We start from the raw sequence: 72,089 nt of genomic DNA on the forward strand, positions 1-72,089 counted from the left end.
GATCCTTTTGCAGAGTTTCCCCATCTCAGAATGTCTTTTCCTGATCTAGCTTTTATCTTCCTGGAGTTCACCTCTTTCATGAAAGCTTCTTGTTGCTCTCGATTTAGCTCATTTTCCCATTCTTTTGGATCTATCCATTTCCTCGAAATTCCATCTAATTCATCTGCCTTCCAATAGTCTTTAACACATTTTCGATTTCTCCCTATTTTGTCCTGTAACTGATGGACATTCGGAATTCTGTTCATCCTTTCCTTTTGCTGCCATCTCTCCTCCGAGAAGTTGGCTTCCTCAACTCCTCGTATTTCCCAGAACGCATGTCTTTCAACTATATCTCTATTCTGCCAAGCTAAATCCCAAATTGTTGATCCCTTCGGAGTTTCTTTCAATCTCAGGATGTCCTCAGTTGTATTCAGCATGTTGTATTTGTGTGTCCATATAGCTTTCCATAAGTCGTTGCCCCCTCTTAACCATCGCCACCAGAGCTTTGCACCTAACACTCTGTTCAGCTTTTCTGGGTCCCGCAGGCCTAGACCTCCTTTTTCCTTTCTTTCTGTTAAGTGATTCCAGGAAACTAAGGCCCATTTTTTACGTTGGGCTGTCCCTCCCCAAATAAATTTTCTCATGATCTCCCTAATCTTTGCACAAACTCCTGATGGGGCTGCCATTATTGACAGTGGATAGATGGGAATGGCTTGTAAAACTGATTTTGCCAGTACTACCCTTCCTGCTATATTCAAAGTTCTGAAGGCCCAATTCATCATTTTATTTTTTAATTTATCCAACACTCCTTGCCAATTTTTCAACTTTTTGGAAGTGAAGTCTAGTAAATTCCCCAGATATTTCGTAGGTAGCTCTCCTTGTTTGAAGCCCAACAATCTTGTGAGATGGATTCTGATTTGTTCTATAGTATTAAATATAAACACCCAAGACTTATCTTTGTTAATCTCCAGACCCGAGGCTTCTGCAAATAAGTTTAAAATCCTCTTCAACTGCCTTATTTCTTTTACCGTTGGCTCCCCGAATAACATGATATCGTCAACAAATTTTTGATGAGTTATTGGCAGATTATTACCCCAAAGTCTCAATCCCTTAATGTTATTCGCTGCTCTTTCTTTCTTAATGTATCTACCCAGGCCCTCTGCAGCCAGTATGAAAAGAAATGGGGATATCGGGTCACCCTGTCTAATGCCTCTAGAAGCATTGAAGGTTTTTGATGGGGAGCCATTTACAAGGATCGAAAAATTCGGAGTTGAGATTAGACTGTGAATCCAGTTAATCCATCTCTTACAAAAACCAAAACTTCCTAGGACTTCTTCTAAGTATTTCCAGCTCAATCTATCATATGCCTTCGACAGATCTAATTTAATCATCATACCCTTCTGTTTTTTCATTTTTAGAGAATGGATAACCTCCTGGGTCACTACCAGCCCATCAAGGATTTGTCTTCCTTCAATGAAACCAGTTTGTTCAGTGGAAATTAACTTGTCCAGCATGGGCTTCAATCTTTTGGCTATTAAAGTTGTTATTATCTTGTAAATTACATTGCATAATGCAATGGGTCTGAAACCCTTAGCATCTTCCAAATTTTCGTTCTTAGGAATCAAAGCATAAAAGGTAGAGTTAATTGCAGGCCATACCTTTTGGTTCATCCGAGATTCTTCTATCAGATCCAGAATTTCTTCTCTCAGGAAATGCCATCCCGTTTGGTAGAATTCGATCGTAAAACCATCAGGACCTGCAGCTGTACCCTTTTTCATGGATTTTACAATTTCATCTAACTCTTCCATATTGACTGCTCTCATCAATGCGTTATTTTGGTCCTTTGTAACTAGTCGAGGAATGGCTGAGCATATTTCTTTTATTGCTTCTGTTCTATCCACTAAGGGTTCCGCTACAATTTCTTTGTGGTATTCCACCAGCACTTGCTCTATTCCTTCCTGCTCCACTATTCTTTCACCATTTTGGTCTCTGATGGACAATATCCTATTTCTTTGCCCGTGCTAAACCATAGCCTGATGGAAAAATTTTGTGTTTCTTTCACCTTCCCTTAGCCATCTTATTCTAGATTTCTGCTTCCAGAGGATTTCTTCTTGTTTCCTCCTTTCCTCCAATTTCCCAAGAATTATCCCTTCTTCCTTAATGCTCTCCACTGTCCTTCCTTCTACTATAATTTTTTGTTGAAGAGCCTCCATCTCTCCTTCCAGTTTTTGTTTTTCCTCCATAATATTACCAAATTCTTCCTTGTTCCATTTTCTAATTTTTCCTTTTAGCTCTTTAAGTTTCAATTGGAAGGTATGCATTTTTCCTTTACCCTTCACTGTACTTTGCGTCCACCATTCTTCCATTTTCTTTATAAATTCTGGATCCCTTAACCAAAAGGTTTCAAATCTAAAAGGTCTCCTTCCAAGATTCCGTTTAATATCCACCTCTAATCTGATGGGCCAATGGTCTGAACCAAGATAAGGCATGATCTTTGCTTCAACAAAAACATCCTTATTCATAATGCTTTCTGAAACCAGGAAGCGGTCAAGTCTCGATGCTATCTGATTCTTACCCCCTCTCCTGTTATTCCAGGTGCAGATTCCATTGATAGTGTGTATATCTACAAGTCTTAACTCGTCTATTACATCATTGAAACTGTCCATGTATTGATCTGATTTTCTTATCCCTCCCTTTTTCTCCACTAGGGATTGGATTAGGTTAAAATCGCCTCCTATAACCCAAGCAGACTCTGGATACATTCTGCGAATGGCTTTCATATTTTTCAAAAAGTTTTCTTTTTCTCCTGGGGTATGTGGGCCGTAAACCCCTTAAATGACTACCCTTTCATTTGTTCCTACTATTCTACCCATACCTGTAAGGATTCTGGTCATACTAGTCCAGCCTTCTAGGATTATGTCATTTGGGTTCCACAAAATTGCAATTCCTCCCGCAGATCCAATAGCATCTTGCTCCATAACTTCGTATTGAAGCTTATTCTTGTTGATTATTTCTTCCAGCTGCTGCACTGTAATTTTCGTTTCCTGAAGAATCATAATACTCGGTTTGTCCTTTTTCAATTTCTCTTTCATGTACCTCTGTTTCCCTTTACTGTTCAAACCCCTAATATTCCAGCTGATAATAATCATTTAAAACTTTTGATAGGAGGGGAAGAATACCTCTGACAGAGGTATCACTTTACCTGAGTTTATCAACGTTTCTCCCACAGTCTGAATGGTTTCACTCAACGTTTTCCGTCCTCTTTTTCTGTTGTTTTTGCCAGAGCCATCCATTCCCATTTGACCATTCTCCTGTTCGCTTGCTATGGTTATCTGTTTATCCATTTTCTCCCCTTTTTTTTCTTTGTATTTTTGAAATGCTTCTTTGTATAGTTGTTTCTGTTTCTCTGGTATGAATATGCTATCCAGGTTTTTCCATTCCTGAATTAACTGTTTCATGATTTTTTCCTCCTCTACCTCATTTTCCGCCTGGCCTTCCACCTCCATCTGGGTTTGGTTTGTTACTGTTTCTGACTCTCCTACAGTTCTTTCTTCAGCTGCTTTCCCTATATCTGCTTCTTTTCCTTTGATATCTTTAACTATTTCCATTGGCGTATTTCCAGGATCTTCATCATCCTCCAGGTTCACTTCATAATCCTCGTTTTCATTCTTGAGAATTTGAAATTTGTTTTGACTCACTGTATTCAAGGGTTTTTCCTGTGTCTGAGTTTTGGAGCCATCTTTGCCTTGTTTCTTCCTACTTGTAACCTGTTGAAAGTCCCTATCTACCTCTTCCATTTTTCCTGATTCTCTTTGATATTCTTCTTGATTTCTTTTTAACCCTTCCTCCTTATTCAACGGACATTGTCTATATAAATGGCCGTATTCATGGCATTTTCGGCACCTGAATGAAATATGTTCATAGTCTATTGGCTGTTGCCAGATTTCATCATGATATTCCAGCTCAATATATTCTGGAAGGGGTTTTGCTATATTCATGTATACACAGAGCCTTGCATATGATGTATATTTGCCTCGCTTTGTTGCTTCTGCTATTTTGACAAAGCCCCCGATTGTTTTCCCAATCCCCTCTAGTATTTCAGGATCCCAAAATTCCACTGGTAATCCAAACAATCTAATCCAGATTGGAGCGGCTAGCATTTTTTCTTTTTCAGGGTTATATCTTTCTTCCCAGTATTTCATAAACAAACCCGCATTGTTCATAAAATACGGTCCTTCCTCAAATACCCTTTCTTTGTCTTCCAGATTCAGAAAGATGGCTGTAAAAAATCCTTTTGCTCCCAGTTTCAGATCTATATGTCCTTTTTGTCTCCACCTTTGATAGATCCACCTATGCAGTTCTTTCTTAGTTGGCCAATACCCTACAAACTTGCAGATCAGCGCATGGTCCTTCATGTAGCAGATATATTCCTCAAGTTTGTTGCAGGGAATGACATATCTAGGTTGTTTTTGTGCCCTTGGAAGGCATTTCCCACCCATCCTCTTTTGCCATAGGTTACCCATCACTGGTGCATAGTTTTCCTTCAGATTTCGCTGCATCCCACTTGCACTGGTTTCACCTGCTACAACATTTTTGTAGGAGGGGATCTCTCCCCTCCCCTGCCGATTTTCCATTTCCTACTCAGCTCTGATACTTTTAATGTTTAACCTCGTTTCTTAGCTTGAAAACTTATCACTTAACTTGTTTATGCTACGAGCTTACCTAGCTCAATCTGCCTGCCGTGCCTCTCTTCGACTTCTGCTCCACATTTTTCGTCTGCAGCTCCGAAGCACTGCGCCATCGGCTTACCCTAGCCTGCAAACCCTAGCGCTCCCATCATTTCAATCAAGCTCCACCAAACCATTTAGGATGAAAATTTAAGTATTGTCTTTAAGGTTGAATTGTTGTAACACATAAGTCAATGCACGTCATGAATATTTTTAATGTGCTTACACTGATAGAGAGTGTATGTTTTGAAGGTGAGAAGGAGAGACAAGGGGAGATAGAGGTATAGATGGGTGGGGGAGAGAGGGAAGAAGAGAGAGGCAAAGACAGTGAGGGAGGCAGAGATATAAATATGGAGAAAGAAATGTTAGAGACAGAGAGAAGGCGAAGAGAGAGAGAGAGAGGGGAAAGGTAGGGAGGGAGAGAGAGATAGATAGATATGGAGAGAGAGTGTGTATGTTTAAGGGGCTAGATAGAGATATAGATGGAGGAGACAGAGATGTACTTACACTGAAATCAATGCACACTATTAATTTAATTGCTTTGAAATTATTGTACATCATACATCTAGTTGCATCAAATCAAAAATCAATATCTACGCTAAAATCAATACATCTAGTGCAAAAAATCATATAGGTTTAGAAATCAACATCTATAGTGAAATCAATGCATCTAGTGCAAGCAATCAAATAGGATTAGAAATCAATATCTACACTAAACTAATGCATCTAATGCAAGAAATCAAGTATGAGTAGAAATCAACGTTTATGCTAAAATCAATGCATCTAGTGTAAGGTATTAAATAGGATTGTAAGTCGACATCTACACTAAAATCAATGCATCTAGTGCAAGTGATCAAATAGGATTAGAAATCAATATCTACATTGAAACCAATGCATCATGTGCAAGCAATCAAGTAGGAGTAGAAATCAACATCAACACTGAAATCAATGCACCTAGTGTAAGGTAATAAATAGAATTATAAATCCACATTTACAATAAAATCAATGCATATAGTGCATGTGATCAAATAGTATTAGAAATCAACAACTTCATTGTAATCGATACGTCTATTTTAGCAAAAATTCAAAATATTCATGACCTTTTAGACCTAACTTCTATGTTTGTATTTGTTTGTGTGCGTCACTTTCTTCTCCCCTCTCTCTCCAACTTTCATTCTGTTCTATCTCCCTCCCCCTCTCCTTCTCTCTCTTCCCCTCCCTCTCTCCCCCATCTCTCCCTATTTGCCTCTCCCTCCCTTTCTCTATCTTACTCTTCTTCCCTCCCTCCCCTTACCATCTATATCTATACCTCCCTTCATCTCTCCTTATTTATCTCCCTATCTCAGCCCCCTAAACACATGTCAGATTCTCTCTCTCTCCCCATATCTATCTATGTATCTATCTATCTCTCCCTCTTCCTTTTGTTGGGTGTGGAGCCTGATTATCTTCTGTATTCAAAGGTATCGCCACATTGGACTCCAATTCGAAATGGAACGGCAACGCCACCCAAAAAATATTCGCTGTAGGGGGGTCCAGGGGGGGCAGCTGCGACCTTTGGGGAGACCCCCCTGGCGGGGGGTTTTTGGGGCAGCGCCCCCAAAGCTAAGAATAGATGTAAAATTGCCTTGTAAAAGTATAGTAATTTCTAGTCAATCTGGGCCGCTCATTAGGCGGAGATCTGATGATTGAAGTTATGTTTAATTTAAGGTTTTTTTCCCTAGAAGGCAACCCCTCACTATATATGATGGAATTGTATTGCATCTATGTAGATCTATATTCTGAGTGAGAAAGAGAGAGGATATTGAGAGTGAAAAGGGTGTTACAGCGGATCTACTGTAGGTTGTATCTATTCAGTTTGATGGATAATATAAAAGGAAGGATTGGTTGTTTCTCCATGGATGTAGCCCAAACTGGGTGAAACACGTATATCTGTGTCTCTCTTGTTTTATGCGTTTTCTGTGTTTATATTTCTGCAATATTTTATGTGTTCCATTGCTCCGTAATATATAATTTTCTAACACCTTTTGCTCTCTATCTCTTCCTCATATCTCTCTCTCTCTCTACCCCCTTCATATATATCTTTATCTCCTGTCTATCTCTCTCCCTCCCTCCCTCTCTTTTCCAATCTATTATACCCTCTCCCTCACTGCATGTATCTCTCTATCTCCCCTTGTCTCTCCTGCTCACCCTCAAAACATACACACTCTCTCTACATATCTATCTATCTCTCTCTCCCACTCTCTCTTTTCCTCCTCTCTCTCTCTCTCTATCTCTTTCTTGCTCTTCTCACTCCTTCATTGACTCTCCATCTCTCCCTTGCCACTCCCTCTCCACCTTTCTCTCTCTATGTCTTTCTTCCCCTTCCAACCCCATCTCTCTCTCCCTCTCTCTCTCCTCTCTCTTTTTCCTTCCTCTCTCCCCTCTTCTCTTCCATCTCCCTCTTTCCCTCCCCCCATCATACAATCTCTCTCTCTCCACCCTCCAACTCTATCACTATCTCCCTCACTCTCTCCTTCTCTCTCCCCCCCTCTCTTTCCCCTCCATATCTATGTATCCCTATCTCTCTCTTCCTCTTCTTTCCCTATCTTTATCCTCTCATTTCATCTCTCTTCCCTCATCTCCTCTCTCCCTCATTCCATATTCATCTCTCCCTTGTCACACACTCTCTCTCTCTCTCTCTCCACCTTTATCTCTGAATGTCTTTATTCTTCACTCCTTCTTTCCCCCTCAAAATCCATGTCTCTCTCTCCCTCTCTCCCCCTCATCTCTCTCTTCCTTTCTCTCTCTCACTATCTCTCCCACCTCTATGTCTCTCTGCCCCACTCTAATCCCCTTTCCATCTCACAAACTTTCTTAAATATGATCCCATTGTATTGTATTTAAGAAAGTATCTAAATTTAAAAAAAAACATAATTTGTTGTAAAATATTAAACCTATGTTTTGGATCAATCATGTTAAATAAAATACAATAATTAAAAAACTTAAAAGACTCATGCACTATCTTTCCCCCATCATTGTTAATCACTTTGCTTTCTCACTTTGCTTGGATCATTGGTTAAGATGCATCTATCCTGGTTAGTTATAATATTATATATATTATATAAATTTCACATACGTATATATATAAGTATTCTCATTTTTAAATGTATTAAAACCTCCATTTAATCTCTATGGGAATATTGTGAGTAGTCATGAGGATGGAGGGTTTAGATATAGCTCAAAAGTAATTATAACCTTTTTTGCTCTTAGATTTAATGAAAAAAAGTTATAAATTAAATTAAAATAAAGTATTTGTAAAACATTTTTTATTTTGAAATAAGTTATGGTTTTTTGGTATGTGGTATTGATTAGCCATGGTATTGGCCCATGGTATTGTAAAAAAATATACTTAGAAGTTAATAATATCCATAGTAAATATTCATGATAAAAAATCTTGTCATATTGTAAATATTAAGTTTTTATCCGCTTATTAATTAAATTTATAGATGGAACACGTCTATATTAATTATTACAAATATATTGATTACATTTGAGCAACCATTACAAATGTTTACTTACATTACATTTCTCACATTACATGTACACATGTTCCCTATACTCAGTTGTAGAGCGACTCTCGACGCAAAAAGTGAATCAGGTGAGGTGAAATATTACATAAAATATAATATTACAATATTATATGTTACCCAATATTTATAAACACCCCCACCTAATAAATAGCGGCCACTGGTGGGGGGAAATACTAATTAAAATGTAATATTACTAGCATAATGCACGAGTTGCTGCAAAGGAAACGTCGTAAGTCAGTAGCGCATATTACCTCTGTAGATAAATATGGGTATACAAGCTTGAAACCATCATTTTCAAGTAAAATAGACAATCATCAAACCCAACAATTTTTTTTAAGAGGTAGTCCAGTACATGGGCCAGGCTTATAATTGTTTCAGTTATTCATTCTCTTACGATAGCTTTATATCGTATACTCATTGTATATCAAATCATTGTTTTTAACACTTAAAGGTACAAGGTGTCCACGAGTTACATTCTTATCCACACTCTTTGCCTAATGCTTCCCTTTGGGAGGCTTGTCCACATCCCTTGCACTTTTCAGCTCATGAACTTCTCCCAATTCCACTTTACTGAGAAGCTTCAATCCCATGGGATTCTTCTTATGTGTGCAACAACATTATGAAATCTTCCTCACTAGGTTTGAAAATAAAAGACATTTTCCAATTAGATATCCAGTTGTTGTAGCCTCTAGAGGAGCTATTAATCTCATTTAAAATCATCAACATAAACAGGGCTGAATTAAAGTCCTTAAAATTCAAATTTTGCACTAGGATCCTCCAACATAACCCTATTCTTGTGTCGTAATTATTAGATAGCTCATGATTTTTATTCCATAGATATTTGAGTGATAAGGAAAAAGGAAGGGCTTTTGGAATATTGCATATTTTGGCTATAACCAGGATGAAAGCCCTAAAGCCTTCCTTGAGAGCATCACATCAAAATTATGATTTAGGATAAGTGTTTCTATTGCATTACTTTCTTGGATAAATATGGGTATACGAGCTTGAAACCATCATGTTCAAGTAACATAAACCATAATCAAAGCCAATGAATTTGTTTAAGAGGTGGTGTAGTACATGGGCCAGGCTTATAATTGTTTCAGTTATTCATCCTCGTAGTATAGATTTATATTCTTGCCAAGAAAATTCACAACACTCACACTAGCTTCAAATTTCATCTTTTCCAATGCTTGGGTATTGGTATTTTTCCAATGTCGAGATGTTGTGCTCTTTTTTTGAAGTTTTGGAATTTGAACAAATATGGGGAAGTAATTAAATGCTTGTATTAAGCTTGAATAAAATCAATTCCATACATACTAGGTTATTAAATTAATCACAATGAAGTTTTCTACAATTGCAATGATACGATTTTTTTTGCAATTGCAAGGATATTGTTGAAACACGTTTCAAATCAATGTATGTTAATGTGATAAAGGCTAATTATAATTAGTTGGAAGTCATGTTAGTGTAACAAAGCTTGATGATATTGAGTTGGCATAGCCATTAAAGGGTTGCATTTATGTTAATGTAACAAAACAAATTATACTGAGCTGGCATAGCCATTACAAGCATGTATTTGCACAAGATCACATGGAGGAGTAACAAATTATACTGAGCTGGCATAGCCATTACAAGCCTGTATTTGCACAAGATCACATGGAGGAGTAGGACAAGTGAAATAACACATTAGCTTAATTCCAATAATAAATATGTTTTAGATTTAGATTTTTCCAACTTCATAAAAGGTAATCTTTAGACTTAATTATGCAAGACTACAACAACCTCTTGTACAAATGGGATTGTAGCATAGACAAATGAGTTTGTATCTTTGTTTTCATGTTCCCGTGAATTTGAGGCCCCTCCTTGTTCCATTTTTCTAACAAATGAGACAAATAATCTCCAATTTTTAGGCTGGAACAGATGTTGGTTCATTATGAGATAAGTGAATGCACACATGGGTTCAATTGTGACATTATGACCATCTTCTGGAAGTCAGAGATTGGCATTCCTAATGATCTCATCATATGCATCTTGATGAAATCTTGGAAGAGCATTCTCCCGAGTAAGAGGGGCACCAACTTTCTGAGTTGCAAGGATGACTTGTTTGATCAGTTTCTCTGGTATCTCTTGATTGTTCCAAATCCTTCATTTCAATGTAAATAAAATTGAAAATCACCCCATGTCTCAAAAACATGGAGGCTATTAGCCGATACCAATCTCTGAATCAAGTATTATAATATCCAACAGTGAACTCAAGAGCATGGGATCTAGTTCCATAATGATAATGTATTCCAATGACTTTTCCAGAATTCTTGACACCAGCGCCACGAAAAATAGCTTCAGTTGCTTTTAGGATTCTCTCTCCATGACCAAGAAGCATACTAGAATACCACTCAAGGAAAAACTCACCATAAGGTGTATTCTAGCCAACATCTCTTCTGAAAAATGGTCTGTCCTCGAGCTAGTTGTTGTAGTGGCCTGCACCACTTGGGTCACCATAATCCCATTACTTCTTGCCATCGGCTTCAACTATGACTTTAATATTAGAGACCATATACTGCAATAGAAGGATATCCAAACTAGTTAATAAGGGACGTTAACCCAAACAAAATTAAAAAATTATATAGCATCTATACACATGTAGATATATAGAAAAGGTAATATGCAGCTATGCTCTGTAGAAACCAACCCATTAGTACTGATCACGGAAATGATCATAGCACCGTACCATCCTTGACAAAGGAGCAACCCTCAACCTTTGAGACATAAATTATTGATTGGAATTTGATGCCCATTCTGATGCCATCTAGCAATATTGTAGCGATAATAAATATCCATCTACTACATCTACAAATTTCTACAATGGAGGATTAGATATTCCAGAAAATGCCATTCAATATCACTGGGAAAAACCGCATGGATCAATGACGAGAAATTCAGAACCCATGTTGTTGCCAACAACAAGGATAGATCTACAAGGAAGACAAAAATAACCACTAGGTTAACTCGTTAAGTTTAATTAATGACAACACTTCTCATCTTAATTATGTAAGGTTACCACTCCCTAGTTAGTAGCAGCATGTGTTGTGGAAATTTCTTTGCATGGTGCTTATATGTTCCAGAGCCTTGTGCAGTCTGAATGTGGTCTGGCTTCTACTATTAGGATTCTCTCTCCATGATCAAGAAGCATACGAGAATGCCACTCAAAGAAAAAGTCATCATAAGGAGTATTCCAGCCACCATCTCTTCTGAAAAATGGCGTGTCCTCAAGCTAGTTGTTGTAGTGGCCTGCGTCATTTGGGCCATGACTAGCTCATTCCTTCTTGTCAATAACTTCAATTATAGCTTTAATATTAGAGACCTTATACTGCAATACAAGGATATCCAAACTAGTTAATAAGGGACATTGACCCCAACAACTTTAAAAACTTATATAGAAGCTATACATATGTAGATATATAAAAAAGGTAAGATGTAACTATGATCTATAAAAACCAACCCATCAGTACTGATCATGGAAATGAACACAGCACATACCATCCTTGACAAAGGAGAAATCCTCAACCTTTGAGACATAAATTATTGATTGGAATTAAATGCCCATTTTGATGCCATCTAGCAATATTGTAGCGATAATAAATATCCATCTACTACATCTACAAAATGATACAACGGAGGATCAGATATTCTAGAGAATATCATTTAGTATCACTAGGACAAACCGCATGGATCAGCAATGAGAACTTCAGAACCTGTGTCTTTGCCAACAACAAGGAAAGATCTATAGGAAGACGACAATAACGATTGGGTTAACTTGTTAAGTTTAATTGAGGACAACACTCCTGATCTTAATTATATAAAGTTATCACTCCATAGTCAGTAACAAAATATGTTGTGGAAATTTATTTGCATGGTGTTTATATGTTCCAGAGAATTGTGTAGACTTAATGTGGCCTACCTTCTGCTGTTAGGATTCTCTCTTTGTGATCAGGAAGCATACTAGAATACCACTTAAGGGAAAACTCACCATAAGGATTATTCTAGCCACCATCTCTTCTGAAAAATGGTGTGTCCTCATGCAAGTTTTTGTAGTGGCATGCGTCACTTGGGCCACCATTACCTCATTCCTTCTTGCCATCAGCTTCATCTACGAATTTAAGATTGAAACCATATATTGCAATAAAAGGATATCCAAACCATTTAATAACGGACATTGACCCTAACAACTTTAAAAACTTATATAGCAGTTATACACATGTAGATATATAAAAAAGGTAACATGTAGCTATGCTATGTAAAAACCAACCCACCAATACTGATCACAGAAATGATCATAGCACCGTACTATCCTTGACAAAGGAGCCACCCTCGACCTTTGAGACAGAAATATTATTGATTGGAATTCAATGCCCATTCTCATGCCATCTAGTAATATTGTAGCGATAATAAATATCCATCTACTACATATATAAATTGCTACAATGGAGGATCATATATTCTAGAAAATACCATTCAATATCACCATGAAAAACCACATGTATCAGCGATGAGAACTTCAAAACTCGTGTCACTGCTAACAACAAGGACATATCTACAACAAGATGAAAATAACTACTGGGTTAATCCAAAGTTCAATTGAGGACAACGCTCCTGATCTTAATTATATAAAGTTACCACTCCCTAGTCAGTAACAACATGTGTTGTGGAAATTTGTTTGCATGGTGCTTAGCATTGTGTAGTCTGAATGTGGCATGAATTATCATTTCGCATTGATTAAAGGCACATAAGAATTGTTTTCACTAATATTGGGTAAAATGTAATATTATAGTATTATATTTTATCTAATATAAATTCATAAAAAGTGGATGGAGGTAGGCAAAAATATTAGATAAAAATAATAACTACATTTTTCCTAATATTTCCCCATCTCTACAAACAAATGCCCAATGCCAACATATCCATAATTTTTTTTTACCTTTACAAGAAATTTTTAACTTTATAGGCTACATGGATTCAACGCCATCATTTTCTACAACTAATTATGTATCAAAAAATAACATTTTAAACTAACATGAATATAGGTTAGTTTAATCCCCCCTTAAATAGATTATATTCCACCTGAATTCCATGAGTCAATACCATGAATTTTTAAAACGATGGGTCAATAGCATGAGTCATTTTTATTTTTTTTATTATTTAATTTTTTATAGGGTTATTTTTTTATTTTATTTTATTTTTATTTTAGTTACAATGTTTACATTACATTAATTTACACATCTCTGACATTTTTTAATTTTATTTTGACCTAGTCAAAATGTTAACATTATATTACTTTACGTTACACATTTCTAACATACTATAGACATTAGATCTCATCTCAATGAAGAAATTACATTTATTCCTCATACTAAAACTTATTTTTTTTTAAATTACTTTATCTCATTATATAAAGTTTGATGTAAAATAAAAGTGAAAATTCAAGTATTTAAAAATCGTTGACATTGATTTTTAAAGTAACTTTATTAAATTTGTTTTAAGGTAACGTTACACACAACATCTCTTACATATACATATATTACTTAACACACACACAGACACACAGATATATATATATATATATATATATATATATATATATATATATATATATATATATATATATATATATTTTTTAATGTAACGTTAGGTGACAACATCTCAACATCTCTTACATATACATATATTAGCCGACACACACACACACACACACACACACACACACACACAAATATATATATATATATATATATAATGTAACATTACGTGACATCTCCCTCGTGTACTAGGCTATAGAGCACCTCTCGGCAAAATAACTAAAGAAGAATCTCAAAGCCATATAACCATATGCACAACAAATTAACACACAAAAATTAAACTGGCCTATCATGCTCATGTAATTCACATTATTCAAAAAATTTAATAATACATTTAAATACATGAGTGAGTGGTTTTAAAATAGTGTGTCTATCTTAGACTCACTTGGTTGAGACAATTTCTCAACTTACACACTAATTTAGGAGAGCTAGTTGGAGAGAATCTCTCATCCAAACTAGACTCCTTACTTTGAGGAATTCTCATGATTTTATTTATTTAATTGGATTTATTATTGATTTTTAAGAGAGTGTGGCTAACATTCCCCCCCTCAATGATAAATCCAAAACGAACAAGGAACCATCTTCCAAGTTCTCAAGTTGATCCTCAAAAAATATTTGCTTGAAAAACTGCCAAAGCTGGATGCTGAAAAAGCTCAAATTTGAAGAGAACATGAATCAAATGCATGTCCAATTCATCTCTGAATGTCGCTTGGCAACTCCATCATGCGCTAAGCTACAAAAGAATCCATCCGTCCTTTTCTTGCAATTAGCATCCTGTGTCGATTGACAAAATATTGAGAATGCCCACTGGCGAATTTGCTGATGATGATTGCCCACTGGCTGATGAAGATGCCCACTGGCTGCTTCGTTGATGCTATCGAGACTTTCAGTCTAAGAACCACATGTCAATTTCATTGACATTTCCCCCCCTTTGTCAACTGAAAGGAGAGGCAACCTTCTCCAAAATATATCTGAACTCCCCCCTGTAGGTGGAGGAGTATTTCACTGGTGTACTCCCACGTTCAATTGCATGAGAGTACCATCTTTATTTGACTACTGGCTACAATATGTGTGAGTGAATCCGATTGTAAAACTTGGACAATATTCTGGCTGTGGATGACCATTCCTAGGGATCAGTCCATGAATAATTTATCTTCAATCTTGCTGACTGTCATTAGTTGCAGCATTTCTCTGATGTATGATTTGACTTGCCACAATGGCTACAAGGATGGAGATCAAAACATTTATTTTCCAGATGACTGGTTCTTTGACAATGAGAACATTTTAGTTTGATTGCAACTTCAGTTTGCGCACATGTCTGTTTGTCTGCGACTTTCAGTTGACACCTAATTAGGGGGATTGGATGTACAGCTATAATTAATGTAAATAAATAATAGAGAAGATAGAGAGTCATCAGGAGATGAATTGAACAGTCACTCCCTCTTGTATATAATAATGAACAACCTGAATGAATAATATGAGTTTTGATTTGAGGAGTTACCTCCTGGTCTGACATGGTATCAGTGCAGGTGCCATTTTTTGGCTTCCTTTTTAATTTGTAACTCCTATTCTGTTTTTCCTTTGTTTTGGATCTTTTGCAGGGTGACGTTAATACCAAATACCTGTGAAATATCATTTATCGTTTAATACATTTATTAAAGTGCATTGCATTGGAGCTAGTTGTTAAAGCCAAAGGTGCTGTAATGACTTGGATTTCCTCCTGCTCTGAGTATGGTATATGTACCCTTTCGCATTGAAGAACCATATATCCTTTTTCGTATTCCCTTGAGATAGATCTCAAGTATTATAAACCCATATATATAAATATCGTTGGGTCTACTTTTTAATCACATATCACAAATCTCTTGCCTCGATAAATACCGCTGAATGTTTGTGATGCAATCATACCCTTCATTAAACCCGCTCAGACACAGTTCCCGAGGTTTCACTTTATCTGGCTCATTCTCCACTATTGATCTGAACCTCCAGATCCGACGTTTGACATTTATTTTGGGGGCACCACCTACATGGTGGTTACCTACTTGAAAAGTGCCTTTTAATCTCCATCGTTGATCATCACCTCCAAATCCAATGGTTTATAGCGATTTTGGGTGCATTAGTTGCATGAGAGTTACCCACCTGATACGAGTGGTTTTTCTCTCTCCCCTAGTCGTTTTTGTCAATTGCTTAGTGGAATCAGGTGCTCCCCTTTCAATACCACTTACCATTTTTTATCTGCCCGAAATCCTGCTTGTAACTTGAAATCCACCTTTAGCCTTGGTTATTGCCTTGACTTGTTTTTCTTGCGATAACTGTTGATTTCTTACCATCGACTGCCCTCCTCTGTTCATCTCCTCCGCTCATCTCCTCCGTTCATCTCCTTTTCTCATCTCCGTTGTTCATCTCTAACATACAGAGCAACAAAAGAACTATAGCTACAGTCAGACTCTGATATTCAAGTGAACGTTGAATGTTGTTAAGTTGAACATTATTGGTATAAAATTCATTTTAAGAGTAAAATTTTGCAGCAACAATATTTTTCTCCACTATACACAGATTTTACAATGCATTCGATTATATCTATTGTGGGAGTAGTTCTCAATGGAAAGGAGAATTATCTTGAATTGTCATGGAAAATCCAACACACTCTCATTTTTAATGAGCTATGGAAAGGAGTGTGTGTTGGAGAAGGAGATGAAGTGCCAGTCCAACCTACCTTAGACAAGGAGCTTGCCATTTGGGAAAATAAGAATAGCAAAGCCTATGAATTGATTGCAGCATCAGTAAGTGAAGAGGTTAGTCGACACATTTCACCATTTTCAAATGCATTTGAAGCCTTACAAAAGTTGAAAGAACTCTATGACTCACACTCTGCACTTGAAGTTGTTCAACTCATGATTAAACTCTTCACCCTTGAATTACAAAATAATGATCCTCTTGCTCTTGCATCCGAAGTAAAATCTATAATGCATGATATCAAAGTCACTAAGGTTGAACTAGATATTCCTCTCATTGCTTTTCTCAAGGCACTTTATCCTACTTACTCCAATTATCTTGAGTCATTGCAAGAAAATGGAAATATTGAAGATATTACCTTTGACTCCATTGTGAAAAACTTTGCTGAAAGAGAGAAAACTTTTGGGAAGAAGACAACCACTGAATCTTCTAAAGAGGCAATGTGCCTTTCTCATATAGAAAAGAATCTTGCCCAAGGAAGGACACACAGATAAATCCTACTGAACATTTGACTCGACTATCTCAATTTGCCGGACCCTATGCCACAGCAACAATCGACAAAGCAACTGAAGTCTCTGTTTTGATTAAATAAAAGGATGACAAGATCGCTTTATTACTGTGACAGTTAGATGAAGAAAGAGCCAACGTAAACTGTCAAGCAGAGGAACAACTGCAAAAGCTACAATAGGATATGGAACTACTGAAGGTAAGTCATGAAAATGACTTATTTGCTAAAAACAAACAGATCTAGGAGTTAAACAATGACCTAGAAAAGTATAAGGATATTCCTACAGCAGAGGAATTTATTAATGAGGCTTTGACATTGAATACTTTATTGACAAAGCAAAAGTAGCTCTTCCTCCAACACATATCAAATATCATTCCACCTCTGAATACTAGTGAACAATTAACAAACATCATTATTTATCAAAGAATTGAGTTCAATGAACTCAATTATAAGATCCCTAATTATATTGAATGGAAAGATTCATATGAAGGGAAAAAGTCAAGTCTCCCGAAGATCAATGAAAGGCATAAGGATATTCTATTCACTGATTGGGACTCATAGGTGAAACAGGCCGAACTAGTAATAGCCAGAGCATCGGGTATTTCGAAGAGCATTGTCAAAAAAATAAATCACATGTTTCACACCTCCGACCTCATAAAGGAGGGTGATCCAAAAAAAATCCCGATATTAAAGCATTAGACGAGAATTGGAAGAATAAGAGTCAGCTACAGAAGGAAACAATTGAGATGCTATCAAAAATCGACTCGGAAGTAGTATGGCAACTTTGGTAAAACGACACAGTCATATCATGACCTTGAATTGCTCCTTGGATTCAGTAGAAAGAATGTTGCCACCTTTACATGATGCTATATTTGCAGGGTAGTTGAGAACAGAATTCAGGATGCCACGACAAGTCAAGTCAATGTCTGATATTTGTGAGCTCAGAGGCAAAGCTGGAAAATGGAGCAATTGAGAGGTTGTAAAAAATCGATTGGGAAGTGGTATGACAACTTTTGGTCAAACCAAACAATCAGATTATGACCTTGAATTTCTCCTTGGATTCAGTATAGGGAATGCTGCCACCTTTACATGATACTATATTTGTAGGGCAGTTGAGAACACAATTCGGGATGTCACCACAAGTCAGGCCAATGTCTGATATTTGTGAGCTGAGAGGCAAAGCTGGCATCAGTGATTAATCAATAAAGACCTGAGTCATTTTTGAGCAGTTTTATTTTTGGAAAGTTGGATACTAAGAACGAGGAAGGTTGTTTGAAACCTCCTCATAGATATTTTGTATAAGTTATTTTTAGTTAATTAAGAATAGTATTTAAACCCTTCTCATGCATTTAGAGAAGGGTCCAGAATTTTATTAAGAACATTTACAAAGAATGCACTATTGTAAGTTTTTAGATGTCATGATGGAATCATGGAACATGGTCTTTTGAATCAAATATCTTTTTGTTGATCACTATTGGTGCACTATTGTATTATTTGGGATGCTTATTAGTAGAAGATTGACTATGGCCTACTGTCACTAGTCAAATGAGCAGAATGGTACACATCTGGTACTATTATCATGTTTTCTAAATCCTTGTTCTAGTATTAGTGATAAGTTTATCTTTCATGAATTATGTATGAAATCTTTCATCTCTGTTTGAAGTATCAAATGCACTATTGTACAATATTAGAATAGAGAACGTCCTGTTTTATATATGATCATTAGAATATGCGATATGTTTTTCACAATTCTTTTGATTAAATATTTTCTCAAAGGAATCATATTACAATATATTAACTCTATATAGTCTGCAATTGATCTATATCATCATAGATTACATAGACATCTTTTTATATCGCATAAAACTAGAAATACCCTGGGTTAGATTAAAATATATTTACTTCAAAGTTTTGCATCTTAGAATAAAGTTGTGTTAATTTCTAGTCATTCTTTTGCAAATCATTAGGAAAATCACACAAATCATATAAACCCAAAACACTGGGAAACTGGTCCCATCATATCCAGTCGGAGCCACTATCCCAAATGGAAAAGGAGTTGCTGTAAGGTCTGGACCGGGTGGTTATCCCCCTTGATTGTTGCCAGAGATTTCTGAGGCCTCAACATTTTTGGCACTAGAAGGAGGTTACCAACTATGAATGGCATATAAATCTAAACCTCAAACTCAAAGCCTTGATAAGAGTCAATCCCCCTTAAAAAATTCTACTGCTTCTCGATCACGTTTCATAAATTAGAACGAATATCTATTTCTGCTGAGAAGCCTGATAAACCCGAAGTTTCTAAAGAAAGTATTACTTCTCTGTTCAAAGAAAATAGTATCCTAACGTGATCAAAAAGTGATAAACTTGGAATACCTCGCTTTGAGTTTCCAATACATTCCCAGTGTAAGAGAGTTCCTATGTCTAGATATAAGTCAAATACAAGTGAGGTCATATCAAATTCCCCTCCATTTACTCCTTCACTCACTACACCTCCATTCACACCCTCTCATATTTCCATTTTGGCTACTAAAACAATTAGTGCTACCACAAGTAGTGCTAGTCCAGTTGTAAGTTCTACATCCATACCCACTACTTTTGGTTCTGCTTCTATATCTTCTCAAATCCTAACTCAAGTTATGGCTAATCAGCCGTGGACTATTCCTGGTGTTGTGTTGTTTGCAAACCAACATCCTCTTCTAGATCATCCAGAGAAATGGTTACCCAAATGCAACCCAGATGATGGTCTTCCAGCTAAAGAACACATCAACAATTTTATGCTGGCCATGAATTTGAATGGGGTTGCACATGAAGATATTGTAGTGAGATTGTTTCCCTATACTCTTAAAGGATCTGCAGGATCTTGGTACTTTTCTCTTCTTGCGGGAACTATAACAGATTGGGCAACTTTTGAACAACTGTTTCTTGCAAAATTTGGAGATGATAGAACTGTGGCATCTTTAATCAATGCTCTCTCTAACCTAAAAACAAATTCAGGTGAAAGGATGAAAGATTTCGAATCTAGATTTAACAAATTATTAAACAAAATCCCAACTTCTTCTAAACCTGTTGTTGATGTACAAATAGAGTGGCACATTTCTACTTTGCCTTCTAATATAACCTTTTTTGTAGATAGAGCCAATAAGGTTACTCTCTCAGAAAACATGAAAGAAGTCCCATCTGTAGAAAAGAGAATTTTAGCCTTAGAAAAACGATCTGAGATGGAAGATAAGAAATCTAAAAAGGTGACTTTTAGCCAAGAATCAAAAAATAAAACCCCAAAGGATTCATTCAATCTTGAAAGTCTTCAAAAACTCTTGAAAACTATGTCAAATGATATGATTGAAATAGAGAAACAAGTAGCTGAATCTTCCATTCCTAAGGAACCATATCACCCATACAATAGAAGTCCTGCTTCGCCATCTCAGCCTCCGAATGTGATTTCAAGTGTCAAATTAGATCAATATGTTGAAGACGCCTCAACAACTGAAGAAGAAATAGAACTTGAAGAAGAAGTCGAATTGAATGGGTTATGGGACTTTATTCTTCCCACCGAAGAAGAAAGAGAAGCTATGCCCGTATCTACAAGGAGAAAAACATCTGCTGACTCAACTACACCAGTTTAGAAATAGAAATATCCTCCCACAAAGGAGAAAATAGTGAATAAAAAATCTAAAATTGATCAAACTAATCCTATTCCCCTGGATACTTCTAAAAGTCTATTAGTTTCAGCTACAATGGAATACAATATAGTTAAAGACATGAAAAAGACTAAAGCAAACATTTCATTATATGAAATGACCAAATTGAAATAGAAATAAAAAATCTTACCAAGAGTGCTTAAAGTAGTTCCTGTAGATCCCATGCCACCACCGGTTATAGCCCAAGCTAACAGAGGTATGGGAAAACCTCCCCCACCTTCAAACATGGTAAGCCCAGATGATATTATGTTTATTGGCAATAGATCTAAATCTCACACTCCTCCTTTCCTTTTGACTTATGACATTTTTAATAAAAATGTTCATAATTGTCTCATCGATTCAGGAGCTTCTTAAAATATCATGCCAATATCTGTATGCGTGAAACTTAACATTAGCCCTCAAAAATCTGTTGTGCATATAGTCCAATTAGACAGAACAAAAGTCAAAGTTGTTGGAGAAATGTTATCAGTATCAATTAGATTATCATCCAACCCTATGATACTGCAAGTGATTGACGTCTTAGTAGCAGACATCCCAAAATTTTATGGTCTAATTTTAAGCATGGATTGGTCTGAGAAACTACAAGGATATTTTGCAACTAATTGGTCACACATGTGGCTACCATATAATGGTAAACCAAATCAAATTAGAGTTGATCGTGAAAAATTCATGAAACATATAGTCATTGAATTAGAAGGAGCGCATGAGCTGGTGATTTCACTAATAATATTATTGGAAATTATGCTACTGAATCATTCATTCAGTCATTCAATGCCCAAACCTCACCTTTCCCAAAAAATAATGTTACTTCTTAGGTTGAATTTTTTTCTCAGTTAGACACTTCCAAATGTATTAATTTTAGTAATAAAACTTTAGATCATTCTTTATTCTGGACTCTATACTTTGATGGTTCAAAATCAGATGATGGTGCGGGAACAAGTTGCATTTTAATCAATCCGCAAGGAGAGAAAACAATGTTATCTTGCATACTTGAATTTCAATGCATGAACAATACTTCCGAATATGAAGCATTGATTCAAGGTCTGTACAAAGCCATTGGATTAAATGTTAAATATTTGCAGGTATATGGGGATTCTGAAATAATTGTTAAGAAAGTCAGGAACACAATTCATTGTATTTATAGACACTTGAAACATTATCAATCATTAGCTTAGAACCTCACTTCTCATTTCATTGCATTTAATATTTCGACAATCCCTAGGTTACAAAACGCAAGTGCTGATTTACTTGCCAATGTAGCATCTAAATTGATACCTTCAGAAGAATTTAGTCCAGATAGATTTTCGATTGAGTTTATTTTTAGGCCTTCCATTCCAGATAACATAACAAATTGGAGAGTGTTTAATGATGATACAGATATAATCGACTTTCTTTAATAAGATGGATCTTATGAAGTTCAAATCATATACGAAAATGAACATGATATACAGATTCAAAATAAATAGGATGCAAATCCAATTCCCAAATCTATAGTCAAGATGGAAGATCTTGATGATTTGAAAGATAGGTTTGAAAGACTACCAATTCAAAAACACAGAGTTCTACTCTAAGATTTGAGTTGATTAATCTTGGTACATCTGACAAGCCTCGGAGCATAAACCTAGGTTTGGGCTTAACACCCAATGAAAGGATGTCATTCATTAAATTGCGAAGAAAATATAAAATGATCTCTTCCTGGGATTATTCAGATTTCAAAACATATGATACTTGTATAATGAAGCATACTATACCCATGATTTCAAATGACAAGCCTACACAACAGAAGCTTAGGAAGATCCACCCAAACTTAGAAAGTCAAATTAAGTCTGAACTCAATAAAATGCTTAAAGCCAAAATCATTTTCCCTATTAGATATTCAAAATGGGTGTCAAACATGGTTCCTGTTAGAAAAAGGAATGGAGACATTAGGATTTTCTTAGAGTTTACAAATTTGAATAAAGCTTGCCAAAAAGATAATTTTCCTTTGCTTACCATGGAGCAGATTCTGCTATTAGTTGCAGGTTCTGAATTGATGTCTTTTCTTGATGGATTTTCAGGTTACAATTAGGTTATGGTTCATCCAGATGATAGATTAAAGACTACATTTAGAACAAAGTGGGGAACATATGCATATCAAAAGATGCCATTTGGATTGATTAATGTTGGTGCTACATTTCAACATGCTATGGACATAGCTTTTAGAGGATTGATCAACAATTCAGTTGTAATATATTTAGATGACATCATTGTCTATTCTAAGTATAGAAACAACCATATCAGTCACCTAAAACAAATCTTTGAGAGATGTGAGAAGTTCAACATTTCTTTGAATCCTAAAAAAATCTTATTTCACCTTGGCAGAAGGTAAATTATTAGGATTCGTGGTATCTAAGAAAGGAATCTATATCGATCCCGGTAGGATTCATGAAATTGAAAGCATTCCCCTACCCCATAAAAAAAAAGCGATGCAATCCTTTTTAGGACAAATTAATTTTGTAAAAAGATTTATTCCTGATTTTTCTCAAATTGTCTTACCCCTACAGTCAATGATCTGAAAAAATGAAACTTTTAAATGGGGAAAAGGCGAGAAAGATTCTTTTGAGTTAATAAAGAAATCCATCATTGAGGCTCCTTTCTTAACAACTCCCAATTTCCTAAAACCATTTGTATTATACACATTCTCTTCTGATACCTCTTACGTGATAGTTTTGACACAGCGAAATGATCAGACCGTTGAAGCACCAGTTTCATTCTTTAGTTCTAACTTACAAGGTGCTGAACTAAATTATTCAACTATGGAGAAATAGGCCTTTGCTGTATTTAAAACTTTAAAAAATTTCAGACCTTTCCTCCTAAAAACACACACTAAGATAATAATCCCTTACCCCACTATAAGTCAGTTGTTAATCCAATGAGAAGTAGGAGAAAAGAGAGCAAACTGGGTTACTACACTTCAAGAATATGATGTAGAAATACATCCTGCCAAAATTATTAGAGGTCAAGGTTTTTGCAGAATGCCAACTGGAGCCTCTCATTTACCAATAGAGGATGATCATTCTACTGAAGTGCAATTATCTGAGGTAACCCTCAATGATTCTGAATCATAGTATCAAATAATTGATAATGTGTTATTTAGAAAAAACTATGATGTTGTATTATTAAGATGTTTAGAGAAACTTGAAGCTGAAAAGGTAATGCAGGAATTACATGACGGGCCAGTTGGAGGTCATTTCAGAGGAAATACCACAACACATAAAATTCTACATGCTAGGTACTATTGGCCAACCCTTTTCAAAGATGCCCATGAATATGCGATGAAATGCAAAGTATGTAAAACCGCAGCAGGAAGAGAAAGCAAAGCAGCACTCCCATTGCAGCCAATAAATATACATCAAGCATTTGAACAATGGGGGTTAGATATTATTGGTGAAATAACTCCAACCTCCTCCAAACAGCATAAGTATATTCTAACTGCAACTGATTATTTTACAAAGTGGGTGGAATCTATCCCATTAAAGGTAGTTAACACCCAAAGCATTACAGATTTCATTGATCAATTTATAATTACTAGGTTTGGCCTCCCATTAGCTTTAATGTTTGATAATGCATCTTACTTCTCCAAAAATGCTATGGTAGAGTTTTCTTTGAAAAGTAGTTTTAAACTTAAATACTCAGCTAACTATTATCCGTAGGGTAACGGTTTAGCTGAATCTACAAACAAAAACCTGATTAGAATTATCAAACAGAATGCAGAGAAAAACCATAGGAACTGGCATAAAGCACTACTATTTGCTCTTTGGGAAAATAGAATCACTCAAAAGGCCTCAATAGGTACCTCTCCATTTGTATTGGTTTATGGGAAAGAAGCAATTATACCCACAAACATAACAATACCAACTCTTGCTCTAGTTTAGTTTATTGATGAAAACCCTTCTTCTTCTCTTCAACTTAGACATGGTCAAATCCTTAAATTAGAATAACAGAGGGAGAAAGCTAAAGCAACACATGCTCATCATCAACAGATAGTTAAAGCTTCATTTGATACAACATCCACTAGCCCAAGAACTTTTGAAATTGGAGGTCTTGTTTTGAAATGGGATAAGGCACATGAGGAAGAAGGTAAACATACCAAATTCCAAAGATTGTGGCTTGGTCCATTTCAAATCATAGAGAAATTAGGCTCGTCCACCTTTTTCCTGCAACATTTGTTAGGTAGAAAAGACTCTACCTGTAAACAGGCAAATTATTAAAAAATACTTTTCTTAGAAGATACATGTTAGTTTTAAAATTTTAAGTTTTAGGAAAATAAATATTGAATATTTTCTCTTTGGCTCTTCAAAATTTTAAATTTCTAATAATTTACTTGATTTTTATCGCTTCTATAAATAAGAAGAGTAAAAGGATAATTATAAATACAATATTTAAATAAACCTTATTTCTTTGGGAAAATTTTGAATTTACTAAAGACATTTAGTTTCTGAGAAGACTCTTCATTTTATAAAGTATAGATGATTTTGTACCACTCAAGAAAAGAACCAGTAACTTAGCAAGGATTCTCTGTAAAAATACATTTTCCAACTCTATAATTAGCATCCATAACTCTCAAATGAGCCAATGATTCAGCCCATCTGATAAAAATTTCTTTTTTCACAATGAAATTAAAAATATTCAAAAAACTTAAAAGATAATAAGTCTCATCACGAGCTTGTTTATCATGATCAGAAGAAAAAAATTCAGACTGATATTACCAATATTGCACATCATAACAGGGTAATAGCTCTTTATTAAAACAATCAAAAGACAAGGGGTCTCATCACAATCCAACTTGTTCAGTTTAAATGATAACTAGTGAATGACATTGTTACCATCAGGTCACCAAGCCTACACAATGTCTTTTAAGGATACTTAAAAATAAAATAAAAAGAAACATAAAAAGAGACAAGTTCAAAGTGAAATGAAGTTGAATAAAATTTTGATTGAATTTTGAAATTAGGAATCAATTTCAGATGGGACTATCAATCATTGTTGGTTAAAAGATAACCCTGTCGAGGCTATGAATGCCTGCTGGTAGTAGAGGCTCTATCTATGATAAATGAGTAAAAATATATAAAGCCAATTTTAAGAGAATACCTACTTTATCTTTATAAATCTAAGTATTGACTAAAACAGACACATGTTTTATCACCTAAAGAGTCGAGGAAGAAAAAAAGTGAGATAGGTGAATACTTTATATTCCATAGAGACACTGTTTAATTTATGAATCATACAATTCTTATTTTTTCGCAACTTTTCTTGTTTTGAAAGCTTGAGAAATTTCAAAGAAACTAATGAGAGATAGCTGGTTCATCCAAGTGAATCACCAATTTTTGTGCTATGCAACAACCCCCCCATTTTTGTTATGTATAATACAAATAGGGACCCTTTTAAATTATTTTTTACCCCTCTTTGTGAATAAAATGCCAACTTTTAGAAAATTGTCACTTTTCAAAAACCCTTTGAGAACACATTAAAATCATCATTGCAAATCGGATGATTCCTTAGTAGCAAAGTTAAGCACATTCAAAAAATACTGATATGCGACTTGTGATTGAACTTTTCATGTGACATCCCGATCGCATATCGCACATCAGAGGATATTATGTCAGCATCTTAAATGTTACTTATGAAAACACCGATATTGCGATCTTGCGATTTTGCGATATGGCATATCGCAGATCGCAAGATCCATCAAACAAAGTTTTATTCACGCCATAGCTTAAATAGCTGATGTGAAGGATTTGGCAGATGTTTAATAAGTGTTTCTGAGTCAAACACGAGTCAGGTCAGAATGAGTTAATATGGTTATCATCCCTACGCATGTAATCATGGTGTTCGTTATGGTTGATTAATGTTGAATTCGTTCCTGGATCTTTTCTCACAAGGTTCAGTCATTTCATCAAATCTTTTATTTTATGAAAAAATTAACTGTTGGTGGTTTTAATAGGAACTCCACTCAAACAATGTCTGTTCGAAAGGTGGTGCAGAAGCATACTAAGCAGTCTATCGCAAAAACTGAAATCACAGAGATGTCATCCATCTTTACAGGTATAATATGTGCTTCAGATGGAGGTGCCACTACATGGAAGACTATCTATACTATACTATAGAATGAAAACCCTAAAGTAAGAGACATTCGGCCAGCTGCTGACAGCATAGAACCGTAAGGAGTGCAATTTCGAGACGTTGTGTGCTCTTTCCTTCACCGTATAGAAGCAAGGGCTAGACTCTTGCCATACATAGATATGATAAGATTGATAGTAGAGAATACAGAAGTCGAAGATAGACTTATCAAGACAGCTAAAAATATAGTCTTGGGTTCTTTTAGAGGTGAAGATTTACAACAAATGTACAAGCTACTTGATACCCAGGAAAAATATGACAAACAGTTTGTTGTAAAGTTCATAAAGTAAAATGAAGACCTATTTCAAATGATACAGGAATGGAGGAGAAGAGACAATAAATTCAAACAAGATAAAGCGGGTATGTACCCCATCGCTTCTTTCACCAATCCTTATAATTTTGCCGCATCTATGCTATGTAGATTGTATGGCCTCCCTGTCAATTCTAAATTCTCGATCAATTGGGTTCCGTTAATTGAGGCTTGTGTTAATTCTCACATTATGAACTAGGCAACCATTCTGTCTGAGAATTTGGCCAAAGCATTTATTGAATATTTCCAGACCAGGGCTGCCTCCTCTAGAACAGTTCCCTAATTCTTCATGTTTGCATATATCTTCGATGATGTTTGTTTGTGTACTCATTTTCCAACCATGGGTTGGAAATGGACTACCAATGATCCTACTCCTATCTTCCTAAGTTATAAGCAAATGTGGGAACAAGACTATTTTCCACTTTTACGCCAATTATGCTAGGTAGTTATTCTTCCCTTACATCAGTTAGTTTTTAATAGAAGATGTCTGAGATTCACAAAAGAAGCTATCACAGACCTCCAAGCAATCGGAAGGTATTTTCTTGAAGAATCCTTCTCTTATATCAGGATATTTGGTAGTGAAGCTTTCCCACATGTCCTCTCTATGTATGTATCGGATAAATTAATGGCCAGAGAAATAGCATACCAAGTAGTAGGAAATGGCCTTACAAAAACATTGAGGGAAATGAAGAAATCTCTATGGCCAAAATTTCCCCTTCAGTGTGGGTCATTTACCCTTCTTAACTATGGTCATGCATATAAAGAGTATCAGAATATGTAGTCATTAAATCTCCTCGTTCTACTGGCTAGGCCTTTTTATCCACAACATATAGCAAACAAATTCACCCTTTCAATTAATATTAGACTTGTAACTCATGCAGTTGATGAGTTTGAAGATTTGTTGGAATCTGCCAAGGACTTTGAGCAAATTCTAAATGTAGCCAAAACAAAGTTTGACCCAGAGAAATTCAAATGTTTCCAGGAGTTTAGAGGACAGAGGTTAGAACACCTCCCACAAGAAATTTGGATTGCTGATCATATAATTGAAACCAAGTCTTAGAAGAAGAATAAGCCAAGCACGTCATGAGAGCTTGAAGCAGAAACAAATGAATTGGAAAAGTTGTGGGATGCATTCAATGACAAACTACAGGATACCCCTAAGGTGTCATCAACACAAGAAACTATAGGATTTTAGACCTCATGAGGGAAAATAGAAGTAGTGACCTCTAAAGGTCCAAAAACAAGTTCCCAACATACATAGGTAATCCCTGCAGATCCAACTACTGAAATTGTTTTTAATGTAACAGATATCCCCCCTCTAGATGTCTTTTACAGCCCTCTTCATAAAGCTATTGTGAAAAGATAGAGGAAGAGGATGAGAACCGAAACTCCCTCAGAACATGAATTTATGGATGTCCTATGGAATGAAACACAAATAAATCCGACTGAACATTTGACTCGGCTATCTCAATTTGCCGAAGCCTATGCTACAACAACAATCGACAAAGCAACCGAAGTCTCTATTTTGATTAAAGAAAAGGATGACCAGATCGCATTATTACTGTGACAGTTAGATGAAGAAAGAGCTAGCGTAAACCATCAAGCAGAGGAACAGTTGCATAAGCTACAACAAGATATGGAACTACTGAAGGTAAGTCATGAAAATGACTTATCTGCTAAAAACAAATAGATCTGGGAGTTAAACAGTGACCTAGCAAAGTATAAGGATATTCCTACTGTAGAGGAATTTACTAATGAGGCTTTGACATTGAATACTTTACTGACAAAGCAAAAGCAACTCTTCCTCCAACACATATCAAATATCATTCCACCTTTGAATGCTAGTGAACAATTAACAAACATCATTATTTATCAAAGAATTGAGTTCAATGAACTCAATTCTAAGATCTTCGATTATATTGAATGGCAGGATTCAGATGAAGGGAAAAGGTCAAGTCTCTCGAAGATAAATGAAAGGCATAAGGATATTCTATTCACTGATTGGGACTCACAGGTGATACAAGCCGAACTAGTAATAGCCAGAGCATCAGGTATTTCAAAGAGAATTATCAAAACAATATATCACATGTTGCACACCTCTAACCTCATAAAGGAGGGTGATCCAAAAAAACTTCCCAATCCTAAAGCATTAGATGAGAATTGGAAGAATAAGAGTCATCTACAGAAGGAAACAATCGAGAGGCTATCAAAAATCGGCTGGGAAGCAGTATGGAAACTTTTGGTCAAACCACACAGTCAGATCATGACCTTGAATTGCTCCTTGGATTCAGAACAAAGAATGCTACCACCTTTACATGATGCTATATTTGTAGGGCAGTTGAGAAAAGAATTCAGGATGCCACCACAAGTTAGGTCAATGTCCAATATTTGTGAGCTGAGAAGCAAAGCTGGCAGCAGTGATTAACCAATGAAGACTTGAGTCATTTTTGAGCAGTTTTATTTTTGGAAAGTTGGATACTAGGAATGAGGAAGGTTGTTTGAAACCTCATCATAGATATTTTTTATAAGTTATTTTTAGTTAATTAAGAATAGTATTTAAACCCTTCTCATGCATTTAGAGAAGGGTCCAGAATTTTATTAAGAACATTTACAAAGAATGCATTATCATAAGTTTGTATATGTCTTGCTGGAATCATGGAACATGGTCTTTTCAATGAAATATATTTTTGTTGATCACTATTGATGCACTATTGTATTCTTTGGGATGCTTATTGGTAGAAGATTGATTATGGCCTATTGTCACTAGTCAAATGAGCAGAACGGTACACATCTGGTACTATTATCATGTTTGCTAAATCCTTGTTCTAGTATTAGTGGTAATTTTATCTTTCATGAATTATGTATGAAATATATCATCTCTATTTGAAGTATCAGTTGCACTATTGTACAATATCAGAATAGAGAATGTCCTGTTTTATATATGATCATTAGAATATGTGATATGTTTTTCACAATTCTTTTGATTAACTATTTTCTCAAAGGAATCATCTTACAATATATTAACTCTATATAGTCTGCGATTGATCTATATCATCATAGATTACATAGACATCTTTTTATATCACATAAAACCAACAATACCCCGGGTTAGATTAAAATAGATTTACTTCAAAGTTTTGCATCTTAGAATAAAGTTGTGTTAATTTCTAGTCATTCTTTTGAAAATCATTAGGAAAATCCCACAAATCATATAAACCCAAAACACTGGGAAACTGGTCCCATCATATCTAGTCGGAGCCACTATCCCAAATGGAAAAGGAGCTGCTCTAAGTTCCGGATCGGGTGGTTATCCCCCTTTGTTGTTGCCACAGATTTCTGAGGCCTCCACCCAATGGTAGCCAGGTTTTTCAACAGTGATGGAAGAATAACACAAAGGTAGGGCTCCATAACTGAAATCAGTAACCCATGAGGAGCAGTACACAAGGCAAATAACCATAATGAGAAAACCTTGATTGGTGGCCCATAAGTAAGTGGATCATCAAATGTAGAAAAGAAAGGGGAGGGAAAAGGTGGAAACAAGAAACCTTATAAGGAATGAAAACCCCAACTAATGGAAGAGTACAAAAATAAATGACACTAGTGTGAGGACCTGAATCTCTAGTTGTACCCATGTGGCTGCTTTGAATTGAAGCACCCCAATGAAAACCTTCCATGAGTGAATCTCTAGAAAGAGGAAATACCCTTTCAACAAGTGGAGCCACAAAACCCTACACCATGCTTCCTTCAAGCCTCGATCTACCAAGTGGAGCCACAAATGTTGAGAAATCACTGAATGTATATATTAGGGTTTGATTCCCCTTTTGTTGATAATGACTTATGATCTATGTTGGATTATTTTACTTCTTAATTATATTATTTTTCATCAATCAATTAAAAAATCAAAAGTGTATCAAGATCACAAGAACATGAAACACAAGATATGGGCACTCAGTCAAGGAAAAAACCCTCTTCTAAGGGAAAACCCAATCAAACACTTCCACTAGTAGATTCAAAACAAAATGAGATAATCCAAAGCCCTTTTGACTTAGACAATGACCTCCTCCAATAACCAAGTCAACCCTTCCTTCAAATATATGAACTCTGCCAAAGTCTCCAAGTGCAAACTTCTTTATTACAACTTCAAACCAAAATTTTGGCCCCCTAGCTATAAAATTTCAGACCTATAGCTACTTCCTAAATTTCAGCCCCTGCAACTTGCCCATAAACCCTAGAAAAATTTTCACGTGTGAGAGAGAGATGCCCAAGAACTTCGAATTGGTCTTCCTCAACTTCTATCTTCCTTCTCCTTGACTTCACTCTCCTTTTTCTTGCTCTTGAATTGTAGATAGAACTTGTGAATGAGTGGATGCAAAATAGGTCGAGCTCCACTTCTATTTATACTACTTCTACTAGGTCAAATATCCCTAATCTAAGTTGACTTCATTAGGATAGGGCCAACTTGGTGAGGAAGTGACAAATGACATTTTTGACTCAAAAATAGTTTTCTTTACATGATAAAAAAGCCCAAGAAGGGTCTAATGAATGTGACAATGACTCTTATGACTTAGGACAAAACCTAGAAGCTTTTAATGGAGGCTATGTCTTAGAAAATAAATAAAGGATCATGAAACCCATGCTTCAAAATATTTTTTTATTTTACAATATAATTTTATTTCTACATTATCACTCAAATACAATTATGAATTCTGACACTAGTTACATTCTTCAACATTCTTTCTTAACTTAGGGAGGTATTCATAATTATATATATATATATAAAGGTACATTATCTCAAAAGCATATGAATAGTCACAACACACATTGTGCTAAATATTAGATACTTGACCAAGGTATCTGACTGGTTGGGACTAAGGTTTGTTCCAAGCTTTAACTACTATAGGTACCATCAAGCTTCAACTTGAACACCAACCCCGAGATATAGGTATCATATCCAAGTTCGGAGCTCCACAAGACCAATGATACACTCCCTACTTCGGTATCTATACATAATCAAAAGGAGACTAGATGTCCTCCCAAACATCTTTTCACCCCAAGATGCTTCATCTTTCCCTATCTACTAAATATGTGATGTATACTAGTCCAAGCATGCTTCTGAAATATTCAAACTTCTAATTTGGAAGATATTTTGTGAATACATTAGCTACTTTCTCATAAGTCGAGATGTATTATATCTTCACAACCCCATATTGCACCAAACTTCTAATACATTGGTACTTGTTATTGCTATTCTTTGTCTTGGAATGGAATACAAGATATTCAGACATTTTGATGTTGGTTTGATTATCATAATTTATAATTGTAGGATATAATGGCCCTCTAAACAAATATGATAGAAGCTTTCTTAACCAAACTGCTTATTTTCCTACTTCACATGCAACAATATATTCGACTTCAACACCACTCAAAGATACTATACCTTGTTTTCTACTCATCCAAAAAACCATTGCAGATCCCAAACTGAAACAACCACCAGTAGTGATTCTTCCATCTGTCATATTTCCACCCCAATCAGAATCAGTAAAGCCTATCAATCAAATTTTCTTCATATCATATTTTAGGCAGTGAAGAATAGTTCCATGTAGGTATTTCAAAATGTCATTTAAAACTATCAAATTATCATGACAAGGTTCCATATTAGAAAATTTATATAAAATCTATATCAAGTCGCATGTTTACCAAGTACACCAAGGAGCCGACCAACTTTTGGTAACTTGTGGGATCTGTTATCACTCCAAGAAACTCTCCAAGGTTGTAGCTCAAAGATGCCTGGTAACATATAATCTTCAATATTGTTCTCTGAAATATTGGAATAAATGACAGTTTGGCTCAAGTTAGAGGACCATTTCAGCTCTATTCTCACTCAAGACATGCATGGATACTCTCACCAATATAAGTCTTTATACCACTAATGCTCAATAATTTATTGATTCAATAAATAGATGGAGAATACTGACTATACCAATAGATTGCATGCATAAACACATATGAATGGCTAGCTACAGGAAGTAAATGAGACTTGCAAATCTAATTTATCAATGCGGAGATAAGATGACAGTTGTCTATCGTTAGACACAGTAGAAAACCTGAATAACCTATTCAAGTGCAAGCATAGAACAACAAAGAGAATGGAAATTGAAAATATAATAGCAAAAAAAACTTATATTGCTAGAATGAAGATGAGAAGTTTGAAGGAACAGAGGAGGAACAGTCTCTAGAAGTTGAACCCTTGTTATGTTTAGTTTTCAGCTATTTATAGCTCTTTACAATGATCTTGAGCCTTCTGAGGCATTAGGGGTCTTAATCTATCCCTATGTCTTGTTTAACTGTTTGATCTCTGACTAGGTAGTAAGGCTCGGAGGTTTCTTCTTCTGACAGAAGAATAACCGCAATCAGATATTTTGGGTAGTTTGCTGCACTATCTGGGAGCTCCTTCATGCCAGAGATGCCCCATAATGTTTGTTGTTTTTGGAGAAGCTGCGCTGTTGATGCCTCATGGCCGATTCTGTTTCAGGCTAGCTACGCGTGCTCCATGACTGTTTCTGTTTGATTTGGTTGTGTTGCACTGTCTATGCTCCCTGACCACTTCTGTAGCGGGTTTCTCTATGGTGGAATGGCTCTTCAAGCCTATGAAATCCCTTTAAACGTTTCTAATGACTATTTTCTATTTTTATACAGAAAACGCTGCAATCACTGATAAATCCCCCCTTCTCTGTGTATTTTGGATTTCAAAAGTCCTAAAAAAAGGTTTATTTTCCTCCCGAGTCCACCCTTGCAGTGATAAAATATCTCCACCGTTGATTCGGGAGTCCTAGATCCAACGGTGGTGATCCATTTCAGGTGCCTCTTTTGTACTGGAGTTAACCACTCGATGAGGGCTGTTTTCTCTCTCCTCGTCCTAGACACATGGCGGCCACTATATGGCATTGGGCAGAGTTCGGCCTAAGCCACTTATCACCTATGGCTTCCCCGAAATCCTATCAGTTTTGTCATTTTCCCTTTATATTGGGAATATGTCGAAACATTGGAAATCATGAAAAAACGACCTTAGCAAACTTGAAATGTTTATATATTTCATTCCCAAACCCTTTTGGGATCGGGCCTTATCGCTATCGCAATGCCCCAAGGTTCCCTTTGTATTTCATTTAAACAACAAAAATACACAAAACACATTCAAAATGGGCCTTCCGCGGACTTCAAATTTTATGTATTTCCCTTCGCGGACCCTTTCAGGTCCGAGCTTCATCACAATCGGCACTGCCCTATTTCCCGTTGTATTTCATTATATAACGAAATACATTAAAATGCATTAAGAATGGCTTTGGCGCGGACCTAAAATTTTATGAAAAATCATTTATAATGCCATCGGGTCCAGCTCATCGGGTTGCACATATGCCTCTGAATAGGCCTTGCCCCATGGTATAGTGTTGATGCGATATAGCGATGTGATGCGATCGCAATCACTAATCGATCAATACCCAAGCCTTTAGTTAACTCGCCGATACCTCGCCGATGCGACCCACCGATCGTTGATCGGCAGTGTCGTGCACCCAACTTTACATTGTCCTTTATGCTTGGCCGATTGCGATTAGCCACTTAGATTTGGCCCGTTGATCAGCTAGATATACTGAATGTTGTTCATTCCTCTGTTCAAGCCTACGATTTAGGGTTTTTCATGGTTTCCAAGCGTTTTTACCTCTCGATAGTGTATTTCTGTCCTTCCATGTGCTCTCCTCTTGCGCCGATTTTGACCCTTTGATGATTTTGAGCAAATGTTGAATATTTCAAGAGAATATATGGATCCCATGGGATGATTTTAAGCAAATTTGGAGACTTTAAGAACATATGTGGATCCAATTTTAGGCCTTTTGTCAGCGAGTCTAACAAGATCAACAAGACTAGAATCATAAATTCTTAACTTTTTGAGATGTCTGATCATGGGAGCTGTCATAGGCTTGGAATCCATCATACTAAACTTTTGTAACATCTTGATTATGTACCTACCTTAACCAAGATATATCTCACTACGATTTTGCCAAAATTCTGAACCCAAGTAGTAATGCATAAGTCCTAGATCTTTCCTTTCAAATTCAATTGTCAACATCTTCTTACATTCTGGAATTGTGCGCTGCACACTTGTAAAAAATGAAGCATCCACATATAGAAGTATGATGACTAATTCATTCTCCACTATCTTGATGTAGAGTTTTTCATCCACAGAAACTTTAGCAAAGGAAATTCTTAGAAGATAAGCAACCATTATCATGTACCAAGCCCTAGGAACTTGCTTCAAGCCATATAGAGATTTCTTTAATCTACAAAAGTGAGTTTCCCTACTATTTATCTCAAACCCTTCTGATTGTTCAATATATACTTCTTCATCTATGGTACCATTTAGGAAGGCTTTTTTGACATCCATTTTATGGATATTCCATACCATAGTGACTGCTAAAGAAATTAAAGATCTAATAGTAGTGTACTTAGTAGTAGGAGAAAACGCTTCTTCATAGTTTATTCCTTCCTTTTGAGAAAAAACCCTTGCAAAAAATCTTGCTTTGTATTTCTCTTTTCTTCCATCAACGACAAGTTTGATCTTGTAAATTCATTTGGAAGTGACAATATATTTGTCATTAGGTCTAGGAATGATTTCTCAAACCCCATTCTTCATAATAGATTGATATTCTTCCTGCATTTCTTTCTTCCATTCTTATTGATGAGTGGATTCTTCAAAAGTAGTTGGTTTTTCTTTAATTAACTTCATCATGTATATTTCATATCTTGATTATATTCTAGGCCTCTCGTTTTCTCTAAATGAGTCCTTTTTTTCTTTGTGTCCTTCTCCTTCTTCAAGTGTAGCTCTCAACCAGACTGGTCTCTTCTTTGCTTCAGGAATGGTTGTAGGTTGAATAGGTTCGCTTGGTCCTTCTTCTTCTTGATTTATAGGTGACTCTTCATTTTTCTCTTCTTCTTCAAATAGCGGTGCATCTTCTTCATTGAATTCAATAGGTATATTCTTGGATATTTTGTAGACATGCTTTTTGTCAAATATGACATCCCTACTAACTTCAATTAACCTTTCTTATTTGATGTAGCTTCTATAATCCTTTAATGAAAGGTTATAATGAAAAAATATAACTTTTATACTTGTAGAGTCTAACTTCTTTCACTTATATTTTGGAACATGAAAGTATGCAGGACATCCAAAGATTCAAAGATGATCTACACATGGCTTCTTCCCTAAGAATGCTTCTTCTGGTGTCATATTATCAAGAATTCTATGAGGACTTCTATTTTGTATGTATATTGTTGTCATGGTTGCTTCTCCCCATAGGAATTTTAGTAGATCTTGATTAAATATCATATTTCTTATGCATTCTTCAATGGTTCTATTCTTCCTTTCTGCTACTCCATTATGTTCAGGATTGTAGGTAACTATGATGTTCCTCTTAATTTATGCTTATTTTCAATAAGCTATTAGTTCCTTAGAAGTATATTCACCTCCATTGTTGATTCTAATAATTTTTATCTTTCTTTCAGTCAGGGTCTCAACTTCGAATCCTAATTCATTGAATTTTTCAAATACTTCATCTTTTGTCTTGAGAAGATACATGCATGTCTTTCTAGAGTGATCTTCAATGAAGGTCACATAGTAAATATGGTCTCCAAGATATTTATTAGACATGGGCCTGCATACTTCTGAATGAATGAGGTCTAGTATTTATTTAGACCTTGCATCACTACTTGTAAAAGGTTTTCTAGTATTCTTTCCACTTTCTCTTTTCATGTGCCTTGAGACTCCACTATTGATAATCCATGGATTGACATCATTAACTGTAATTGTAAGTGTAGCCAAGAATCCTCCACCCTTGACTCTCCTAAATAGATTGTAGATGATCTTTCCAACAAATCTTCCTACAATTTTCAAGACACTGAGTCCCATCTTCAAATAGCTTGTCATTGAGAGAGTGATATTTTCTTATAATATTGCTTTTCTTCCTTCAAATTATAACCAACAAAGCAATCTTCAAATAGTCCTTCCTTCATCCTAGCTCTTATACTATATTGAGAAATCAGTGGATGTATATATTAGGGTTTGATTCATATTTTCTTGATAATTACCTGTGATGTATGTTGGCTTATTTTACTTCTTAATTATATTATATTTCATGAAGAAATTACCAAATTAAAAGTCCATGAAGATCACAATAACAAGAAACATAAGATATATGAACTAAACCAGGGGAGAACCCCTCTTATAGGGGAAAACCCATTGAAACTCTTCCACTAGTAGATTCAAATAAAAATAAGACAATCCAATACCCTTTTTACCTAGACAAATATCTTCCCCAATCACCAAGTCAACCCTTCCTTCAAGTAGATGAACTCTGCCAAAGTCTCCAAGTGTCAGCTTCTTAATTGCAACTTCAATCCAGAATTTTGGCCCCCCAGCTACAAAATTTCAGACTTGTAGCTACGTTAGAAATTTCATCCTCTGCAACTTGCCTAGAAACCCTAGAAAACTTTGCATGTGTGAGAGATCTTAGAATATTAGATGTACTAAACTAGATATCTATCTAAGAAACCAACAATATAACAACATATAAATAGGAACAACAAGAGAACAAGGAAAAAGAATACAATAGATATACATGGTTCACCCAATTGGGCTACGTCCATGGGAAGGTTGTCTTCTATTATCTCCAGAAATCTCCTACAATCTTACAAAGAGAGCAACTACAAATAACCTGATACAAATAGTAGTATGCTATGAGCACAAGATAAGATGTGATGGTATCACAAAGTGGTATATGTCTTAAGAGGCTCCCTTGACCTTATTATATACCCAGAGATGTGGAAAAATTACTCTCACATATTAAATGTGGGATAATATAATTCTCCAAAACAAAACCTCTTTATATAATAAATGTATACAAGAGTACAATATGCCATAATAAATATGGGATATAATGTATGACTCCTTTACATAAGATTGTGGATATCTTCCAACATAATACAAAGAAATTACCATCTTCCAATGAATATAATACATTCGAACAGTCCCCCTTAATAATGGTTGGGAGAAGGGCTCATCCTAACACTAAGGAAGGAAGGAGTCATTACTGCTCCTCCTTGATGACAACTTCCCTCATCCTAGGCAAAGAATGAAGATGCACATACTTCTCTTCTGTCAAGTATTTGGTGAAGATATCAACTACCTGTTGCTCAATAGGACAACACTCTAGAGAAAGAATACTATGAGTGACAAGACCTCGAATATGATGAGAATCAATGTCGAGATGCTTCGTCTTGGAGTGATATACTGGATTATAAGCATGTTAAATTGTACCTTGATTGTCACATTTCAACACAGTGGATGATTTCGGAACCAGATCAATCTCGTTAAGGACATGTTGTAACAAAATGACTTCTTTAGTTGCTTCTTTGGTTTCTCTATACTTTGCTTCACATGAAGATAAAGAAAGAGTCTTCACCTTCTTGCTGGGACAAGAGATCCAACCTGAACCAAGTTGAAATATGTAACCAACAGTTCACCATCGATCAAAAATGTCACCTGCCCAATTAGAATCTGTATAACCAGAGAGTAAAACTATAGCACTGCTCGAATAAAATACACCATAATGCAATGTACCCTGTAAATATTGCAGAATTCTCTTGGCTGCTAGCCAATGTCTTTCACAAAGTTGTTGCATGAATCGAGAAACCATATTGACCACAAAAGAGAGATCTAGTCTATTGTGAGTTAAATATATCAAACTACCAATGAGTTGAGGATAAACAGTAGCATCAACCACTGGAGTGGTACACTCAACAATTAAGTTTACACTGGATTGAAATGGTGTAGGAGTATGTTTACAATCACACATATGGAAACGAGGCAATAAATTTGTCGCACACTTAGGTTGAGAGAGAAAAATACCATCGGCCATATGCCAGATCTAAAGACCTTAGAAATAGTGCAATGTACCAAGATCTGTAATCTCAAACTTCTTATGAAGAGGAATTTTCATATCTCGAATTAATACAAGATGGTTGCCAGTGATAATTAGATCATCCACATATAAAACAATAATGAGGAAATTATCACCAACGTTCTTAACATACATATTTGGATCAGATATACAATGCTTAAAACCATTATTCAATAAATATTCATCAATTTTATCATGACAATCCCTAGATGCTTGTTTGAGACCATATAAAGATTTGTGTAATTTGCATACTAAACTTGAGGATTCAACAGAAATAAAACCAGGAGGTTGTTGCATATAAATTTCTTCATTAAGATCACCATTTAAAAGGGAACTTTTAACATCCATTTGATGAATGTCCCACTTATAAGATGAAACAAGTGATAAAATGGTTCTTGTTGTGTTCATTTTAGCAACAAGAACAAAAGTTTCATTATAATTAATACTTTCAAGTTGATTAAACCTTTTTAAACTAATCAAGCTTTATGCTTTTCGATCTATCCTTCTGTAGTGAACATAGTTTTATAAACCCATTTACAACCAACTAAAATCTTACCTAAAGGAAGAGGAACAAGAGACCAAATCTTATTTCTCAAAATAGATTCATATTCAATAGACGTAGCTTGTTCCCAATGAGGCTTGCCCTTAGCTTGAGCATAAGTAGTAGGATCATCTTTGGCCAAAATGTTTGTCATAAGAACAAAGTTAGACCTACTTGGCCATAACCAATTGCGAAAAGTTGTTTACCATCACTAATAAAAAATTTCTAAGATGAGTGGTTATTAGTGTAATAAGATGTAAATAAAGAAACATGACGAGTCATATGTCTAGAAGCACCATAATCTATTATCACTTTCACATTAGAAGAAAAATTATTAGATGAAACAATAGATGCACATAAAGCTACTTGAGATTCATTAGAAATTTTCTTTTTAGTTTTAGCCATTAAACGTTTCACTTTAAAGAAATTATTTTCAGGATGGTTAGTTTTACCACAATGCTTACAAGGATCATACACTTTCTTCCTCTTACTATTTTCATGATGTGCATGAGAACCATGACCATTATTATTAGTATGATTAGAAGTGTGTGAATAAGAACCTTTAACATTATTAAAACTATTCTTAGGATTCTTATTATGTGCCATAAGAGCTTTATTAGGTGAGACCTGTCCTGAATCAATCAACCTTTCTTGCTCATTTATCAACCCTTTACAAAAATCATCAAAACTAGGTTTTGTGGTAATTTGAGAAAATTCAAGAGCCCTATTCCTAGTTTGGATGAACATGTCAAAACAAGGTGGCAATTTTTGTTCTACAAGAATGATAAGAGATATGTTTGTCTTCTTGTAATCTTTAACACAATTATTTAAATTTTCATTTAAGGTTTTCAATTAAGCAAAATATAATTCTACTCTATCAAAATTAGTAGGATTCTATCTCATGAATCTTCTTTTCAAGGTAATAAGCAGAAACATAATCAAATTTATCAAATAAAGAAGCAAGAATTATCCATACCTTAACTAGCCTGTGTTCTGCCTCAATACTTACCTGAAGACTATCTGAAATCATTCGCCCAATGATCCCTCTTTCTTGATCACGCTTTTTCCCCATTTAGTCAAGGCTTGAGAATCTATAGGTTTATTGTGTTCACCATTAACCAACCTCCATAGATTCTTACTCCTTAGAACATCAAACATTTTCCTTTTCCATGCAAGATAGTTAGAACCGACAAGTTCATGAACAAAAGCTACTTCTGAAGTCATAATGATAGAAATTTTGACAAGAAATATAAACCCAAATGCAAGAAATGACAAGAAAAGAGTGGATTGAAAACTATAAATTTCTACAGTTCGTTCTGCTGTCACCAAAAAACCTGAAAAAACTATCAATCTTAAATCAATGATAATTTTTCTTCGGGTAATCTGTTTGAGTTGATTTTTTCTTTTAAATTGTGTAGCTCAGCGAGAGGAACCTAAATATCTACTCTTTTCTAGGAAATTTTGCACATAAGGTAACAGGTCTGACAAAAAACATCGGGTATCAAAATAAAAAACACTCAATAATGATCCAAATGCTCATTATAATGAGTTTTCAGAAATGGTGCCACCACTCTGCATCCACTTACACGACCGAAATTCTGATCTAAACCCTTGATCCACCAATCTTTTGCCCTACAAAAAAAGGACCAAAAATCTTGACAAATATCACAGATCTTACAATGGAAGATAGATCTCGTTGAGAAGAATCGAAAAACCATATAGATCTTATCGAAAAACAATGAAGAGCCCCTTGAAAAAACAAATTATGCAAAAAACTACATAACAAAGTTAGGGTTATGAGATAAAAAAACTCAAATACGTAGAATCATGCCTATATCTGAAGAGAAGTGTAATGGGGACTAGATAGAAATCAAATCTACAAAAAATAATGAGTGCCAAAGTAACAAAAAATGAATATACACGTTGATGGTTAAATTTAAAGAAGATGCTAGATCATAGTATCCATGGCTCTGATACCATGTTAGAATATTGGATCTACTAAACTAGCTATCTATCTAAGAAATGAATAATATATAAACATATAAATCATAACAGAAAGAGAACAAGGAGAAAGAATAAAACATATATACGCAGTTCACCCAATTGGACTACATCTATGGGAAGGTTGTCTTCTATTATCTCCCAAAATATCCTACAATCTTACAAAGAGAGAAACTACAAATAAAACGATACAAATAGAAGTATGTTGTTAGCACATGATAAGATGTGATGGTGTCACAAAATGGTATATATCTTAAGAGGTCCATTTACCCTATTATATACCTAGAGATGTGGAGGAATCACTCTCACATATTAAATGTGGGATAATATAATTCTTCAAAATAACACCTATTTATATAATAAATGGATACAAGAGTATACTATGAGATAATAAATGTGGGATATAATGTATTACTCTTTTACATAAGATTGTGGACAACTTTCGACATAATTTAAAGACATTATTACCTTCTAAGGAATATAATATATTCCAACAAGAGAGATGCCCACGAACTTCGATTTGGTCTTCCTCAACTTCTATCTTCCTTCTCCTTGACCTCACTCTCCTTTGTCTTTCTCTTGAATTGCAAATAGAACTTGTGAATGATATGATGCCAAATAGGTCAAGCTCCACCTCTTTTATACTAATTTTGTTAGGTCGAATAACCGTAATATGGAATGACTTCATCAAGATAGGGACGACTTGGTGAGGAGGTGACAGATGACAATTTCGACTCAAAAATAATTTTCTTTACATGATACAAAATCCCAAGAAGGGTTTAATGAATGTGACAATGAATCTTATGACTCAAGGGAAAACCTAGAAGCCTTCAATAGAGGCTATGACCCAGAAAATAAATAAAGGACCATGAAATGCATGCTTCAAAATATTTTTTATTTTACAATATAATTTCATTTTTACATCATGACTCAAATACACTTATGAAGATTGACACTAGTTACATTCTTCAACAACAAAACCATGTTCCATGCTTCCTTTAAGCCCGATCTACCAAGTGGAAACACAAAATGTTGCCATGGTTCCTTCAATCCCCAATTTTCCAACTATCATTGCAAATATGTCACCTTTTGGCATTGCGTCCTCCTAATAATTAGCCACCTGGATCTCTTCCATGATATTGACCCAAACCCAAGTAAAACACAATTTAAAATCTAGAAACGAGTTGTAGCCAAAGGGAAAATATTATTGATGGCAAACTATAGAAAGAGGGAAAATGTTATGAATTGCAGCTAAAGGGGGAAAAATCAAACCACGAGCTTATAGAGCGCCTAGAGGGATGTAAGACCTCAATGTGGGAGTTGTGATGGTGTGCACAGAGACAAAGGTTCCCTAGTTTCCCAAGTTAAAATTCCACAAATTTCTCTATTGAGCCACGACTCTCACGACTCCAATATTTCGCAAAGTGTAAAATTGTTTCAGGACCTCCAATATGGCTCTCACGACTTCCATTGAGGGATATTGAAGAGGTAAAGAAAGAAAAGGAAGTAATTCAAAAGAAAAAGAAGTACTTGAAGGAAGAATTGAAGAGAAAGAGAATGTTTTATATTTATTCTCTAAACAAAAGAAGACCAAAGGAAACAATTTGAGCCATTGTTGCAGAGAAAGAAAGTACTTGGACTACAACTATAAACACTATCAAAGAATACAATTAAATAATTGTTTCCCTTGAGAAAAATATCAAGGAGAAGGAATCATCCTTTAAGTTGTCTATCAAAGGTAAGGGATACAAATTGCAACATAAGTATCTCTTGTAGGAAGAGGTGTAGAAGTTGAAGATGGTTGTCAAGAGCATGCAAATGCAAACACAAGCAATTGAAAATAAAAATAAATGAGAGGTTTATGAGTCGGTTAAAAGATTCATGGGTGCATCACTGGTGTTGGAACACAGTGTGATGAATAAAATGAAATAGAATGTGTCAAGGTGTTGAATGAAATCCCAAAAATTGTATACTCAAAATTGAAATCCCACTTTTGTAACATGGAAGATGTGATGTCCTTCAAAGGTTGTCAATCTTGAAAATTCAAAATAAAACTGATGTAGGAGGAAATGCTACAACAAATGGACAAACAACATTCCACCACATCATCCATTATAAGGTGTTGAATGTTATGTGCATCAGTTGAGGCATAGGTTCATATTCAAATTCATATCTCTTTTTCTATCTAATCTAATGAAAAAATATCGCACTCTTGCTAACCATTTATACAAATATTTGTTTTGACTACAGTTGCAATAGAGATTTCCCTTTCCATCTTCTTCACACTTTACTCATGTATAATATGCTTTTGATTTGTAGTTTGAAGAATACAGTGGGAGACTACAAGGACTTCTTGGAACATTAATCTAAGATCTTACAAAATTCACCCACTTCTCCTTGATTATGGCATGTTGAAGTTTGTTTTAGATCTATTTTTTCATAAAATTGAGAGTTGCTCTGTCATAAATTTGCAGCTAGAAATTCTATAAGGGATTTTTAGACACAATTTCCATGTAATGATATATTTCTTTGGATGATATATGGATTTTTAAAAAATAGTGAAAATGATTAAAGATATTTGAAAAAGAAGTAAGAAAATGTAGTAGAAATTGCTAGGTATATTCTCAATGAAAAGATTCAATTTTTCTACAAACAGTGTATCATTTATTCCATTTATGGCTCCCAGCCAAAAAATTGTGATAATGACCAAAACAATTTGTAAGCATTTTACTGGAAAAACAACAACGCTTTACATTTGTGTGATCTCTAATCGAGTTTTGGGCACATTCAACACTCAAGTTTTAACACTTTATTACTTCTTTCTTGGCATGGTGTTCATATCAGTGCTAAGTGTGTTTCAGTTTCATCAATTGTGAGGTATCATGTCATTAACACATTATGTTGTCATGTTGGCATTTGTCATTTGAACTTGATGTCTCCTCCGCTTTTTGGAACTCACCATACAAACCTTGTTGCATATCATGGAATTCAATATAAATCCATGTGGCATCCCTTAGACCTCAACTTCTAACATTTAGCACTTTAATTGCTAGTTGGTTGCTCTCGTGGTCATTAGTGAGTTTTCTTGGTTACAAATGGAAAATGTGCATGGCTTAAAGGGAAAGCTACGCAAAGAGCTATTTTTTGTGCACTTAGCTCAAATATTTGTCATGTACCATTGCAAGGGTCTTGCAAGGGTCTTCCCATGTCCCGATAAAACTCTCTCACGCATATCATTCACCAAATATTACTAACTCATGAAGGGTATAGATGCACATAAATTTTATCCATTGATTTCCCTTGATGCATATGATTTTGACACATCAAACATTGTTAATGTTTATCTGATCAATTGGGTGTTTACACTTTAGGCTTAATAAGATCTATTTCAAACTGTCTTTCAAGATCTAGTTCTTGTGTTTATGGTGTAGAGGCCTTGTCTAATAGACATGAAAAATAAAAATTTGTCAATCTCAATAGTTTTCCTTCTAATGCTTTTGATCTACACGTATCTCCTTACGTATTGACATCCTGTATATCAATTTGGGAGCATCAAGAGGTTGTTTAATTTTCTTGTGCATTGGTAATAATTCCACATGCACAAAGAATAATCCCAGTGTAGCTCAATGCATGCCAAGTCTTGTTAAGTTCCAACGTGTGCCAAATTGTGCTAATGTGCATTAGGGAGTGCCAGGGCATGTTATGGAGTAGCGTAGGGAATGATTAGGAGTGCCATGGTGTTTTCAAGGAGTGTTAGGGATTTTCAAGGCAACACAAGGGAGCACCCAATCAATATTCATGGAAATGAACAAATAAGAGGGTGTGTCAAGGAGTGCCAATGAGTGCCAAGTGTGCCAAGATGGAGTGACAAGTCATGTTTCTAGGTAATACTAAGGCATGCAAATTCATCTCAAGATGTGCTAGGTGATAAGGCATGCCAATACATGATAGGTGCTAAGGCATGCTAAGTGTAAGAGTGTGCCAATGCATGTTAGGGAGTGTCAGGAAAACAAAAGGGAGCACAAATATTCTAAAATGCAAAGAAGTGAACACATAAGAGGGTCAATAAGTTAGGACTTTACCTTTTTCAAGAGGGGCAACTTATAGAATGTAAGGCTATGTTGAGGAGTGCCAAGGTGTGCTAGTGATCCACATGGCTCTAGACACACTCAGAAGTCCAAGAGGGCTCATAATAGCTCAAAATTAAAAGTGGTCAGGTTGCTCTTGAACCAGGTCTAGATCGAAGTGCTCATTGCCTTGATTCCAACAGTGTGAACGACACTCCAATTTGAGTTCGTATGACCAAGTTAGGGCTCTTTAGTGTTTGACAACACAAAGAAAAAGTGAGGCCCGCAGGGTGCCACATGTCATCCCAATCAATAGGTGGGACCCAAAGATTAGATGGCCTTTGACTAATGGCTTATAAGCCATTGACACTTCATACTCATCCATTGGTTCCTTACCCCTGCAAAAAGACAAAAAAAAATCAATATTAAAAGTAATACCATAATATAAAAGCAAAGATATATTAAAATAAGACCAACAAATATTTAAAAAAGGGATATGGTTATATGAACCATAATAAATCACATATGGTCATATTTATAGCAAAGCAACGAATTATGGTAAAAACAAAACTCCATCAAACGAATTTCAAATATTAAAAATAAGAAACTTTTAACTTTTGTTATATTGAAAGGTTGGCATACTATATAATGTTCAACGGAAACCATGATTAAAACCACACAAACATTTATTATATTAAAAATAAAAAACTTTTAACTTTTCTTATATTCAAAGGTTGGTATACTATATAATGTTCAACACAAACCATAAATAAAACCGCACACAATTTTATTATATATAAAAATGGTTCTGTGGGGATTCAACCCCGGAACCAACTCTGACCGAGTGCCAAACTCAGCCATTGGGCCAGTGACATTCACTTTGAAAAGTCTACCCATGGATGTAGACTTAAGTTCATTCTTCCACAGAGGCACATGGGAGAGTGCAGCGGGTGCGGAATGGAGAGTGCAACAGAACCATGAGAAAATGGTGGAACCAGGGGCAGAGCCTGACACAGTTTCGGGAGTTGGAACTATGATGGCACATTTTTTGAGACAGATTCTCATAGAATATTCCCTGATGCACAGAGAAATCTAAAAAAATTCTTGGGAGGTAAAATTTCACTTTATCAGAATGATATCAAGTTTACAGTCATTTTTCTTAGATTTTCAGATGGTGAAGTTGGATTTGCCATCTGAGTATAAGAATTGAAAGTGTCCAACAAAATAGAATCTTTGAAGAATCTTGAGGAATCTTTAGATTCCCTTTGAGGCTAAAATTTTCTAGAATCAGAATGCAGCCAAATTTATACTCAAAAGTGTCAGAATTCCACAAGGATCACAATGGTGATATTAGATTTTCCATTTGAGCAAAAGATCTCCAGTGATCACATGGAGTAAAATCTTTCGAGAATCATGGGGAATCTAAAAGATTCCCGAAGGCCCAGAATTTGACAGTGTCAGAATTGGATGAATGGGTAGTTGATTTTATTGTACTCGACGCCAAAAATTCAGTGGTGCAATCAATTTTTGCAGCTGAGCCTTTCAGTTTTTGGCCAACTTCAGAAGTGAAGGTACTTGAAGCAATCATGTTATGCTTCCTTTCATTATTACTGAGATTATGTATTATTCTTGAGATCCCTGTTTGATTCTATGTTGAGGGATAATTATTGCCGCATTATGTGAGATGTCATTAGCTTGTTATGCTTCCAGATTATGTGAGATACTTGTTAGTTTTTCAAGCTGAAGGAAGCCCATTTTGAGTGAGAATTCCTATAGGGAGTACGTCTCGTGGAGATACAAGCCACTCTTCTTGAGAGCATATGATTTTGTTATGAAAAAGAACATGCCATGTGTACATCATCATCATTTCCAGCATTATATGAAGCAACCTCCATCATCTTGACACTGGGCCCCGAGATGTAACCCACACTGGGCTAAGTCCCTAATCAAATGTATCGTATTCTTGATTTGTTTATCGTTGTCATGTTTCCTTTTGTTTAAGCATGCACATGTGGTTCTTCTATGTTGTTTTAAATGCAAATCTATTAACATCACATAAGTAAAATATCTTGGATAATTCCAGTAGCTGAAGGATCCTGGATCAAGTTTCGTATCAGAGCGGTCTTCTCACTGATGTGAATTGCGAATGTGAACAATTGAATGTGAAACAATGGAGGATGACAAAGAAATGTACACAACATTGTTTAGGATGTCCAAAAAGGTGGACATAATGTATGAGGCTTATGGGAAGAGAATAGAGGAATATGAGAAACAAAGAGGAGAGAATTATGCTCCATCCACACCTTCCAGTGAGCATTCATCGACTTCATCATCTTCTCATCATTCGAGTGAGGAGATCAACCAGAGCCTTGAAGTAGATAATGCTAAATTGAAAATGCTTCTATGAGAAGAGAAAGAGGAGAAGCAGTGATTGCAACATCAGTTGCGAGCCATGGAAGAGGCCCTGAAAGAATTGAAGTCCAATGACCAGAGTCTTCAAGAAAAGTATGTTGAATTAAGGAGGCTTCTTCAAGAAGAGAAAGAGGAGAAGCAGAGATTGCAACTTCAGCTACAAGCGATGACAGAGGCCTTAGAGAAGTTGAAGAGAAACAAAGACTTAGAGAAGCCCTCATCACCTGTTTCAAAATTGATAGTTGAGGTAAACAATGTTGATCATGCTTTAGTTTCATCTTCATGTGATATTATTTTTGTTGAAATTTGGAGGCACCCATTTCAAGGACTGGCATGAGATAACTTACAAAGATGGGGTATAAAGGAGGAGAACTTGGTTTTAATGGCTAGGGCATGACTTAGCCATTGGAGGTTGTGAAAAGACCTCGATTCGTAGGTTTGGGATACACTGAAGGAGAATTCTCAAAGGTGTCTGAACATTCCAAGGCATTGTTGAAATCGTCGAGTAAAGAGAATGATAGGAATACATCACCTTCATCCCATGGTAGTGCACATTGTAGAAAAAGAGGTGAGGCAATCTCTCATCGCCATAATTGCACCAAAGATAGCCAGAAAAGGTATAACAAGTCTCATTATTCCAAATTTCATTTTGGTTACAAGCATGTTGTTAATGATGAACATAAATCATAAGATCAAAAATCATGTAGCTTTTGTGGTTTACATAAACATGTGATTGTTGAGTGCTGGAAGAGAATGGTAGCATGAAAGAGGATGAGGCGTGAAAGGCCTTCTCCACAGTAAGGAAAGAAGCATGTGAAGTAGGTTTAGAGGAGAAAGACTTATTGTAGTCATTGTAGCAAAGGTGTTCATCAAAGAGGCACATGTTGGATGCTCCATCCGGAGAAATGCCTTATAGACAAGCATCCGTGCATGAACAAGTTGAAAAAGTTGTTCGACTTGGGAATCCACCCCTAGGAGATGATCCTTTCAGTTTCATAAGTGAGAGATGGTTCTTATAGATGTGTTAGCTTGTAATGGCTTTATTTTGTAAATCATTTGTTACGATTTATGTTGTAAAAGTGATGATGTGTTTTCCATCACTTCTTAAAGCAACAATAATGTTTTGGCCTTGTTTTGGTAGTTGGGGTATTGTTTCTATTTTGATGTAAAATTTACCATAGAGTATGTATTATAAATTCATGGTAAGTATGGGATGCTTGGGTCATAATTGGTCATGTAATTAAGCATTTAATTTGCAAAAGAGTGTACTACATGTTTGGAGAGGATGCAAGTGTCGACTTGTCGCTTATGGCTCTGAAGAATAAGGGTGAAGGAAAAGGAAGGGTGATATATCAGGACACTTGTGGTGTAGAAAATATAAAAGGTTGTTGTAGATTATGATCATGCTTTTGGAGGACCAAAATCTCCTTAGTGGGGAGGAATGATCCAAGTGGGCTCCAAATTCAGTCAAAAGTCCAACATGGCTCAGAATAGCTCAAAATTCAAAGTGGTTAGATTTAACACAAACTAGGTCTAGATCAAAGTGCTTGTCGCCCTGATTCCAACGATGTGAATCACACTCTAATCAAGTCCGTATGACCAACTTAGGGCTCTTTAAAGTTTGACAAGAGAATAAAAAATCGAGGCCCATAAGGTACCACATGGCATCCCAGTCAGTAGGTGGGACCCACAGATTACATGTTCTTCGACTAATGGCCTATTAGCCATTGAAACTTCGTGCTCATCCATCTGTTCCTTCTCCCTGCAAAAATACAAAAAAGAATACTAAAAATAATACCATAATATAAAAATAAAGATATCTTAAAATAAGACCAACAAATATTTAAAAAGAAAGATATGGTTATATGAACCATAATGAATCACATATGGTCATGTTTATAGCAAACCAATGAATTATGGTAAAAAAAAAGTCCATCCAATGAATTTCAAAGATAAAAAATAAGAAAATTTTAACTTTTGTTATAGTGAAAGGTTGGCCTACTATATAATGTTCAATGCAAACCATGAATAAAATCATGCACACTTTTATTATGTATAAAAATGGTTCTGTGGGGATTCGATCCCACAACCAACTCTGACCAAGCGTCAAATTCAGCCATTGGGCCAACGACATTCAATTTGTAAAGTCCACACACAGATGTGTTACTTAAGTTCGTTCTTTCGTAGAGGCATGGGGGGATAGTACAACAGGTGCGGAACAAAGAGCATAGCTAAACAGTGAGAAAACAATGGAACCAGGGAAGGAACCATGACACAGTTGTAGGAGGCAGACATATGATGGCACATTTTTCAAGATAGATTCTCATAGAATATTCCCTAATGCAAAGAGGAATCTAAAAGATTTCCTCGGAGGTAAAATTTACTTTATCAAAATGATATCAAGTTTACAATCATTTTTCTCATATTTTCACAGGCAGCGTGATAGTGAATTCGGATTCACCATCTGAGAAGTAGAATTGTAGGTGTCAAGCAGAATAGAATCTTTGAAGAATCTTGAGGAATCTTTAGATTCCCTTGGACGTTGAAATTTGCCAGAGCCGGAATGCAGCCAAATTTATACTGAAAAGTCTCAGAATTCCGAAAGGATCATAATGATGATATTAGATATTCCATTTGAGCAACAGATCTCCAGTCAAGCCATGGAGTAGGTTCTTTAGAGAATCATGGGGAATCCAAAAGATTCCTGAAGGCCCAAAATTTGACAGTGTTAGAATTCGATGAATGGGTAGTCAATTTTACACTACTCGATGCCAGAAATTTAGTGATGTGGTCACTTTTTTCAATTGAGCATTTCATTTTTCATCTAACTTCAGAAGTGAAGGTACATGTAGTAGTCATGTTAAATTTCCTTTCATTATTGTTGAGATTATGTATTATTCTTGAGATCCCTATTTGATTCTATGTTGAGGGATAATTATTGCCACATTATGTGAGATGTCATTAGCTTGTCATGCTCCCACATTATGTGAGATACTTGTTAGTTTGTCAAGCTAAAGGAAGCCCATTTAGAGTTAGAATTCCTATATGGAGTACGTCTCATGGAGAGACAAGCCACTCTTGTTGAGGGCATATGACATTGTTATGACAAAGAACATGCCATAGACATCATCATCATTTACATCATTGTATGAAGCATCCTCCACCATCTTGACACCGAGCCTGGAGACATAACCCACAATGGGTGAACTCTGTTATCAAATGTGTCATGTTCTTGATTTGATGATTTTTGTCATGTTTCCTCTTGTTTAATCATACATATGTGTTTCTTTTATGCTCTTTTAAATGCAATTCTATTAACATCACATACGTAAAAGATCTTGGATAATTTCAGTAGCCGAAGGATCTCGAATTAGATAGAGAGTGCTAATGCATGTCAATGATGTTAGTGAGTGTCAAGGATACATAATGGAGAACCAATTCAAAATGTATGGAAATGAATGAATAAGAGGGTGTGTTAAGGAGTGTCATCAATGAGTGTCATGCATGCCAATGATGGAGTCACAAGGCATGCTAGGAAGTGCTAGGTTGTGTCATGGAATGTCAAGGCATGCTAACATGTGTCATAAAGTGTTAAGACATGCCAAGATGTGCTAGGTGCTAAGGGATGCCAATATGTGTTAGGTTTAAGTGTGTTCTAATGCATGCTAAGGAGTGTCAGGGAAACAGAAGGGAGCACCAAAATAAAATGAATGGAAATGAACACTTAATAGGGCTTATAAGTTAGGAAATCAATTTTTTCAAGAGGGGTAGACTAGGCACACCAACACTATGTGCCAATACATGCTAAGTGTCAGTGCCTATCAAGTGTCAATGTGTGGCAATGGATGCCAAGAAGTAACATGTCATGCTAGCTGGGAGTACCAAGGTGTGCCAACACATGTTAGGGAGTGTTAGGACATGCCAATATGTGTTTTGACATACTATGCATGCTAAGATGTTCCAAGGCATATTGCTAGGTGCTAAGGAATGTTAGTGTGTGCCATTGCATGCCAAGTGCCAACGTGTGCCAGGGAGTGTAGAGGAGTGTTAGCTCTTGCTTATTATTAGAATTAACCGATATTGATTAATTCCAAGAGGGGCATTCTAGACACTCCAAAACTAGGTGCCAATACATGCCAAGTGCCAAGTGTTAGTGCATTCTGAGTGATAAATATTCCTTTGTTACTTCTCCCTACTTTCTAATTATTTATTTTAAATCAGTATAATATTAAACCATGCTAACACATACCAAAGCATACCAAGACATCTCAATGCATGCCAAGCATGCTAATACTTGCCAAGTTCCAACACATGCCAAGTGCCAATGTGCATCAAGCTGTGGTATGCATACTATGGAGTGATGGTGCATGTCAAAGAGTGCTAAGGTGTTTCAGAGAGTGTCAATGTATTCAAATGAGTATTAGGGAGTACTAGGGAAACACAATGGAGAACCAGGTCAAAATGCATGGAAATGAATGAATATGAGGGTGTGCTAAGGAGTGTCAATGAGTCTTAGGTGTGACAAGGAGGGAGTGACAGGGTATGCCAGGCCATGGTAAAGCATGCTAGGGAATACTAGGGAATGTGAAGAAGCATTAGAGTGAGCTAGGGAGGTCTAGGGTGTGCTAATATGTGCCAAATAGTTCCAAGGCATGCTAAGAAATGTCGAGATGTGCAGGGTGCCAAGGTGTGCCAACGTGTGTTAAGCAGCATCAAGGTAACAAAAGGGAGAACCAAGCTAAATGCAAGGAAATGAACAAATTAGAGGTTTAATAAGTTAGGAATTTACCTTTTTCAAAAGGGGCATGCTAGGGACACTAACAATAGGTTCCAATACATGCCAGGTGCCAATGCGGACCAAGCGCTAATGTATGTTAATGCATGTCAATGTGTTCTAGGGAATGTTAGGGACTATAGGGCATGACAACACATGCTAGGGGAGTACTATGTTGTTCTATGACGTTCCAACATCTGTTTGTGCATCCTAGTCATGGAAAGATGTTATAGGTACAAAGATGTTCCAAAACATGCAAGGTGCTAAGGAATGTTAGTGTATGCGAAAGAATGTCAAGGTGTGCTAGGAGTGTTGAGGAATGTTAGGTTTCTCTCATTAATAGAATTGACAAATATTGATTATGTACTAAATAATATTGTTCCTACACACAAAAGTGGAACTTCATTTAAAGGGAAATTTGTAGATAATAAACCCAAAAAAGATGAACCATTTGTTGACTCATATGAAAACTATATTCTCATTACTTGAGGGAAACGATACGCACTAATAAATTCTCAAACAATTAATTGACTCTAAGCATTATGGTCTCGAACACATAATGAAAAAGAATCCATAACAATGGTCTTAAATTGTTATCTTTTGACAAAAAATATAGCAACAACCACATAGCGTCATCCAAAACTGATTGTAATGATAAATGGTGATGAACATTTATCTTACCATCACCTAAAGTATCCAAAAAGAGAATTGGTAAGGGATAATAAAATATCATCACTAGAAGTGTCACCGAAGAGGGAATTAGTGATGGTCCTTTAACAACCCTCACCAAAAGTGTCATTGAAAATGGCTTTGGTGATAGACCTCAAAGGACCGTCACTGTACACACTTACAACAATGCTTTTTTAAGTACTATAATCGTATGCAACATTGGTGATGAACCTTAAAGGTCTGTCATAAGCATGACCCTCACCAATGACTTATTTGTTGTAGTGAATGGATGAATCTAATCCTCCTCATCATTCATTAAATAGATCAAAAAATGGAAAGGGATCTGCATGTTCACATTCCATGTGTCAACATGCCACTTTTATTTATTTATTTTAAGTTTTACAAAATTAATATTTCCCTTAATTTAACTTTTTCTTATTTTATTCCTTTTCACTTTTTTGTTAATTTTTCTAATTCTTACTATTTTTATAGTTTACTATATATATATATATATATATTTAAAACTCAAGTTTACTATTTACTATTTTATTTATTTTTTATTATTATTATATTCACTTCATTATTTATTTACTATTATTATCTTTTCTTTATTTTTTATTTTTTATTTACTTATATGTTGATATTATATTATTTATTATCATTATTTTTATTATTATTAGTGAGTATTACATACTCTCCGGGGAAGGAGACACTCATTTATGCTAATCACATGCCTCTACAATTTATGCAAAGACAAGGGAGTTGAACATTTTATTTTATTTGGTTATTTATTACTTCACATTTGCCCCACACCCTTTGCTGAACTAGTATAACCAATAGGAATCGAAAGTTTCCACATCACCCAATAAATCCCAAGGAATCTATATCATTTTTCCCACTTTTGGAACTAGGCATAAGCCACATTGGTGTATACCATAACCTATGGCTAGTTGATGGGCATGGAATCCCCCCAAGGCATGTTTTGGGGCTCAAAGCCCAAGTTTTGACCGAATATTTTTGTAAAGACTCCGCGAATTGTGGGCATGGAGCGCAAAATGTATGATAGAGTCACAGGGTTGTCTGACGTAGTCTTGTAATGTAATGTTGGCCTACCCATGGTTTGTGGACCATGGGATTGTATAAATAGAGTGAGGCTCTATGTGTAAAAGAGAACGAAGGAAGAAATTGATAGCAAAGTAGGAGAAAAGAGCAGTAGTCTAAGTGTCTAAGTGTGTCTTGGGTCATAGAGTAGGAGAAGGCTCTGCAACTAAGTGCGCAGAGGCCTAGTAGTCTGCAGCTGAGTGTGCGGACCCCTGCAGTTGAGTGCATATGGTGGAGTTGAGTCTATAACCAAGGAAAAAAATAATAAAGAGAAATTTTATCTTAATTATGTGTATCTGTTCTTGGGTTATTACATGTTTGATATAAATTGAAAATATACTGTTTATTTACTATGCACACCTGTATGAATGATTTATATTGCTACTTATAACTTAAAGCATGCAAGTATGCTAAGTTAATAACCTAATAGCAGAATACTAGTAAAGGCTTGGGTAATAACAACGTTCAGCCCGTGGGTAGGGTTGCACGAAGGCAACATCTCAGGTTACAAGGTATGACTAAGTGTGCGTAGCAATGCGCGCACAGGATCGAATCACGAACCACTTGAACTCATCAGACATCTCCAAGGTGCGGAAACCTGGTTCTAGCACCCTCCCATACTATTTGGGGTGAGACCTCAGTCCACGCTTCGTGGACTATTGCCGAAAGGGCCAGTAGTACAGGGATTTGTTTGGCTAAATCACCTCTAAACCTAGGTTAGGCTCCAAGAAGCCAACAAATGGTTCCATTGCTAGGACCAGGATCTGAATAAGAGATGTCTGATGTCATGTCACTAGAATCCGATAAAGAAAGAAATTGAAGGGTGGTTGGATAGAAAGATTCATGAATTCGCGACATAGGAAAATAGGAATCCGCGAGTATCAAAGGAACAATGGTTAGAGTGCTACTTGTATATGGAAATCCACAAAATTTTCTTTGCATCCTTCCCCTCTGAGTCGTACGAGTGGATCACGAAGCTAGTACATAGTCAAGCAAGGTGTAGGCTCAACAAACCTATTGTGTGGACTCCAGAGTTGGTGCACAGACTAGAAGCATCGGAAGATAAGATTGTGTGCATTATCGACCATTGAATCGATCGAATTGTAGGAGGGTTTATCACTGAGTTCACGGTAGATACTTCAGTCAGCTACATCGAGGCGGAATGACACTTCTTCAAGGGAATGCGAGGTGAGTACGTTAAATCTTTGAACACTTGGATTAAAATGCTACTGTGTGAAAAGTGAGTTATGTGAATAAATTGATGTTTTGGGCTACGCGAAGTGGAAGGATCTATAGAAATGAAGGTAGCACAGAGATAGAAACTAGCCCCTTGATTTCACCTCGGCGAGAAACGAGGAAGAGCTCGCAAAAGTTTCACTAAGAAGTGTGATTAGTTTGATAAGGCAGTGAATTCCGCATACCACCCCCACCTACACCACCACTAGTTTCACCATCTTCACCCCCATCTTTGCCCACACCACCTCTACCACCACCAAATTTCAATATGGCGAGTGCAATAAAGTTGTTGGTGTTCAAAGGAGTAAGGAACGAAGATCCAGACCAATTTTGGTTCGTGGTAAAGGCTATATGGGAAGCACAAGGAGTCACGGATGACAACATAAAGAAGCCAACACTGGTAAGCGCATTGCAGGATTGCGCACTGACGTGGTACATTAAGCATTCCAATGACAATCCAAATGCAGGGATCATGGAGATCCAAGCTACGCTGAATAGGGAATTTGGTAGGCCAAAATCGAAGACACAGTCAATTATCAGCTTTAAGGAAATCACGATACTTCCAGGCAAGACCCCCTGGGAGCTAGATCAAAGACTGAAGGGTATGATTTGCAAAGCCAACATGACTTTGACCGATGGGCAACACTACGCATGGTTTGTAGTGTCACTAACACTGCATCTAAGGACCGCGTTGTCACAACAGAAGCTATCCACTCAGGCCGAAGCTTTGGAGATCACAATGAGACTGCATGAGACCCTGATACAAGATCCTAACCTGGGCATCAAACAGATCCACACACAGTTGAAAAATCTCTGTCCGGAGATGCAGAGTTTGAAGCAAGACAAGACAACTCGCCCAGAAGTGCGCGAGGAGGTATGGTGCATAAAGTGCAAAGGCCAGGGACATGACAAGGACTATTGCCCAGTCTTTACGAACTACTTAGCAGGAGGAGGACCAATGCCATTGAGACTAGAGGCACAAGTAGGACCGAGCGCGATGCCTGCATTATGGTACATTACTCTTCAGATAGGAGGGAAGCATGCTACAGATAATTGCCACCTCTTACAGAAGTATACGTAGATGTCCTAGAAGTTGTTCTATAACTTCTGCAGATCAGTAAGCCATGATGAGCACACCTATAAAAGTTATGAACTCATGATGGATTAGACTCCTACCTACAGATTTCAGACCGAAACACGAGCCCTTGATCAAAATGCAAAGATGGCGCACACTAGATTTCAAGGGCGCCGACAACGTCGAGGTGGAGTGGGACCAGGAAGGGGTCGCGGACACTTGATTTGTTACAATTGCAGAGGGCTAGGGAACTATGCCTATGATTGTACAAATCCAACAGGAGCATCATGTTTATATTGTACCCAACTTGATCATGAGATAGATGACTACCCCACACTGATAGCAAGGTTGCGTGATAAAGGAACACTCCAGCCTCCACCAACTCAGAACCTACAAATGATGAGGTCTGAGCCACATGAAGAGGACCCGAATGTAAATATTATGCTCCGAAGAGGTGTTACGACAGGAGATGACAAAGCTAAGTAGCCAGAAGAAGGTTCTTGAGTTTGCAAGGCTCCAACAAAGGAACCAGAGTTCGATTTGGAGCACGCGAAGGAGACATTCATGGAAGCTATGAAGAGCTTCATAGAGGCCTCCACTTTAGGTAGTAAAGACAACTAGAACCGGAGATGGACCCATCAATGCTCACTACCTTTCTGGAGACATGCATGAAGCTACTGTGTGATAGCAAGGCTGTGAGGGGACTGCAAGAACTCATTACTAGGTGCGCCGGGTCAAGAGAACCACATGTAGTTCAGAAGCTCAGGAAGCACACAACGCGAACAGGAAGGGAGATAAGATTGATTACGCAAATCAGGGAATATGAAATTGGTCAAGTGATTCTGGATCTAGGATCGAACGCGAACATCCTGCCCAAGCAGACATGGGAGCACATGGGCTGGCCTGCATTGCAATGGTCTCCTATTCATTTGCGAATGGAAAACCAGCAAAAGGTCCTACAGATGGGAAGATTGCAAGGAATAATGGTAGATATTGAAGGTGCCAGCGCGCTTGCAGATTTCGAAGTGATAGAGATTGTTGATGATAGTGATCCATATCCCTCTCTCTTGGGAATACATTGGGCCACTTACATGAATTGAGTGATAAATCTAAAGAAGCGCAAGATTATTTTTGAGAGAAAGTCACTATGCGTAGTGGTACATGTAGACCCTGCAGAAGGATTGCGCTACACAAAGCAAGTGCGCGATGATGATCTGGACTGTATCTAGAAGATAACCATGCAGTAACAGGACTGGGTGAATCCAACAGTGGATGGCAGGATTTCATTGGAGTGTGAAAGCTCCTGTACGTTAGATTCAAATGAGGAAATAGAACGATGGGAGAACTAGTTACACGAGGTAACCATGCTCAATTGCAACATGATGGTAAGATCACTGTGCTGCGTGACAACAAAGGTAAGAGATCTACCTATGTATGATGGGTTGACAGTGGTGGATGATTTCCTGAACAAATTTGAAACAGAGGTGGTGGAACAGCAACGTTTTGACGCTATGAAATGGGAACTGTGCACTACGCCTGCAAGATGGTGGGGTACACATCAAAGAAGTCTTAAGGACTGGCACGAATGCGGAAGGATGATACTCATATGATTTGGAAAGCCTCAAATGAGGATGAAAGTTGGGTATGATGGATGAAACATCTTGCGCTCCCACCTCTCTCAATGGGTATGGGTGTATGGTATGCAGCCTGCATGAATGCACATCGTCCTCACAATAGGAAATAAGACCAACAAACAGGAGCGGGCAAGAAGATGGCACGAACAACAAAGTAGGGTAAGACCAAGCGTGCCAAAGATTATCCACATCGAAGCTTTTGACAAAGTATGCGAAGTACTGAACGCGGTCCACCATGTGAGACACACTGACTAGAATCTGCGTGTACCAATGGTTCTATGGGCTTATAGGACCATATGAAAAACCCTGACCGCGCGAGCAATTCCGATGCTAAAGTATGAACCAAATGTTGTAATCCCTATGGAGCAGACAAAGCCTAGTCCGTGCATGACAACACCCATAGATACAACAGTTCGCGAAGCTCGGAAAGAAGGAATCACACAGCTGCAAGAGATAGAACACAAAATCCAATGGGGAAACCTTAGACTTCGTGAACTTGAAAAAGAAACGGTATGGTTAAGAGAGAAAAGTGCTTTGATGGATGCGGAGGTCAAGAAGCTGGAAGACGAGATAAAGGAAGAGTTTCTCACCGAGAAAACTAGGATGATAAAGCAAGGTGAGTACGATCAGGTTGATAGGTTTGAGAACTATCACCATGAATTGGTTAGTCTGATGCCTTGGCTTGGACCGCATATTGTCAAGCATGGTGACCATGGTAGCACGTTGCAAATGAGGAAGTGCGCAACCATAGAAGGTTGGGATTCTCCAAGAACCGTGATAGAGGACAGGACGGCGCTCCACACAGGTGGTGCGACCACCTGACTAGCCAAGGGAAGGACAGTCTTAGCACTCCAGGCAGTTGGAAGGGACAGAGAGACTATAAACTATTCTATCCAGGAGCTGCGTGATGTTGGAGATGCGCGCAAAAGCAGAGAGTCACAAGGTCCTTGACCGTGGACAGGGGACTTCATTGCCACATGGATTGGCCAGAAAGTGACCATTGAAGACACTGTTCACAATGGTATGATCGAATTAAGGCCAAATGGAGCGAGCGACAAACATTTAAGACACGATTTATTGGCAAGATTTGGGAAAATCTACCGCCAAGAAAGCATTAATGACCTGGAATTGGGGGGAACGGTCGAATTCGAATTGAAAAGGTGTTATAAAATGCAAAGAGCTACCCAACAAACAACAATTGTTGAATTGAGAATTGAGAAATTGAGCGAAACCCTGAGCATTGTGAGCCAAGCGTTGATTGAGCCCCTGAATTCGTGAGTGACAGATTACAACTCAGATACAATGACAACAACTAAGGATGGTCTGGGAATTGAAGAGGTAACCGACGGTGAGGCCGTGCAGACCCCAATTGTGGAGGATGTTCCAGAAGGTGTCGTGGTTGTGGCAGATATCCCAAAATCACCACGTACACCAAGACCCAAGAAGGATAAACAAGCAATGGCTCCAGTCTGCGTGTCCCCGAGGAACCCGCTGTGCAGCAAACTATCAATAGAAGAAAAGGGGAAAGCTATCATGATAGAAATAGATGAGGAGGAAGAAGATTTGCAGGCCCTTATCATCGGAAAGGAAGAAGATGAAGGCATGGAGGAGGATATTCAACCTACATGAACTGCGACGAAACTTCCCGCATATGTCCCTCCATGAAAAGGGAAGGCCAAAGTGCCCAAGGACCTGGACGAAACCAAGAGTTCAGTCTAGACCCCGCTCCTGTGTTTGAAGGAATGTAGCTGGGCCGCATGCTAACCATGAAGTTTGAAGATTAGGACCTTGCTCACTGCAAGAAGGTCCCTCACCTGGAGACTGGGAATCTCATGAAGTAGAGTAGCGTTGGGCTAGTGACAACGTTAAAGCCGTGGAAGTGGCTGCGTGGAGTGGAAAAGGCCAGGCTACTGAACCTGTTATGGGTGTCGCATTTCCACCCCATCCCAATAGCCATTTTTGTCATCAGGCAGCTGCTCTACCTAGTGCATGATGGGTATCTATTGATGAAGGAGCCTTTCCCCATCACGACAGACCTAATCCATCGCATTTCCCAGCTACCATATAAAGGAAAGGACCCCACGACCATATCAGAAGTGAAGGGTAGTGATTTGGCCCTCATGGAGGCCATGAAGATGAAGTATAAGCTGGAGAAGAAGAGGGGCTATGCCATCTCCAACATTAAGGACAAAGCGGTATGCATAGCTACCCAAATCCTATCCGGAAAAGCTATGCGAAAGTGCCGCACTGACGAGGTACTGGCAACGGTGGTTGCACTGGCTGAGGAGTGTGCGGAGGGGGTCCAATTTAACTCGTTCAAATTCCTCTGCGCAGAATTTTTGAAGAATTTTCGCGAAGCCCAGGGGCAGGGTAAAACCATCCACTATGCATGGTTGTTACTATCCATAGTGCTCGTAGTGGGGGAAATGTTGGAGGATAGTCAATTCCCCAGCATTGATAGAGAATTACCAAAGGTCGCGAAGTATGCTTCACTCTGGGCCACGAAGGTTGCAAAAAGGACATGCGATAGCAAGATCTTTTGGGTGCTCAGGAGATGAACATTTGGATGTGGATCAACCAAAAGCCATGCTTGTCACCCACGGTGTATAACAATCTGCAGAGTTTTGCAGACTTTAAGGTTGATATGCACAACATCTTTATCAAGGTGCGTAAGGATCCGATGAAGCAGTGGACGAAGCTACCTTTTGTAGCCACTGATGATGCCATTTTCACTGTCTTGGAGGCATGGCCCCTGGAATGGCGCACCTTGGATCTTGTAGAACTCGACAGGGTGACAACACAGAAGAAGAAGGATGATGCCAAGCTACACGTCACACAGTTGGCCGAGAAAAGATGGAAGGAAACAATAGCAACTGAAGAACGGGCAGCGCAAGAAGCTACACAGAAAGCCGCCAAGCAGAAAAAGGCCAAAGAAGCAGCAACAGTAGCACAAGAGGCAGAGGAAGCAACCGAGAAGGTGGACGAGGGCCAAGCAATGCCCTCACAGGGACAGGAGGCAACGAAAGTAGAAACAACAGAAGGGAGCTCGAACCCTGGGACCATGCCCACACAGCTGAAGTGCTCACACACGGCAGAATGAGTAGTGTCAAGACAGAAGGCCAAGGCCTTGAAATTGGCCATTGACCCGATCACCCTAACCGAGGGTGATCTACATGACATCAGCAAAATGGTGCGTGATGTCACAAATGATGACCTTCATGATTTCATGCAGGAGCACCAGACTATGTTGGGGGCCCTCAAGGCCTAGTTGCAGGAGTTATAGGTGCGCCCCCCTTAGGCAGGGACCCTTTAAACCCACCTCGCAACAGGATCCTCGGCAGTAGAGGAGATGTTGCGTGCATGGATGGCAAACACAATAGTGTTTTCGGTAGGGGCCCTAGTAGCAACGAATGAGGCTGATAGATTTTTGGTGAGCATGATGAAATCCTTTGCCCTTAATCTAGCTGCCCTTCCACATGAGACATTGTATCACCTACAGGATGGGATAACAGCAGAGCTGTACAATCCAAGTCCTCAATGAGCAAAAGATAAACATGGGACAACTCAACTTGCAGTGCGACGAATTGGTGTCGCAAAATCAATAGTTTGTACAGGTGGTAGACGACGCTTACCGATGTGTCTCAGAGTTGGCCATCCCAGCAGACCTACCAGTAGAGGTGCAGATCCACAGGTTAGCTACAGGAGTCCGTGAGGCCAAGGAAGAAATGACCAAGGTTCAGCTAGATTTGAGTATTCAGATTGTCAAGCTACGGTTAAAGGCGCAGCCATGCACTCCCCCGGAAGTCAGAGAACAACGCGCTAGCACTATTACAATGGGATTGGAGGAAATTAGAGGTGCAGTGTGAGACTACAAAAGCATGTTGGAGGAAGCACTTGAGGTAATCACAAATCTACAAGAGGACCCCAACATCCATCGCTTAGAGACAGAAGCATGAGAACTCCAATGGAAATATGACAATATCCGAGGAACTGCGTAGACAGTGGTCCTCACCCTGAGGCTTGCAAGGATGCAGCAAGCTAAAGCACTAAAGGAACAAGTGGATGTAGCACACCACAAGGAGGCAGTTCTCAAAGTGCACATCCAGTCGTGGATCGATGAAGCCTTCACTATCACGACGAACATTGAAGGAAAGCTCACGCACATATAGGGGATGCACACATTAATGCAGAGAAGCACCCAAGAATCAGAGGTCTCGAAACAACAGATGCAGCAGATTCAGCAAATAGCAGCTCAGTGCACTGCTGACCTCATCATGGTTCGAGAACGATTGGAGGGTCTCCACGCCAAGATCGCCGCATCAACAGAGTGACTGGAGGGTGAGTCACGATGTTTGTGTTGGGGGCTTGTTGGGCATGGAATACACCCAAGGCATGTTTTGGGGCTCAAAGCCCAAGTTTTGACCCAATATTGTTGTAAAGACTCCGTGAATTGCGGGCGCAGAGCACAAAATGTATGATAGAGTCACATGGTTGTCCGTCCTTGTCTTGTAATGTAATGTTAGCCTACCCATGGTTCGTGGACCATGGGATTGTATAAATAGAGTGAGGCTCTAAGTGTAAAAGAGAACAAAGGAAGAAATAGATATCGAAGTAGGAGAAAAGAGCAGGAGTCTAAGTGTCTAAGTGTGTTTTGGGTCATAGAGTAGGAGGAGGCTCTGCAACTGAGTGCGCAGAGGCCTAGTAGTCTGCAGCCGAGTGCGCAAGGTGGAGTCGAGTTTGTAACCAAGGAAGAAAATAATAAAGAGAAGTTTTATCTTAATTTTTTGTATCTGTTCTTGGGTTATTACATGTTTGATATAAATTGCTAATATACTGTTTATTTACTGTGCACACCTATATGAATGTTTTATATTACTACGTATAACTTAAAGCATGCAAGTAAGCTAAGTTAATAAACTAATGGTAGAATACTAGTAAAGGTTTGGGTAATAACAGCGTTCGGCCCTTGAGTAGGTTTGTGCGAAGGCAACATCTAAGGCTGCGAGGTACCGGTAAGTGCGTGTAGCAACGCACATGTAGGATCAAACCGCAGACCACTCAAACTCATCAGACATCTCTAGGCTATGAAAACTAGTTCTAGCACCCTCCCATACTACTTCAGGTGAGACCTCAGTGCACGGTCTGTGGACTGTTGCTGAAAGGGCCATTAGTACTGGGATTTGTTTGGCTAAATCACCTCTAAACCTGCGTCAGGCCCCAACAAGCCAACACTAGCCTCAAGGCTCATGCCAAGGCTCATACCTCATCTTCCCCAAGGCAAGCATGTGGTCACAGTACTCAATGACTATCGACATCTCACAAGGTTGGCCCACGCTCTCGACACTCACTAAGGTGCACAACCCCAAGCATTGAATTCCTTACAACCCCACGAGACTTCGACATCCCAATCCAATATCAGGCACTTCGTATCCTCAAGATGGTCCCATAGACCCTCAAGAGCCATCCATCAAGATCTATGTAGGACAAAGGAACCACTTGTGGAGTACCAAAAAGGTATGCTTTTGATGATCATTTCAGTAGTTTTTCGGTAGAGTTTGTAAACCTTATTGCATCATGAAATCATGAATTTGGGAAAACAACAAAGAATTATAACAAAACATGTGAGAACTAATATGCAAGACTTAATCGCTGATAATTGTTATTCTTCTGTGCAGGAAAAGGTGAAAACGAGGAGTCGTCGTTCCCAAGAAAAAGACAAAGATGAGATAACTGCTGTCCCTTTGGAGGGAAACCGGATGCAAACAAGGCGAAGCAGATCGAAGCAAATCGGCTCGGAAAAGGAGGAGAAGACACCAGCTCGGCGGAGAAGAAAAGAAAAGATTAAGGATTAACAGTTTGGCGAATCCCTCAGGATCCTTGATCCTGAGGGATCGCTGCTTTATTTATCTTGTTACTTGGACATCTCCGTCGTCACCTTTATATAAAGGGATAACACTGTTAGCTTAAGAGGAGGATGTTTTTATGTAATTTTCTATAAAAGATCAACTTTGATCATCGAGTCTCGTTGAGAACTGGTTTATTGTACTTTTGTCTTATGCATTAATATAAACTTGGTGATTATCTTATCTCCGCGTCTGGATTAACCCAAGGCGGTGTACCCTTGGAGGCTAAGGGCCCGGCCCCGAAGGACACTTGCTTCTGTATCACTACGATATGATTTCTGCGTGGTTTTCTTATCATTGTTATCTGGTAATCTGATCTGCTTTATAAGTTGTTATTACATGCTCTGTTAAGATTAATTTATTAAGGCTTTTACAAATAGAATCATGTATTGACTCTGCATTATGTTATTGATCCTTTCAGAGTTGATTGAATGATTATTAGTCTTGGCTGAATATTATTACTGTTCCGTTACAGAGCTTTTATACTGTACATTCATGTTATAAGATTTATCTGTAAGTTGTGTTCTTTACGATTGTTGAATTCAGACATGATGCTGTTCTATTTGGAAACACAGTCGTATTCTTGTTAATTAAGATTGATCAGATTATTATTCCTGCATGTTGTGTGCGTATATGGTTTATTGGTGCTGTTCTATAATTTATCAATAGTTAGTGCTGTTCCATTAAGTGAGTTCCGCCTGATTTACCTTAAGAGTGAAAGATTGATATTTGATTGCAAAGAGTGCATTTGAGTTAGTAGGTTGAGTGTGATTGATGCTCGCGAGACTTAGTTGTTCGATTGCTGTTCCATTTTATTATTGCTATTCCATTCCAGATTTGCCGTTCAATTCCTTATTTGCTGTTCCATTTTGCTATCTGCTGTTCCATTTACTCGCATTTGTTATTTTGGTGTGAGAGACGGTCTAAGGCTGTAGTGAGCCTTGGCATTCACTGTCTAGCTCCCAGACCTGTGATCCATGCTCTAATTTCTTTTCATCAGTTTCCAAAGGGATGGGCTATTGCTGTCGAACCCTTGACTGGTGAATTGCCTAGTTTTCTGAATACGTGATTTTCCATGCTTTAATTTCCTTTCCGTCGGTTTCCAGAGGGATGAGTTATCGTCACCGAACCCTTGACTGATCAGTTGCCTAGTTTTAAGAGTGTGTGTTTTAGTCATTTGAGGTAACTTAGTTGTAGACAAGCATCCGTTTACTCTTGTATTTTTGTAGAACGCTGTACTACCAGCACTACTCTGACAAATAGCCTCAGATTGAGTCACTCTTTGTAACAACCAAGCGTTCCCGGATTGATATACTAATGTGAGGTAATTAGAGGTGAAAGAGACCCTTTTTACAGCTCTACATTTTGGCGCCGTTGCCGAGGAAAGAGTGTAGCCATTTGTCTTTTTCAGAGTAGTGTACGAACCTGCTAGGGAGGAGTTGGATCTTAAAAACGGAAGGTAAGAACCTGCGTGCGGAGCATGTAAAAGCCCTGCTCCACTGTCCGCTTTCCTAATAGATTTGTCTTTGCTTTGCTTGAATAGAATTTAGTGGTTCATTTGAGTGCATGACTAAGCAGAAAAAACTAGAAAAGAATATCAAACCTCCATCCAAACCTGAAAAAGCTAAGGGGCCGGTGACCCTTGGCCGAACGACCTTCATAGACGAAATCTATAAGAAAACAGAATCTCAGCCATCAGTAGGCCCTAGGAAAATCCTTTCTAAACAGCCTACTAGCTCCCTTCAGGCCACAGGATCACCATCTGTAGCCTTTGCTGAGGTACATAGTCAAACTGAAGAGCAGGACTTTCAATAAATTGAAAATTCTACTCCGGAACTATTGCAGGAAGGGAATTTCAGCAACTTTTGTGAAGGAGAAGGAGAAACAGGGGAAACCGAGGAACCAAAATCTCCTATTGTAACAAATCAGCCATTAAATAGCTCGGATAAGGGGAGTGCTACAAAAATTATTGTTGAAGGAATCCAATCTCCTCAGACATCAGGTATTATCCCAGATAAATGAAGTGTTGTTAAAACTATCCCTGTCAAAACCGTTCCCTCTCAACCTAGGAATACCCTCCTAGATATCCCAGAAGGTTATTGGCATATATTCGACCCCATGGCTCAGAACCAACCAAATGCTCAAACCTCTACATTACAATATCCTATAGTGGATTCTGCAGCAAATGCACCCATGAAAGCTATCCCTCTCCAGCATATCCCTACATTTCACGGTCTCACATCAGAAGATCCGAATGCATTTTTATTCGAATTCGATGTGTTATGCAGAGGATATGATTACACCACCGATCCCCAGAAACTGAAATTATTCCCCTCTGCATTAAAACGGGTTGCTTTAAGATGGTTTATGGGACTAGGTGGTGGGGTTATCAACAATTGGGATCAAATGAAAGAAGCCTTCTTAAAAAAATATCAGGATTATTGTAGGTCTAGAGAGTTAAAAGATGAAATATTCCAAATGACAGCTAGACCAAATGAAACATTAGAAGAGTATGTGGAACGTTTTCAGTACAATCTACAAAGATCTCCTTATGCATCACTACCTTTACCTGATAATGTGTTAAAAACTACATTGATAAGGGGCATGAAGGAACAATGGATTGAAACATTGAACATCATGGGAAAAGGGGACATTTATCAAGAGAATTTTGCTGACATCATTGATTTATGTATCAGGAGTTTGAGAGGCAGCACAAGAATAAAACCGGCACAATATGATCGGTTTGCAAGAGATAAAAAAATATCAACAGAAGGAGTAACACGTGTAGAAATTGGAAATTTATTAGAAAATTTTAAAACTAATATTCTGGGGACACTAACTACACAACTTGATATTGTGCAGGCTAAACGGAAGCAGATGGAGGCAGAATAGAATTTGGCGATCTTCTGTCCCCGATGCAGGAAAAAACATAGCCACAAGGAATGTCCACTGGATACAGTCCAAACATGCGCCATTTGTACAAAAGATCACCTGATGGAGAGCTGCCCCTCACTTCCTGGATTGAAAGCGGTATATAAGGAAGTGGAAGAAGAACCAGACTCGGTGTACTTGATCAACCAGCATCGCCAGTGGCAGTCGAGACAATCTGGTATGTTTCCAGACCCAACCTCTTCTTTTTAGCCTCCACAATATAATGCTCAACAATATGGTATGTGGCAAAATCAATCTCAACCCCCATTTTCAAACTGGTCACCACAATCGTTTCCTTCTTCAAACCCATGGCTGAATCAGACAAGCCAATCTGGTTGGCCGAATTTCCCTTACACTCCACCATATTGGCAAAATGGCCCATATCCTCCACAATGGACTTCCCCTACTTCACAAAATTCACCCTGGCAGACAAACTGGCAAAGACCGATGCACCAGCCAACAGGAACCATTCCGCTCCCTCAACCTACTCTGCCAGCCTTGCAACAAAATCACCAGTCTAATCTGAGACCGCAACTCCCAGCCCAACCCAATCCCAATCCAAATAACAGACCCGTCCAATCTCTCCAAGTTATAGAATCACCAGAAACAGGACCCGACCTGAGGGAGTGCAATGATCTTCAGTTAAGATCTGGACGTATAATTGAAACTGAGGGAAATAAAACAGTACATATTGAAGATCAGTTACCAAGAGAACATCTGTCACAACAAGAGGATGTAAACAAGCAACAGACGCATAATCAAGCAACCACATCCTCTCCTCTGTTCCCAGAACGATTAGTCATACCTCGACCTATACAATATCCTGACTTTGATATTCTGGGAGAATTACAAAATCTGTACATAAAAATCCCATTCCTCCAAGCCATTCAAGACATTCCTATATACGCAAAAACCATCAAAGAATTGTGCATCAAGAAACCAAGGAGGAATATAAAAACTAATCCAAGAGTCCAAGTAGTCGGTACTTTATTTGATTTACTATCAGGAAAAGAAACACCCATTAAATATGAAGACCCAGGCAATCCAATTGTAACTGTTCAAATTTATGGTCAGACCCTGTCTAATGCCTTAGTTGATCTAGGAGCTGCAATTAATATTTTGACAACCACTACTTGCCAAAAGCTCGGCATTACATCTGTAGAACCCACCTCTACTTTGTTAGAATTGGCTGACCGATCTGTGGTTAAACCAGAAGGTACTCTACACGATGTCATGGTCTTTGTAGATTCCTGGGAATATCCAACCGATTTCCTGATAATTAATCCAAAAACCCGACTTGATGGACACCCGCTAATTTTAGGCAGACCTTGGCTTGCCACTGCTGATGCTTACATTGGTTGTCGGCAGGGAAATATGACTATAACCAGAGGACCGAATATCAAAAACTTAGTTCTATACCCTCCAGCGTAGCCAAGTGTCACAATAATCGAAACTAATAAGCACCCTGTATCATACCTTACTGATAACATTAGATCTCCATTGACATTACAAGAGGCACTTGGTTTTAAAAATCAAACAGAAGATGATGCCATTAATAATTTCATTAGTCAAACTGAATCTACGCCCCACACACAGTGTCACATGATAGAAGCAACATTTGATAATGAATTAGAAGAAGATCCTCTGAAAGATACACATGACCAAACGATACCTGTTACTTCTGTTGCAAATAGTAAAATCGTGGAAATTGAACCGGGAAAAACCTTAAACATCAACGCCAATCTCACACCTGAACAAGAAACGAAGCTCATCCATCTGTTAACAAAATATCACGAAGCATTTGCATGGGATTACCCTGATATGAAAGGAATCGATCCCCAATTATGTACACACCACATTTATATAGAAAAACATGCCAGACCTATTCGTCAACCACAAAGAAGACTTAATCCCCATCTAAAAGATGTGGTAAAAGCTGAACTTCAGAAACTTTTAGATGTCAATTTTATCTATCCTATTTCTGATAGTAAATGGGTCTCTCCGCTTGTGGTGGTACCAAAAAAGAATGGGAAATGGAGTCTAATCTGTGTGGATTACAGGGAACTAAATAAAGCAACACAAAAAGATCATTTTCCTCTCCCATTCATAGACCAAGTATTAGATACTTTAGCAGGAAAGAAATTCTTTTCTTTCCTGGATGGCTTAAGCGGATACAACCAGATTCAGATTGCCCCTGAAGACCAGGACAAAACTACTTTTACTTGTCCTTGGGGAACATTTGCCTATCGAGTTCTACCCTTTGGCCTATGTAATGCTCCTGCCACATTCCAAACGGCTATACTTAGCATTTTTGCAGATTTAATAAACGATGGACTTGAAGTATACATGGATGACTTTACTCTATATGGAGATGATTTTGATCCAGCTCTGGACACCCTAGAAAAAGTTCTACAACGCTGCATTGCTACCAGGCTTTGCTTAAGCCTCGAAAAATGCTTCATGATGATGACTGAAGGACTTATCCTAGGACACTATGTTTCAGCAGCTGGCATTCAGGTAGACCCGGCCAAAATCCAAATACTTTTGCTTATTCCCACGCCTACTACTCAAACAGAGCTGCGCAGCTTTCTTGGATTTTCTGGTTATTATAGACGATTTATAGAACATTATTCCCACGTTGCTGCACCTTTATATGCACTAACTGGTAACGTTGATTTTCTTTGGACAGAAAAATGTGACCGTGCTTTCGAAGATTTAAAGAAGCTCGTATCTACAACCCCAGTCCTTCGAGGACCAAACTGGGATTTTCCATTCCAGATATCATCTGATGCCTCAGATACAGCCATTGGCGCAGTCCTTGGGTAGGAAGAGGATAAAAAACCCTATGCTATCTATTACATCATCAAAAATTTATCCCCTGCTGAATTAAATTACACCGTTACTGAAAAAGAATTCCTAGCTGTAATACATGCTGTTAATAAGTTTAGACATTATATTACAGGCTATCCTATTATTTTATATACAGATCATTCTGCCATCAAATATTTAGCAAATAAGCCTGTCACAAATGCCAGAGTAACTAGATGGTTGATTTTATTGCAGGAATTCGACATCACAATCAAGGATCGGCCTGGCAAAGAAAACCCTGTAGCCGATTTTCTCTCAAGAATACCAAAGCCAATTGATGCAACAGTAGTTGAAGATCAATTTCCGGATGAACACCTGTTTACTGTTGCTGTTCAAACACCCTGGTACGCTGATGTTGCCAATTACCTTGCAGTAGGTAAGCTACCAAAACACTTAACCCCTAATGAGCGCAAGCAGATTGTTCAGAAGAGTGCTCGATTTTCGTGGATTGGGGGCTATTTGTTTCACACAGGGGCAGACATGCATATTAGGAGATGTGTTCGAGAAGATGAAATCTTTGACATCTTAAAAGCTTGTCACGATGGACCATGCGGTGGACACTTCGCTGAACGTAGAACTGGACATAAAGTATTACAGACAAGATATTACTGGCCTACGATTTTCAAGGATGCAAAGAAATTTGTCGAGGCCTGTGACAGCTGCCAGCGAGCAGGACGACCTGGTCAGGCTGACGAGATGCATCTGAAGCCACAATTAGTCATTGAACCATTTGAGCGATGGGCTCTTGATTTCGTTGGACCCATCAACCCATCATCAAATCAGAAAACATATATCTTGGTGGCAACAGAATATGTCACCAAATGGGTTGAGGCAGAAGCATTGCCAAGAGCCACAGAGGACTCTGTAATACAGTTCCTGTTCCATGTATTTGTACTTTATGGCCTTCCAAGGGAAATAATTACAGATGGAGGACCACAATTTGTCGGAAATAAATTAGCTGCAACACTCAACAATTATCACTTCCAGCATAAAATTACTACTCCATATCACCCACAGGCAAATGGGCAGGTAGAAAGCAGCAATAAGATAATAGAATCAATCCTAACGAAAACCATCGCGTCACATAGGCGTGATTGGGCTGCTAGACTACCTGAAGCACTGTGGGCGTACAGAACAACATGGAGAAGCACCACCGGTTACTCGCCTTATAAACTAGTGTTTGGAAAACAACCTATTTTCCCCATAGAATTTGAAATCCAAACATTACGAACAACACAAGAAGTTGGCCTAGATCTAAGCGAGGCACAAATCAATCGACTGCAACAGATCAATGAATTGGACGAAATTAGGCTCTCTGCACTACAAAATATAGCACTGATTCAACAACAACGAGCTAAATGGCATGATACACTCATCAAAAACAAAGTCTTCCACGAAGGAGACTGGGCTCTGTTATACGACTCTCGGTTTCAGGATTTCCCTGGGAAACTTCAGACTCGTTGGTTGGGACCATACGAAATCCAGAAGGTACATGACAATGGGACCCTTACTCTAGTCACCATTGACGGTTCTGGATATGCATTCAAAGT

Source organism: Pinus tabuliformis, chromosome Q (genome assembly GCF_031772625.1).
Source record: "Pinus tabuliformis cultivar Carrire ecotype Pingquan chromosome Q, CPIR1, whole genome shotgun sequence".
In the NCBI taxonomy this organism is placed as follows: Eukaryota; Viridiplantae; Streptophyta; class Pinopsida; order Pinales; family Pinaceae; genus Pinus; species Pinus tabuliformis.